The sequence below is a fragment of the Nicotiana sylvestris genome, chromosome 11, assembly GCF_000393655.2.
Source record: "Nicotiana sylvestris chromosome 11, ASM39365v2, whole genome shotgun sequence".
Lineage (NCBI taxonomy): Eukaryota > Viridiplantae > Streptophyta > Magnoliopsida > Solanales > Solanaceae > Nicotiana > Nicotiana sylvestris.
In genome coordinates, this window is record NC_091067.1 from 102,830,714 (window position 1) to 102,882,825 (window position 52,112).

General features: G+C 38.0%; 1 protein-coding gene and 1 long non-coding RNA gene across 2 annotated transcripts in view; both read right to left on the minus strand.

Annotated features, from left to right (window-relative positions):
* The window catches only part of LOC104217222 (uncharacterized), a 5,344-nt gene extending 2,875 nt beyond the window's left edge, over nucleotides 1–2,469 (minus strand). Inside the window, exons 1-3 of the long non-coding RNA XR_011403891.1 lie at nucleotides 2,386–2,469; nucleotides 554–795; nucleotides 258–455 (exon numbers count right to left, since the gene is read on the minus strand). This is a non-coding gene — a long non-coding RNA (uncharacterized lncRNA). The remainder of the gene's footprint in view (nucleotides 1–257; nucleotides 456–553; nucleotides 796–2,385) is intronic.
* Nucleotides 2,470–20,394: 17,925 nt separating this feature from the next.
* Nucleotides 20,395–23,954, minus strand: LOC138881419 (uncharacterized). Its single transcript, XM_070161642.1, has 3 exons — nucleotides 23,736–23,954; nucleotides 23,236–23,506; nucleotides 20,395–20,480 (listed from the first exon to the last, which is right to left on the minus strand). The coding sequence occupies exons 1-3, from the start codon at nucleotides 23,952–23,954 to the stop codon at nucleotides 20,395–20,397; spliced, it is 576 nt and encodes a 191-aa protein (XP_070017743.1).
* Between the last annotated feature and the right edge of the window lie 28,158 nt (nucleotides 23,955–52,112).

A 52,112-nucleotide genomic window follows, 5' to 3' on the forward strand; every position in this document is an offset into this window, starting at 1 on the left:
CAAATATGCATAACAAAGAGAGTTTTAGAAAATTAAATTTTAAAATATACACAAGAATACTTTCTCATCCATCAAGGCGGCAATACATTTTGACCCTCCTATGGGAGGCATCTTTTGATTTGATCTGTTATTTCTATTTGCGTGGGTACGCTTCTGTCATTACAACCTAAAAGTAATATCTATTTATACATAAAAACTAACAAAAACAATCACACAATAAAAATTAAATGTGTATTTTAAAAGTATAAAATTGATACCTTCGCTTTATCGAAAAGCCAATAAGAGACCAGACTGGTCCATTGATCTCGTGGTATACGACTTGGTTTATTTCTTAGCAAAACATCTTTCGTCTTATATTTTGTTGTATACACATTTTTCAAATCACATTTGTAATCTTTCCATTTCTTTCCTGTTGTGACAAATGCTTTTCCACTAGGTTGGATAGAGAACTTCTTCTGTGAAATAAAAGAAAACAATCAAAAGATAATATCATGTATAATAAAATAATATATTATTATATTCACACATCATAAGAATAATAATAACTCCATACCTTCACGAACTCCACCAGTTTCTTTTTTTCATCTTTGGCAAAGTTTCTCCAATCATCTATGTTTAGAGGTGTTAGTTATGGAGTTCTAGAGATTATGCCTAGAAAGCTAGCAAGCTTTTGACCCTCTTTTCTTATAGGATGGTTACGATTATTGTATTGTATAGCAATTGTATTCCCTGGTGGCAGTTTTCGGATATCTTTTAATATTGTGGGTCCACGAACCTTTCTTTCCTCTAAACTACCTGATTTGAAAAAGATTTAATGATCATCAAATCCATATAGAGAATGGAACAATTACATTCCAAATTAGTGCATCATCTTCTATTTCTCTTTTAATCTACTATAAGATGTTATCACCAAAAAGTTTCAAGGATATCAAAATATACTACGGAATAAAAATTTTAAGTGGTATATACTTCTGTAGTAAGAGCATGGGAGTGCAGGACGCAACCAATATAAAAATATTTATAGAAAATCTCAAGGAACAATAAAAATAAGAACAATGTACCACTCAGTAAATGAACTAACATGTCCAGTAGATAAACAAAAAGTATTACCTGATTCATCATTCTGTTAAACTTAGTATCGGTAGAATTATTCAATTCATTAGATTGAATATCATGTGTTTGTACTTGAGATCAGTTCAGACCATTCATTAATTGTTTAATATAAGGTCGCGCATATGCATCATCATGTTGTTTAATAACCATCCTGTTTTCACCTCTAGTTCGCATAGCACCTTCTCCAAAATAAAGTAATTAACAAGCTGCAATAACATGTGAAAGTGGACAGAAGACAAAAATTGTATCTGGTGGTTGTCAAAATTACTGCCACTCAATCAAAATTTTCACATAATCCACTAATAGAGATAGATACTTGAGCTCGAAGACAATTTACATTAACATAAAAGATGATAATAAGGCAACAATTATTTTTGACAAGGATAATCCAAACGAAAAACAGTTTGTACAATAATGATTCATGACCTCTGATCACATACCTTAAGTATAAATAATTCAAAGTAGACCAACTGTCAAAATTATGGAGCAAAGCAAAGTGTTAACAACTAAATGGTTTAACACGTAATATTTATTTTAAATTGAAGGATTTAGACCCAACCAGTTATCTTTGGTCAATACTTTAATTTAATAGTAACCTTTCATCAATTTTTGTGGCAAAATCAGTAAAAGATCACAACAAAATGCAGCTAAAATAGAGACTATACTCTCACCCAAACAAACTAAAAATATTTCCACAAGATTATGATAACACAAGTTTATGTTCTATGACTTCACAATAAATTCCAGAAACAAATGCAAAGAAAACCCCCCAATTTTCTTAGAGAAAAAGGAAGGCTTTTTTTCCAAGGGAATTTCAAAAAGAGGAAAAGCTCTGAATCTAATAAGATTCAGAATCCCAAATTCACAAATTCAAGGAAATATTCCTAACTATATCCAATACCCCACATGAACAAAACTCATAAATATATCAAAACGATACAAATATTCCAATCTTTCCAAATAACTCCAAAGCCAAAAAAATATTTTTACAAACTTTAGTTATTTTGCGCGTAAATTGGTTTAGATGCCATGATCATTAAAAAAATTCAAAGAAAAAAATCAAGAAAAAGAAAAAAATACATATACTTTGAGCTGAACTTTAAATGAGTCTGGCCGTTGAATATATTGAAATTGAATATGAAGAAAGAACAAGAAGGTATCAAAGGTGGACTTTTGTTTTATTTGGTCAAAAATGATTATGGCGACTTCCAATTTTGAATCATCCAATTGAACCCTAAAGATAGAAATAAAATATAAAGAAAGACAACTCACCAGCAATTGTTATGGTGGCCAAGAATTTTGGTTGCAGAGAGCCACCAAATTGAGAAGATAATTTCTATGATTTAGAGCGTAGCTTTTTTTTTCTCTCTTGTTTGCAGTCTTTAGGGTAAATAAAGTACTAAAATTTAGGCGCGAGGGAAAAGAAAAAATTGGAGGGAATATGAAAAGTAAAAATAATTATTTTAGCGGCTTTTCCTCTTGAATGGACGCTAATACATACTAATTAGCAGCCAATATTCATTAGCCAGTAATATTTGCCTTCCGTAAATAAATTAGCAGCAATTGTCTTATTGCCGCTAAATAATTGCCACTAAAGACTTTTTTCGTTGTAGTGGTAACTCCATCAAAAGAAAAAGAAAAGAATTAAATTCACTATTTTAGAAATTGGGGCAAAGTTTTTAGAATGGATTCCAAAAGTTGTAAATAAATTAACCCTGTTGTTTTAGTTATTTTGAGGTTTTATGATATCTTTTCTTTCTACCCCTGTCCAAAAGCCACATTACAGTCCAAAAAAAGACCTCCCGGATAATCTTTGAGAGTGTTGAGTTTAGACATGCCAAGGGTATATGATGTTTTTACTCTTGTCAATGCCCTATCATCTACAAAATCGGAGGAAATAAAAAGAAAAGAAAAATGAGAGAGTCTTATCGGTGAAAACCTTCACAGGCACCATAAGGCGACGGTAAGTTGAGAGAAAGAACAAAATGAGAGAGGCTTGATGGTGAAAATACTTCGGGCACTACAAGGTGAACAAGGATCGCAAATCAGATTGGATAATCGGAGCATTGAAGCCTAGTTTCACGGTTCAAGGCTATAACAAGAGTTGAGCATTAGACTTGCTTGACAGATTAGGCCACAGGTGCATGTCATGGTCATTAGAGTTGGTATCCACATCTGATAAGTTTCTACTTTGTAGTTTTCTTGTAAGGAATCATCTCTTTTCATTGTCCTTTACTCTGTTCATTTCGTCTTGTTTACTTCCTCTTCCTGAGTCTGTTTGGTCAGAAGAAGTGAGAAATGACTTCAAAATTTGCTACCAGCTTTTCGATTACACAAAACGGGATCTGGCTAGCACATCAAAGTGACATAAGTCAGGAAAGAACAGTGTGCGCACTGACTTGGTAACAACCAATGTGCTTTGGGATTCATGTGAAATACAAAGGTTCGATATATATCAATTCATGAACAATGCAACATATAGAGGATGTTGAGTGAACGGATATAAGGTTTTTTCTGTGATAAGGTTGACAGAGAAAGTGGTTAACCAATGAGAAGCAAGGTCTTCCAAGCGGAAATCAAAGTTATCATGGCAAGTGAAGGGGCAATAGACCTCAAGGTCAAGGCCAATGGTTTAAGTCAGGAAAGAACAACATGCGCACTGAGTGGGTGGCATTGACGTGCTTCGGGATTCATGTGAAACACAAAGGTTCAGTATATGTCAATGCATTAGCACAATGCAACAGACGAATGGGCTTCGGTTTGAACGAATCAGAGGTAGTTTCTGTGATAAGGGTGACAGAGAAAGTGGTTAGTCAATAAACAAGCAAGGTCTTTCGAGTTGAAATCAAAGTCATCATGGGAAGTAAAGGAGCAATATCCCTCAAAGTCAAGGCCACAACCAACCACCAACCCATAAGAAAAGAGAGTCGAAAGCTTGCTATCTTTCTAGGCATAATCGCTAGAACTCCAGAACTAACACCTCTAACCATAGATGATTGGAGAAACTTTGCCAAAGATGAAAAGAAGAAACTGGTGGAGTTTGTGAAGGTATGGAGTTATTATTATTCTTATGATGTGTGAATATAATAATATATTATTTTATTATACATGATATTATCTTTTGATTGTTTTCTTTTATTTCACAGAAGAAGTTATCTATCCCAACTCGTGGAGAAGCATATGTCATAAAGTCAACAGGAAAAAAATGGAAAGATTACAAATGTGACTTGAAAAATGTGTATACGACAAAATATAAGACGAAAGATGCTTTGCTAAGAAATAAACCAAGTCGTGTACCACGAGATCAATGGACCAATCTGGTCTCTTATTGGCTTTCTGATAAAGCGAAGGTATCAATTTTATACTTTTAAAATACACATTTAATTTTTATTGTGTGATTGTTTTTGTTAGTTTTATGTATAAATAATTAGATATTACTTTTATGTTGTAATGATAGAAGTGTACCCATGCAAATAGAAATAACAGATCAAGTCAAAAGATGCCTCACATAGGAGGGTCAAAAAGTGTTGTTGCCTTGATAGATGAGAAAGTATTCTTGTGTATATTTTAAAATTTAATTTTCTAAAACTCTCTTTGTTATGCATATTTGACATTATTATATTATATTAGGCTGAAAATGGGATAGAGCTTACACGAGCACACGTTTCATATTAACTCATAAACAACGTAAGGATGGTAGGCCACTGGATGCTGAGTCTGCAAGGATAATCGTAAGATTTCTTCTTTTTTTATTTTCTGAATTTTGGTTATCTTTCTAGAATTGGGATTATGAGAACTTTATTTTCCTTTTCTGATACTATCATTTGAAATAATACGTAACAATCTAACTAGTCACTAGAATCATGAACCTCATGTTACAAAAAAATTGCCTAATATTTTGATTGCGTGAGATAAAACTAAAAGTGAATAATATAAGAAAAAACAAAATTCAACTTTAATTGCCTTAGTATACTTCTCATATGACAATGATGAAAACCTAAGATTGAGATAACAGCTTAGAACATAGTGACTTAGGCCATATTGTCTCTTAAAAACTGCAGACTTGGGACCAAAGTGAAGGCTATGGAGTTGTTTAAATCCAAATATATAATATCAAAGAGTCTAAAACTTTAGTATGTATGGAGATATTATTTTTCACACCTCCCATAATGTGCTATGGTTGGCTACATCTTAGATATTATTTTGAATTATGACAATCAAAATAAAATGGCAAGGAAATCATTGATGGAATTAGGATATACTATTTTAATATGTTGGAGTTTGAATAGTTGTTTGTTTATGGTGCACCCTGATTACCATTAGCCAATGTTTTGTGTACATCATCTGGAAGTTCCTCTGATTAAAATATGACTTTTAGGTCATTATGAACTATTTCCAATCAGATTGTAGATGTTGGAAGCAATAGTAATAAAGCTTGTCACAACAGCCTGAACAATCATGACCACTGTGATTATCTTGTCTTTCCTTGAAGATAAACCATTGACATCTCTGTAAAAAATGAATTAAAATATTCTCCACAGAAAAAGAATAAAGAAATCATTCAGATTTCTTATAGAGTAAAGGGATGAAGGTAGTAAGATAAAGGCCTTAGAGCAATTGCACCAGGCAGCATGTGGTTTTTAGGTAGGTGGCCAACCGACCAAGTTGAGTTCACTGGGCTTGTTCAGTCGATAGGCTCACTAGGCTGGTAGAGGCACCCCGACTATCAGAGTATAACTTCAACATTGATGGCCTGATTAGTGGACTATTTGGACAGTTCTCAGCTTGTTCAAGCATTGTATTATCACTTGTAGCAGCTACACTATCCAAAACATCAACGCATTCAAGTTCTTGCCTCTCATCATGCACAACAATAGATTTAAAGCCTGTTGGTTTTCAACGAGTTCAGCACGTGCAATAGTTGCATCAGTCACAGTGTTAATCTGCCCCAGTCCATTATTAAGTTGCTGCACAGCTTCATTACCTCGACAAACTTGAGTACATCCTTGATCTGAAACACGATCATCAGTAGGGTTTTTAAAAACCTACTTTTCCCTATCGCAAACCTGAGAAAATCTATTCAAAGCTGTAGTTTTAGAGCCTGTTGTTTTTTCAAACAATTCAGCAGGTACAACAGCTGGTTGATCATGTACATGCACCAACTATTGTTGCACAATAATCTCAGTAGGAAATTCCAAAACCTTTGTACCATCTGTTACCTTAGGATCCTTCAAATCAGCAGCATGTTCAATAGATGATTGAGCTCGATTCCTATTAGCAGTCGGAGCATCAAGTACCTGCTGTCCAGCTGCATATATTGAGAGTACCATCTTTTCTCTTTCCTATATGTTGATAGTTGTATCTTAGATTGTTCATGTTCTTTAGTGATCAGTTGTCCAGCTGCATCGTATTGCTCAACATCTATATTTATAGAAGTCCTAGTTAAATTTCGATCAACCACAGGTACTGTTGCATTCTTCAAAACATGAGAACCCCTAACTACAATAGCGTCAACAGGGCCTGTAGAAGCACTAGAACCAGTTGTTATTCTCGAGACACCTCTCCAACAGAGTATAATATATGTCCAAGTTCTTTTCACTTCACTCCTTCCCTTTTATTGTTCTCTGGAACTATTATTGGCTTGATATATGCACACATAACAAATGTGACTTCCAATCTTGTATGGCAAGGCGTAATGTGTGGTTTGGGGCAAGCATCTTGTGCTGCAGTCTTTGTTTCGTCACAGATGACACGTTATGTCTGTTAACCCATGCCTTCACTGGTCTATGCTCATATGTAAAGCGATCCGCTGCTATATGTGGGTTTTCTATTACTTCTTGCAAAGATGTCGCGTGATAATAGATAAGGAGTGAGAATGAGATGCATGTTAGTAGAGAAAAGGACTTTACAAATTAGCAGGTCATCTCCTGGAATTTGAATTCTCACTTGAAGGATTGGACAAAAGTACTAGCTAGGTGCCTGGATAAGATTCTTCTCTACCTTGACATGCATTTCCACAGTACATGAGAAACAGTTGGAGTGGTTTTCACCTTTATTGCCCTGGAGATCTTGCACACTTTTGAAAGCTTGAATCTTTTTCTGATTTGCTTGATATCTTGAAAATTCCTCTCATTTACTTCTTATCTATACTATTGCAGTTTGATTTGTTTCAGTCGGATTTGTTATGTCTTATTCTATAGAAAAAATGGAACTGTCATTCTACAGTAAAACAACTTTATCTTGGGGCAATGTTTGCTCGATAAACATCCTAGTTGAAGACTATTATATTTCATCTATTGACATAGTTATTTTGTAATTTCAGGTCATACAGTCTGATGATCGATAATTTCGCCGATGGAAGATTTCAAAATGATGAAGCATTGCAGAAATTATTTGAAGACTATTATTTGTTAGGATTAGTTATATAATGACAACAGCTATTTTCTTCAAACAATATAAGTTTATTTTTTAAGTTACCGTGATATTACTATTTTGGATTAGTACTTCCTTTTATTTTTTAAGATTTAATGAGATACATTATGTTTTTATGAATCAATATTATTATGTTTTATTATTTGGATCATTTTTTGAATGAATGTAGTAGCTATTATCAATGGTGGCTAAACTATTGTCATTATAGCTTGTGACTTAGTGACAACTTAACAGAATATATTAGCTACAAAAATAGACGATAAAAGCGCAAATTATGATGTTTTCACGGGGGATATTGTAGCCATTAAAATTGCTGTTAAAAATGATTTTTAACGGCAATTTGATTGAATTTACTAGCCATCAAAATGGATGCTAAAAGGGTGTACTAATTCGTTTTCAAAAGGAATATTATAGCCATTTTAATTGCCACAAAACAATTACTGCTAAATCTATGGACCTATAGCGACAAATATTCTGAATTTAGTGCCTATAAAAATGGACGTAAAAAGAGCATTAGTAGCTGTTTTTAGATTAGATTTAGCAGCCATTATAATTGCCGCAAACAATTGTTGTTAAAACAAATCATATTTAGCGGCAATAAGTCAGAAGATAAACCAAAGATAAAATATGTTTTTTTTCTTCTATGTACAATATCCTAAAGCTCTAATGAAAATAGAAATAATTCTTTTTTCATTTTTCATTAATTTTCCAAAGAAGAACCTCAAAAGAAAATCCTTTTGGATTTTTGAAATTAATACCTTAAAGAAAACTTCTAACAATGTACTAAAAGGAAATTTTATCTTTTTTTTGAATTTTTGGTCTTAACATACTAAAGGAAAACAGTTTCAAGTAACAAGAGAAAAGGGTTCAAGTTCAAGGGAAGATAATACGAGTTTCAAGAATACAAAGCAGTTAAAGTTTTAGCAATCAGGCACCCACCTGAAGAAACAAGGGAGGACAATTCAAAGGATAAACAGTTTCAAGAAGAGGACATATCAGGTTCGGCAATTAGGCACCTACCTGGAGAACAAAAGGAAAGTAGTAGTTTTAGAGGAGTCAGTTTGAGTTCGGCAATCAGCCACCCACCTGGAGAACAAAGGGAAAGCAGCAGTTTACAGAGGAGTCAGTTCGAGTCGAAAATCAGGCACCCACCTAGAAAATAAAAGGAAAACAGTTCAAGTGTTGGAAATCAGGCACCCACCTGGAGAACAAAGGGAAAGCAGCAGTTTCAGAGGAGTTAGTTCGTGTTGGGAATCAGGCACCCACCTGGAGAACAAAGGGAAGACAGTTCAAGTTTTAGAAATTAGGCGCCCACCTGGAAAACAAAGGGAAAATAATTCAAGTTTCAGAGGAAAGGAAGACAATTCAAATGTTGATAATCAGGCGCCCACCTGGAGAACAAAGGGAAAGCAACAATGTTCAAAGGAAGACGGTTCAATTTCAGCAATCAGGCACCCACCTGAAAAACAAAGGGAAAACAATTCAAGTTTTGGAGGAAAGGAAAATAATTTAAATGTTGGAAATCAGGAGCCCACCTGGAGAACAAAGGGAAAGCAGCAATGTTCAAAGAAAGACGATTCAAGTTCAGCAATGAGGAGCCCACCTAGAAAACAATTCAAGTTTCGAGGGAAAAGCAGTAGAAGTGTTGGAAATCATGAGCCCACCTGGAGAACAAAGGGAAAGCAGCAATGTTCAAAGGAAGACGGTTCAAGTTCAGCAATCAGGCGCCTACCTGAAAAATAAAGGGAAAACAACTCAAGTTTCGAGGAAACACAGTGCAAGTATTGGCAATCAGGCGCCCACCTGGAGAACAAGGAAAAGACAGTCCAAGTTTCGAAGGAAGACAGTTCGAGTATGGGCAATCAGGTGCCTACCTAAAGAATAAGGGAATTCACTTCAAAATGCAATTCAAGTCACCAACAAAAGAAACTCGCAGCAAGAATGCGAGTCAATAGTCCGAGATGATCAACGGAAGTTAGTCACAATCCAAAAAAAAAAAAAAGAGAAAGGCAAGAAGTGAATCCAAATGCAAAAGTTGATGAAAGATGTGGGCTGCTCAAGACATGACTGAAGTCACAAGCATGGTATGTCCGGTTTTGATCCGAAAAGCTGAAGAAGAATGAAGTAGCCCCTGCAACTAGCAAGCGTCAAGGTTCAAATACAAAGTCTGCATGAAGAACCATTCAAGACTCAAGATCAAGCTTTAGAAGACTTATAGATAAGAATCTTGTAACTCATAGTTGACAGGCTTAGATAGTCTTTTTTATTTTTTGATTTTGAAGTAATAACAGGACCGCGGACCGGAACCTCAACGGAACGGCACCTCGATCGGCTCTCCACCTCGGTACTCCATCACTGTTCCTACTTCTGAACTACACGCGGTCTGATTCCTTTATAGCCAAGGATATGTAGGCAGCTCAGATATCAGGGCTCGGTCACATTCTCCTTCCTTTTAGTATTTCGTCTCCTTAAATAAGGGCCGGGTCAAAAAACCTGTCTAGTCGTTCTTTGTCTGAAAACTCTTCGCGTTTCCAGTCAAAGAGGGGCAGCTGTAGACATGTGATTTTTGACCCTCCCCAAGATTTTTTATATTTTAGCATGCAAATATTTATTTTAGGCCTAATATCGTTATTTTAACTAATTTTGACTCTTTTACTTTATTTCATTACAAGAAATTGAAAATTACAAAAAATAGTTTCATTAACGTTTTGTAGTCATTTTTAATCTTGAAAAATTCCAAAAATAGTTTTGTTTTAACGGTCAGTCTTATTTTAATAGTTATTTTACTTAAGTAGGATTAATTAATAAATGAGATTATATTTTCAGTCTCGTTCGCGGGGAAAGAATAAACTTTGGGCTCAAACAACCCATTTTTAAGCGTAATTTCCGGACCTAGTTCCTAGGCTCATACCCCTTTACCTAAAAATCCTACAAATACCTAAACCACTAAGGCCCTAAGGGCAATCAGAAAAAGAATACAAAAATATAGACCTAGACCTATACAATATAGACCTAGCGCCTATGAGTCTATCAAATCAGCCGCAGAACACCAAAAGGACACCCCCCAACGTCGTCTTCTTCACCAAAAAAGCAACGATTTCTCTGTTGCTTTCTCCAACAGAGAACGTTAGAGACCAGCAAAACACATGAGATTCTTCAGCCTTCTCTTCTTCTTTGAACCCAACACACAGAAATAAGATAGTCGTCCACCTCAATCCTCTTCGTTCTGTCGTTTTCTCCGGCGAAGAGCCTCACCCCGCCTCCTTCAGAAAGTCGAACCAACCACCCCGCCATCTCCAAGAACTCCTCTGTCACTCTCACCTCAATAAATCTTTCTCCATCTCTTAATTGACGCATACATAAAAGGGAAAAGAAAAACAGAACAGGGAGGGAGAGGGATTGGACGTGAGGAGCTGAGGGATTCAGAGCAGTTTTTCATTGAAGTTGTGCTATGGAAGTCGCCAATTTGAGGTTCCGTCCGAGCTTCTGTCTGATTTGAGTTCCCATTGTAGCCACAGTTTCGTTTTGCTCGTGTACTGTTGAACACTTTGAGAAATTGAGATATCCATTTCAGGTGCATTCTTTCCCATGTTATCTTTTACATTTTCTCTAATTTATTAGGAAGTTTCAGTGATGATGCTTTCTCTTCCACAATGTGTATCTTGAAATGAATTTTTGGGTTTGGGCCGTATTTGTCATGTTGCCTCGATTTGTAAACTTGTGGTTGATAATTTCTCTAATTATTGTCTTTTAATATGTTTCAATCGTTGTTTTGTGACTGATTTTGATTTCTCCTTTTTAGATCTATTAGACTTGAATTTTTAATTGAACTCTTAACAATAGACAGTTTGTGAATTCTTGAATATATGTTGACAAGTAAGTTGAATGGGGCAGTAGATGCACGTAGGAAGGCAATTGTGATTAAATGGGATTGGACCATGGGAGTTCGAACATAATTAAGAGAATTAGGCTTCGGAGAATTAGACAGTAGATGACATGTTTTATTTTTATTTCGTTATTACTAGATACTCCTTAAACGCTAGTAGTATGTTATAGGTCGACCACACGTGGGTAGGCAAACTTTTAGGAGCGTAAATAAATTATCGCAATTAGGGGTACGGTTCTCGTGGCGTAGTTGTGATACCTAATTAATTTTAAATATGAATATCCGTAGTTCATTTAGTTGAATGCTTTTCCTTTAATAAAATTGAGGTGTGTCATCCAATCACCTAGTCTATGGCCCTTATATCGATATCTTAACTAGTGTAGAAATGCCTTAAACATTGTAGCTTGCTTTAGGCGCGTTAATTAAATAAATTATCATAGCTACAGGTACGGTTCCCGTGACGTAGTTGTGATTTTTAATTGTTAAAATCCGCGTGTACATTTCATCTGACCCGGCTTCAATTCCCAACAAGGTTAAATAGAACGTGTCGTGAACCGCGGGTGCATTTCATGTAGCGTGATTTACGATGTGTTTTAAATAACCTTGAATTTTCCCGAAATATTAAAAGCGGCTAAAAAGTTAAAAATGCACAATAGGTTTAAAACGTGTAAAAAATCAGATAACTAGGCCAATAATAATAATTGAGCGACCGTGCTAAAACCACGGAACCCAGGAATGCCTAACACCTTCTCCCGGGTTAACAGAATTCCTTATCCGGATTTCTGTGTTCGCAGACCGTAAATAGAGTCAAATTTCCTTGATTCGGGATTTTAAACCGGTGACTTAGGACATCATAAATTATCCTAAGTGGCGGCTCTGATTTTAATATAAATAATCCTATTTCGATTGTCACTTAAATTGGAAAAAACTCCCTTATACTTCTTTCCGGGGTGGAAAAATGAGGTGTGACAGTACTGTTTGTGCTTTTTTGGTTATTCTTCATGTTGAACAAGTCTTGTTATGTTTTTCTGGTATTGGATATTTGTTGAGCATTGACTCAAGTTGGGATTTATATTGTGAAGTTAACTATTGAAACGAGATTGACTATGGTTAATTCCCTGGCCGGATGTTATTGTTTCTATTGTTTGGGTGAGGAAGAGTGTAAAGCACGAAGGGTGATGCCATGCACGATATTGTGAGTGAGTATTAATGCACGAAGGGTGATGTCGTGCCATATTTTGTGAGTGTTAATACACGAAGGGTGATGCCATGCCATATTCTGTGAGTATTAATGCACGAAGGGTGAAGTCGTGCCATGATTATGAGAGTTAATGCACGAAGGATGATGTCATGCCGTTTCTGTTGTTTCTTATGGCGAGGACGAGAATAAAAGCATGAAGGGTGATGCTGTGCGCGTGTTACTATATCATTATTTGTGTTGAATCAAATATGGTGTTTACTTTGCTTCTCCATTGAATTACTGTCAGAATATGATATTCCCCGCAGCATGTTTTTCCTACCCGTCTTTATCTGTTAAATTTCTGTTATTATTATTTTCTCGTATATGATTTAACTGCACAGGTTTATATTGTTGTCGTGTCCTAGCCTCGTCACTACTTCGCCGAGGTTAGGCTTAACACTTACCAGTACAGTGGGTCGGTTGTACTGATACTGCACTCTGTACTTTCTATGCAGATTTCGATGTCGGGCCTCGTGAGTAGAGTTTGGGTTGCTGCCTTCAGTCCACGGGAGACCCAAGATAGATTTGTTGGCGTTCACAGACCCTGGAGTCCCCTTCTTCCCCATTTTGGATTTCCTGTCTCTTTCCATTTTGAGAACAAATGTATTTCTTTTAAACCAATATTTGTAAAATTTCTTAGACGTTCGTGGATTGTGACACCAAATCATTGGGGTAGTCATATATTAGAGTTGTTGAACTGTTATAATACTTCCGCACTTTATCTATATTTGGCTTTAGCTATTATTTATTTTTGTTCTGATTAATAATTAATGTGGTAAAACTCTATCTGTCAGCTTGTCTAGCTTTCAAGAGTATGCGCCATCACGATTCCAACAGTAAAAAATTCGGATCGTGACAGATGACTAATTAATTCTCAATTCTCGAGCAATATGCTTGCGCATGGACTCTTCAATATTCATCTGAATAACATCTTTTACACTGCAATTTGACTTTCGCATTAAATAGTTTTTTTCATGCTGCAACTTAGTTTGTTTCTCTCCTATAATTTACAATACCAGATTTTCCGTGTATAGTATTAGGAGGTGTACATGAGCAGGGTTGATTCGATTTTTATCAATATCAAACCGAACCAATTATATCAGTTTTGATTGGTTCGATTTGGTTAGGTTTTTCGATTTTTTCGAGTTTTTTTTGTTACATAAATATTATTTCAATTTTACTTTATTAAAGTTATAGACAAAATAAATATATGTATAGTAAAAATTAAAAAACTTGACAAACATATGACCTATTAAAATATTTTTATCGGAGAATTTTTTTAGCAACATATGATAGTCATTTTCTTAGCCGTCTAATAATAATTTTTTGTTGATGTACGTTTCCAAGGTTAACCGAATCTAATAATTAAATATACAAAATAAATATGATACTTAAGTAATGATATGTTCTATTCAACTTTAAAAATACCATTTTAAATTCGAAAAATATATATAAAAAATTTGGACATGTGAATATGAAAGAACAAAGAGATGATTGACGCATTTCAATAACACTTGATAAGAAAATAATGATAAAATCCATTATTTAAAGTAAATATAATTGGATGCGCTTCATAGTTCTATTAAATGTTACATCCCATGAGAGGATCCCAAATATTTCTAGATTTTTTTAAAGAAAATTCTATACGAAGTCTTAAAAGTGTATATAAAAATTATATATTTATATGTCGGTTTGATTAGGAATTCTTTACGCGATACCAAATCAAATCAAACCAAATCTAATTGAATTTTTTAATCGATTTCGTTTGACTTTTCGATTTGGTGTAGTTTTGCGGTTCGGTTTGAACACCCCTAGTTGGCAGTTAGATCAGTTTGAGAAATGAGGCTCTGGATGCAACTTAGCATAGATGTTGATCGTTGTAAGTCGCAATCAAGACATAAATAAATTTAATTAGAGGATAAGGTATGACAGTCTTCACTGAACTCTGAACTGTGAACTCTGAGCGTGCAACTCAACCTCTAAGCACCAAAGTCTCCAGAAGCAAAAAGAACACGCATTAATTTTGACTACCGCTATTGGCAATTATCTTGACCAGTACTTTATTCTCTATTGGAATAGATAGAAGGAGCTAATTTTTAAGAGAGATTTTATTTGACAAAGGAAAATAAATTATCTCAAGAAAGACTGACATTCCTTGCGGGCTGCGGCAGTGGTTGATAAAGATTATTCTTAAACACCGCAATAAGACAAAAGAATTAATAGAAAAATGATATTGTATCACAATCTAGAATATCAAATTAATATTACAAAATAAATATATGTGGTTGGAAAACACAAATATGATTTCATACATTCACTAAATTAAAGCTCAATAGTAGTATCCCCTAAATCCTTTCGATCCCTAGCAGGATGATATTGTATGATACATTCTTGAATTGATGAATTGTTTAATTTTGTGGCTACTGTTCGAATGTCTCAAAGCCGTTGCAGTCGATTTTGATCCAATTTAAATTGAGACTCATCCAGCAAAAGACTTGCTTTGTAAACACTGATTCTTCAATCACATTTTGTCACAAATTCCATAATGTGATGAAGAAAAATAAATTACCTCAGAAAAGTTAAGGAATGAAACTAAAGCGTTAATAGAAGAATAACCATAATATAAAACGCTCCACCAAATTAAATTTACAAAATACGTACACCAACGACGGCTGGAAAATAAAACAGGAGTATGGTTCAATACTGCCCTAACTATGTCGTATCCATCCCTTGATAATGATAATTAATAGAAGGATGATATTATATTACAGTGTTTGGCACATACATAAATGAATGCATTGTGCAATTTTGAGAACTGTGCTATGAGAATTAGGTTTTATAAGATATCGGTATAGTGATTCTGACTTGGACATATGGATTATACATTTTGACTTGGACTCCACAATTAATGAAATACTTTTACATATTCGTACATTAATAATGTTGTAGAGACATAATCAATAAACGACATAAAAGTTTATCAATATATAATATTTTAGTCGATCAACGTTTAGAATAACATATTTCTGCTTTTATAATGATACTAGTCTTAATGTACACGCGTTGCGCGTGTACATTATCACATAAATACTATATTAAAAAGTATGTTCATATTACAAAATATAAGTGTAAACTCTTGAAACTGATAACATTGATCCTTAATAGCTAACTCGAGAAAGATAGAAACTTTATCGCTTAGAAGTCCTCAATCACCATTCTAAGTTAGTCACCTTAAACTTCGTGACAATTTTATAATTTTATGGCTTCAATTTCACAAGTTATCAAATTATTCCTTTTTAATTTAGCAAAAATATACCGCCCTTGAATATTTAAGAGTTTAGGTACAAACATTTTTGGAAAGTTATACTCATGTTTGTTCGAGAAGTCACAAATATGATCAATTATACTTTTATTGTGGTTCTTCAAAGAGATTAGATAACTCAAATTTGAATTTGAATCTGGTGGTCCTATAGCTCATAGAAGAAAACTGATAAATGAAAGTATGAAGCCTAAAAATAACTAATATTGAATTAATATTTTACAACAAGCTGTCATTTGTTAGGAGGAATGCAAAATTTTTAAAAAAAATTAATGATAACTCATTTAGAATTTTTTGCTCTACTATTTCATCATTGTTGCTTCAAGTTAGCACTTTTATCAATCTGAGTCTTAATACTCAATTAAGAATTTTGTCATCTTAAAAAATGATTCCATTTATATGATGAATTTAGGAAAATTGAGTCAGTTTAGTTGTCTAATAAGTTATTTCAAAAAATTCATAATTTGCTATTAAATATAATTTATGTTTTGCTATTCAAATCTTAATATAAAGCCGTCCCTAGCTTTAAATACATTACTGTAATAATAAATTCATGTACTAAGCGTTATATTCTACAACATCATTTGTATTATTAACTTTTATGAAACATGTTTTTTTTGGAAAAATAGCACGGTCTAGCCAGTTTTCGGACTGGTCATTCAAAAATAGCCAGCATTTACCAAGTCAATGAAAAATAGCCACTATTTTTATGCAACAGAGACCGGTCCAGCATAATATACTGAAGTTCGGTGCACCTGTGTATGTACCTCCAGCATATTATGCTGGACCGGTATGTTTTGCTGGCTCCAGTATAATATACTGGAGACTGGAGTTCTAGTATACTTGTCACTACCTCAGTTCGCCCTCCGTGAACAATCGTGACAGCACCTAGTCTCTACGACCAGGTAAGCTTAACAAATGCGGAAAAGAAATAATTTGCGGAAAGAAAATAATACAAAATCGAAATAACAAAATGAAATAGTTTTTAAGATGCCGCTCGGCATGAAACTGTACAAGAATCTCAACTTAACATTCTCAAAATCCGGAAACCCATGAATCACAAGCTAAGAGATACATAAAAAGCTCTAACTCCAGAAACATCTAGCAAAAGGAAAATATAGAAGAGTTATACTATTATAGAAAGAGACTCCTCGGTCTGCGGACGCGACAGATATACCTCAAAGTCTCTACAGAAGCGCATCGCCTCAAGAATGATAAGACTGAGTGGAAGTACCTAGATCTGCACATGAAAAATATGTGCAGAAAGGGCGTGAGTACACCACAACGGTACTCAGTAAGTACCAAGCCTAACGTCGGTCGGGTAATGACGAGGAAGGTCAGGGCCCTACTGAAGTTAAATAAAATATAAGATTTAATAGTGTAGAACAAAATAGTATAACTAAGTACAACAGTAAAAGTAACACAGGATAGGAAGAACAACAACAACTACTACAGAGGCAAAATAAACACAGAAAGAAATACAGCTCAACACAAAGATAACAACCGGGGATCTCCCAAGATACCGTCCTGTAGTCCCAAATATAAATATCCAATGGATCTCCCGGGATACCGTCCCGTAGTCCAACTCATAATGCGAGGGGATCTCCCGGAATAGCGATCGGTAGTCCCAAATGTAAATACTCAGTACAGGGAGAATCTACCGGATGCAGTCCGTAGTTCCAATCTAAATGTGCAGGGCGATCTCCCGGAATACCGTTCTGTAGTCCCAAAGTAAACATACACGGGGATCTCCCGGGATATCGTCCCCAAAGTAAACACACAACAACAACAAGAAGAGTACATAGTTCAATTCAAGTTTCGTACCAAGGTAAAACATGTATTTCTAACCTAACATGCAGCACGTAATCCAAATAAGGTAGTTTGAGGCAATTAAGTCAGTTAGACATGCTTTCCTAAGCTAACAACAGGCTTGAATTGCAAGTAGTATAAACAGGAAATGAGACATAATTATAATTACTTAATGAAAATCGAATTTTCAACAATTAGCACAAGTACGCACTCGTCACCTCATGTACAAGGCATTTCAATTATCAATAATAACAAATCCAAAGGAGAGTTTCCCCCACACAAGGTTAGGCAAGCCACTTACCTCGAACCGGCTCAATAATCAACCCAAGACCACGTTCTTGCCACGAGTATTTGACTCCAAATGGCCCAAATCTATTCAATTCAATTGCATAATGTAAATAACACTTCAAGTAACTAATTCTACAAAGAAATTCTAAGCTAATACGCGAAATTAGGTAAAATGACCAAAACACCCCTCAGGCCCACATCTCGGAATCGGGTAAAATTTATATTTTCAGAATCCTCATACTCTCATGATTTCAGTCATACCAAAAGTACCAAAATCGGACCTCAAATGGTCCCTCAAATCATCACTCAAAGCTTTCTAATTAACCAAACACTAACCCCCAATTTACCACTAATTTTCCTTAAATTTTCATGCTTACAATGATAAAAATCACTTCAATAACGAGTTTAAGGACCAAAAACCTTACCCCAATGAATTTCTCTTAAATTCTCCCTTGAAAATGCTCCCCAAAGCTTCTTCACGTTTGAAAAGAGGTGAAAAATAACTCAAATTCGCGAAGGCAACTATTTATATGTTCTGCCCAGCGAATCTGCTTTTGCGGCCATGGGACCTGTGATGACCCGACCCGTCGTCTCATGGGTTACTGCTGCGTTTTTCTCATTCTCAGCTTCTTTATGCTTTACTTTCCGTATCTTATGTGATCGAGTTGGTTTGGAGTGGTTTTGATAAGAAATGAGACACTTAGTCTCTTTTAAGAAGGCTTAAGTTGGAAAAGTCAATCGGACGTTGACTTATGAGCTAGAGGGCTCGGATGTGAATTCCGACGATTCTGTTAGTTCCGGGAGGTGATTTGTGACTTAGGAGTGTTATCGGAAGTGGTTTTGGAGGTCCGGTGTAGAATTAGGCTTGAATTGGCGAATTTAGTATTTTGGCGAATTCCGGTTGATAGGTGAGATTTTGATCCGAGGGTCAGAATGGAATTCCGAGAGTTGCTATAGCTTCGTTATGTCATTTCTAATGTGTGTGCAAAATTTCAGGTTATTCGGACATAATTTGGTCGGGTTTTTTTATCAAAAGAGTTTTTCGGATGTTTTTGGAAACTTAGGCTTGAATTCGATGAGTTTTGGGTAATTTGATGTTGTTTGAGGTATTTTTATGATTGGAACAGGTTTGAATGATGTTATGAGTTATATTGGCATGTTTGGTCGGGGTCCCATGAGGCTCGGATATATTTTGGAAGAGTTTTTGGAAGATTTTGGCGTTTTGATTATGAGCATGTAATGATCCAAAGGTCCATTTTTAGTTTTAGAGATTAAAATTTGATTTTGAGACTTCCGTAATTTTGATAATGAATTATAGGAGTGATCTGGAAAGTTTGGTCTAATTTCATCAAGTTGCGATTGAGTTTTTGACGCGAAATATGAGTTAATTGTTTAACGAGCGAAATGAGTATTGAACTGAGCAAATAAACTCCGAATTGAGTTTCGACTGAAGGGCTATATTCGTATTTTTATTTGTGACTCATAGGAACAAGAATCATCAAATTCCGAGGTCCCAGGCCCGAGAAATGATTTTTTGAGTAAAATTGCTTTCTGAAAATATTTAAGGAAAATGGAAATGAAATTTGATTAGAAAGTGATGGTATCGGGCCTGTATTTTGGTTCCGGCGCCCAATACAGGTCTTATATATGGTTTAAGCACTTTCTGTAAAGTTTGGTTGAAAATGGACGTCGTTTGACGTGTTTCGGACTCAAAATGGAAAATTTGATGTTTTATGAAATTTGAAGGAATTATTGGATTTTAAAGCTTAATTCGTGGTATATGACGTTATTTTGGCGATTTGATCGCACGGTTAAGTTCGTATTGTATTTTGGGACATGTTGGTATAATTGGTTAAGGTCCCGAGGGCCTCGGGTAGATTTCGAAAGGTTAATGGAATGGAAATCGGATAAAAGGATTGCTGGAATTTTCTGCTGCAGAAGCTGTCTTGGACAGCAACTGTGCAATCGTGGTGCTTATTTCGGAAGCTTATATCTCGAAATACATAAGGAATCGGTAAATGTACAAAACATGAAAGTTGTAGCCCTTGCATCCTAGTTTCCAGAAAGCTAAACCATTAATTATTCTAACATTTATATAGAAAGTTATGATCGATTGAATAAGGGTTGGTAAAGTTGTTTTGAAATTTTCCAGAAATGTTTGATGCGAGGGGGCTACTTTGGAAGCTTATACCTCGAAATCCATAAGGAATATGAAAATTTACAAAACATGAAAGTTGTAGCCCTTGCATTCCAGTTTCCAGAAAGTCAAACCGTTCATTATTTGGATATTATTACAGAAAGTTATGGTTAATTTACCGAAGGCTGGTAATACTGTTTTTCTGGGACAGAGGATACATGCGATTTATAAGTCTCAATTGGCAAATGCAACTTGCCTGGAACAGATTCTTAAACACGAAAGTTAGCCATTTTTTCTCATTTTTGAGTTTTGAGTCTCGGATTTAGGCGATTCCAAAGGAGTTTTTCACGACTTCGACTTGGGTAAGTGTTCTATATTCGAAAGTGATTATATTTCATAAATACATGGTTATATTCATCATTTAATTCGTATTTAAATGGAAGAAATTGGAATTTTTGCAAAACTTTTCAAAAATGAAAAATTAAGATTTGGAGGTCGTGTTGTTGTCGGAATTTGATAATTTTCTTATGGTTGAACTCGTATCGGAATGGGTTGTCGGATTTTATGAGTTTCGCCGGATTCCGAGACGTGGGCCCCACGGGCGAATTTTGAGTGTAATTTCGGATTTTTGATGGAAAATGTAGAATTCCATATGGAATTAATTCCTATATTTTTTATTAACTGAATCGAATCGTTATACCTAGATTCGAGGCATTCAGAGGTCAATAAGGGGCAAAGGCATCGCGAGCTAGAGAATTAGCCGGTTCGAGGTGAGTAATTGATGTAAATGATGTCCTGAGGGTTTGAAACCCCGAAATTTCACATCGTAACGCTATATTGAGGTGACTTGCACGCCGGATAACGGGCGTGGGGTAGAGCACCGTTGGGGATTGTGACTTGGTCCGTCCCGAGAGATATTTTTACCATGTTTTCTACTTGAACTAAATTGAGAATCATCCTTACTTGGATTTAATTGTTACATTTGGGCTTCTTGCCAATTATTTGAATCCTTCAGGGATTGATATCACTGCTTTCACATATTTTGCATATCATTTGACCTCAGTCCAAGGTTTTAAATACTGTTTTGCAAACTCAACCATCTTTCTAAGATTTGAAAACTTAAATGATATTTCTAAATGATTTTTCGGGCTGAGAACTACTGTTTTACAAATGCCCAAGGAGTTTATGATGATTTCTGGACTGATGGATCGGGCTGCGCGCTGCAGCAGTGTTATATTGATATTGAGGCCGAGAGCCTGGTTGATTACATTATATTCGAGAGCCTGGTTGATTACATTGATATTGAGGCTGAGAGACTGGGTGATTATACTGAGATTGATATGAGGCCGAGGGCCTAGATTTGATGCCACGAGATGGCTTGATATTGCGCTTGGGCTGTAGGAGCCCCTCCGGAGTCTGCACACACCCCCAGTGAGCGCCGTCGATGATAAATAATGGATGGCTCGGGCTGCACGCCGTAGTGGGTACTAGAGTGTACCATCATGTGCATTGTATTGCACTCATGCATTTGTTTTTATCTGTTATACCTGTCTCAGTATTTGGTACTCTGACTTAATTGACTTGTTGCTTCACTATTTATTGTTCTAAACTGCCAGTTATAGATTACTTTGTATTTTTCCATGATTTCTTATCCTTAGCCTTTATTTATGTTTATTACTCACTAGGTCGAAGTACTCACATTACTCCCTGCACCTTGCGTGCAGATCCAGGTACACCACAGGCTAATTGAGGAATTGTTTAACTGAGCAGGCAGTATCCGGGAGTATTGAGGTAGCTGCATGGCGTTCGCAACCTTGATCTCTCCCCTCTATCTCTATCTTTTATTCCGTATTTTTCCTAGACAGACTTGTAATAGGTGGATATTCTGTATTAGAGGCTCATATTCGTGACACCAGATTCTGTTGGGCTATGGTGTGGTATTTTAATTGAACTTCCGCAGATTTTATTATTAATTATACACTTGAATGAAATGACTTAGTAAATTCTCTGTGATATTTATCTATAATCTGAATAAGAATTTGGGATAATGTTGTTGAATGGTCGGGCTTGCCTAGCAGTGTGTTGGGCGCCATCACGACCGGGGTTGGGGTCGTGACAGGATCGCACCTGCGGTCCCGCTTTTGCGGAACTGAAGTCGCATGTGTCACAAATTCACTAAAACCCAGCTTCCACATCTGCGACCATCTTTACGCAGATGCGGTGCCGCTTCTGCGGTCCCTACTGGTACTCCTCCTTTCCGCTTCTGCGATGCTAGTGCCGCTTCTGCGGCTCCGTACATGCGGGACCCAACCACAGGTGCGGTTATGATAGGGATCAGAAGCTTCAGGCGCTTCCAACCACTTCCAATTCTTCCGACAACCCTCCAAAATCACCCCGAGGCCCCCAGGACCTCAACCAAAAATATGAACAAGTCCTATACCACTATCTAAACTTATATCAATCCTCAACACACTAAAAACAACACTGAATTAACCATGGATTCAAGCCTGAGAACTCCAAAACTCTCAATTTACACTTTCGATCAAAAAGTCTATCAAACCTCATCCGAATGACCTGAAATTTTGCACACACGTCACATTCAACCCAACGGAGCTACTCAACTTTCGGAAACTATCGAACCGAAAACTTCAAAAATTCAACATTCGGTATTTCAAGCCTAAATTAGCTACGGACCTCCATAACAAAATATGAACACGCCCCTAAGCCCGAAATTACCCAACGAAGCTAATGGAATTCCATTCCGAGGCCGTCTTCACACTGTTCCGACTACGGTCCAAATTCTAAACTTAAACTCCCATTTAGGGACTAAATTTCCCAAAACTCTCTGAAACTCAAAATCAAACATCCCGGCAAATCAAAATAGCAGAAACAAACATGGGGAATGCAATTAATAGGGGATCGGGGCGTTAATTCTTAAAACGACCGGTCGGGTCGTTACATTCTCCCATACTTAAACATTCGTTCATCCTTGAACGAGCATAGAGACATACCTGAAGTAGTGAAAAGATGAGCGTAACGGCTGTACATATCATGCTTGGTCTCCCAGGTCGCCTCCTCAAACGGCTGACCCCGCAACTGAACCTTTATTGATGCAATGTTCTTTGACCTCAGCTTTCGAACCTGTCCAATATTGCCACTGGCTCCTCCACATAAGATAAATCCTTGTCCAACTGGATTGAATTTAAATCCAACACGAACGACAGATCCCCGTGATACCTCCGAAGCATCGAAACATGAAACACCGGATGAACTTTTGCCAAGCTGGGAGGTAAGACAAGCTCATAAGCAACCTCCCCAACATGCCTCAATACCTCAAAAGGGCTAATAAACCTCGGACTCAACTTCTTTTTCTTCCCAAATCTCATAACGCCCTTCATAGGTGAAACCCAAAGCAGAACCCGCTCTCCAACCATATAGGAAATATCACGAACCTTCCGGTCTGCGTAACTCTTCTGTTTGGACTGGCTGTACGGAGTCTATCCTGACTCACCTTAACCTTCTCCAAAGCATCCTGAACCAAGTCTGTACCCAATAATCTATCCTCACTTAGCTCAAACCAACCCACCGGGGATCTATACCGCCTACCATATAAAGCCTCATATGGTTCCATCTGAATGCTGGACTGATAGTTGTTGTTGTATGCAAACTCTGCTAGTGGCAAGAACTGATCCCAAGACACTTCAAACTCAATCGCACATGCACGGAGCATATCCTCAAGAATCTAAATAGTGTGCTCGGACTGTCCGTCCGTCTAAGGGTGAAATGCTATGCTCAACTCCACCCGAGTACCCAACTCATGCTGAACGGCCCTCCTGAACTGTGATGTGAACTGAGTACCTCTGTCTGAAATGATGGAAACTAGAATACCATGCAGACGAACAACCTCCCGGATACAAATCTCTGCCAACCGCTTTGAAAAATAGGTAGTACACATATGAATGAAGTGCGCGGACTTGGTCAGTCCATCCACAATCACCCAAATAGAATCGAACTTCCTCAAAGTCCGTAGGAGCCCAACTACAAAGTCCATGGTGATCCGCTCCCACTTCCACTTCGGAATCTCTATCTGCTGAAGCAACCCACCCAGTCTCTGGTGCTCATACTTCACCTGCTGATAGTTGAGGCACCGAGCTACAAACCCAACTATATCTTTCCTCATCTGCCTCCACCAATAGTGTTGCCTCAAATCCTGGTACATCTTTGTGGCACCCGGATGAATGGAATACTGCAAACTATGGGCCTCCTCTAGAATCAACTCCCATCATCATTGGGTACACAAATCCGACCCTGCATCCTCAATACCCTATCATCACCGATAGTCATATCTCTGGCATAACCATGTTGAACCTTGTCCTTGAGGACAAGCAAATAAGGGTCATCATACTGACGCTCCCTAATACGATCAAATAAGGAAGACCGAGAAACCATGGGCCTCTCCGCTACTGGTAAATATGTCAAACTTCCCAAACTCTCTGCCTAGTGACTCAAAGCATCGGCCACCACATTAGCCTTGCCCGGGTGATACAAAATAGTGATATCATAGTCCTTCAGCAAATCTAACCACCTCCTCTGGCGCAAATTAAGATCCTTTTGCTTGAACAGGTGTTGCAAGCTCCGAGGGTCAGTATAAATCTCACAAGGCACACCGTACAGATAATGATGACAAATCTTTAAGGTGCGAACAATAGCAGCTACCTCAAGGTCATGGACAAGATAATTCTTCTCATGTACCTTCAACTGTCTTGACGTGTAGGCAATCACCCTACAGTCCTGCATCAATACCGCTCTAAGGCCAATCCTCGAGGCATCACAATAGACAGTATAGGACCCTAAACATGTAGGCAATATCAAAACTGAGGTTGTAGTCAAAGCTATCTTGAGCTTTTGAAAGTTCATCTCACACTCTTTCGTCCATTGGAACGGATCACCCTTCTGGGTCAGCCTGGTCATAGGGGCTGCAATCGATGAAAATACCTCCATTAAACGACGGTAGTAACCCACCAAGCCAAGAAAACTGCAAATCTCTGTAGCTGAGGATAGTCTGGGTCAACTCTACACTGCCTCTACTTTCTTCGGATCCACCTGAATACCCTCACTCGATACCACATGGCCTAAGAATGCTACGGAATCTAACCAAAACTCACATTTCGAGAACTTATCATATAACTTCTTTTCTCTCAAGGTCTGAAGCACTATCCTCAGGTGCTGCTCATGATCTTTCTGACTCCAAGAATACACCAGAATATCATCAATAAAGACAATGACGAACGAGTCAAGATATGTCCGGAACACACTGTGCATCAAATGCATAAAGGTTGTTGGGGCATTGGTTAGCCCAAATGACATAACAAGGAACTCATAATGACCATGCCGAGTTCTGAAAGCAGTCTTTAGGATATCTGGCTCCCGAATCTTTAGCTGATGGTAGCCTGAGCGCACATCAATCTTAGAGAACACCCGTGTGCCCTGAAGCTGGTCAAACAAATTATCAATACGAGGCAAAGGATAACGGTTCTTCACTGTAACTTTGTCTAACTGGCGATAATCGATACACATACGCATAGAACCATCCTTTTTCTTCACAAACAAGATAGGAGCATCCCAATGTGATACACTAGGCCAAATAAAACCCTTATCAAGCAATTACTGTAACTGATCCTTTAACTCCTTCAACTTAGGAGAGGCCATACGATACGGAGGAATAGAAATGGGTTGAGTGCCCCACAACAGATCAATGTCAAAATCAATATCTCTATCGGGCGGCGTGCTCGAAAAATTAACTGGAAACACATTAGGAAGATAACGTACTACTGGGACTGAATCAACTGTAGGGGTATCAATACTGATATCTCTCACATAAGCTAGATACGTGTCACACCCCTTCTCAACCATATGTTGAGCCTTAAGGAAAGAAATAACTCTATTGGAAGTGTAATCTAAAGTACCCCTCCACTCAACTCTCGGAACACTTGGCATAGCCAGTGGCACGGTTTTGGCGTGACAAAAAAGAATAGCATAATGGGGCAACAACCAGTCCATGCCCAAGATAACATCGAAATCTACCATGCTGAGCAATAACAAATCGGCTCTGATCTCAAAACCACTAAGAGCAATCAAACGTGACCGTTAAACGCGGTCCACAACAAGAGAATCTCCCACATGAGTAGAAACATAAATAGGGGTACTCAAAGAATCCCGAGGTACACCCAAATGCGGAGCAAAATAAGAAGACACATAAGAATAGGTGAACCCTGGATCAAATAAAACTCATGCATCTCTATGACAAACCATGACAATACCTATGATGACAGAATCGGAGGCAACAACCTCGGTACAGGCAGGAAGGGCATAATATCTGGTCTGGCCTCCCTCTCTAGGGCGACCTCTACTTCCCCGACCTCTACTTCTCCGACCTCCATCTCTAGCTGGCTGAGTAGGTGGGACAACAACTGGTTCCATAATCATAGGCTAAGAACTCTGCGGGGTACGCTGTGACTGAGAAGTCTATGGAGGTGCTCCCCTCCTAAGTCTGGGGAAATCCCTCACCATATGGCATGTGTCACCATACTCAAACAAGCTATAGGAGGACATGGCGGTTGCGACTGGCTCGTGCCAGGTCTGCTGGACCGACCACTGAAAGCACCCCGTGTAGGAGGCACACTAGATACTCGAGGTGCATAATAAGGCTCCTGAGTCCTAGGAGGAGCTGGAATACCACTGGCTACTAGAAGAGCTAAATGAACGGGGCGACTCATATAACCCCTGTCACACCTCCTTTTTCCGCGCCCGAGGGGCGCAGGGGGAGTTTTTCCAATTAAAGGACAATCGAAACGGGATTGGTTTAATTATTTCAGAGTCGCCACTTGGGAGATTTAGGGTGTCCCAAGTCACCAATTTTAATCCCGAATCGAGGAAAATAATGACTCTATATTACAGTCTGCGTACCAGAAATCCGGATAAGGAATTCTGTTAACCCGGGAGAAGGTGTTAGGCATTCCCGAGTTCCGTGGTTCTAGCACGGTCGCTCAACTGTTATATTTGGCTTATTTATCTGATTTTTAATACAATTATGAACCATGTGCAAATTTTATCTTTTACCGCTTTATTTTCATTATTTTTACCAGAATGTGAACATCGCTTAAAACACGTCTTTGGACTGCGCCACATGAAATGCACCCACAATCCGGAACATATTTTATTTGATGTTTTAGGATTTGGATTTGGGTTGCATGAAATGCACACCCAAGTTTAAGAAAGTAAATTATTAAACACGCGCCTAAAAAGACTATCGCGTTATTATTTTGCGGAGGCCGTGAAATCCGCTAAACGACCCTCCTGAATTCTAAGTAATTTTAAACAAGTATTTACTGAGGGCCCCGCAATTAGTGTTTTCATTCAGCGAGGCTCATCTCATTCTTATTTTTTGAAGGAATTTGCAACGTCATGGAAATGCATCTCGTACCGCGTCACAGTCAATGTACCCGTGATTAGAGACACATTTCGATTCCGTTGAGATTTGGATTTGGGTCACATAAATGTGCACCCGAGTTTAGGGAGATAACGTTATTAAAGGCGCGCCTAAAGCAACTAGCGCATTATTATTTTTGGGGAGGGCCGTGAAATTTGCTAAATGGCCCGTCCCGGAATCTAAGTATTTAATATGTACATTTAGAGGGCCCCGCAGCTTGTGCGTTTTTTTTCGAGGCTCGTCTCATTTTTATTAAAGGCAAACCTAAAAATAATTAAGATTTTCTACCCATGACGTCATCTGAGGTTAAATGAAAACAACGATTCTAATAAATAATAATATCCATGGTAAATAAAAAAACGATTCAACCAAGATGACTCGCAAACCGTTCATACATTCTCACATTCACTTTAAACACGCAGTAACTATCCATAAAAATAAACATTTTTTAACAAAACAACAAGATTTCATTGTCGACATTCATCAATATCAAATACTCTCATTTGCCTTGAATCATAACATGCGAAACGAACAAAAGGAAACAAGGGACGAAGAACACCAACCTTCGAACCTCGACAATCCTAGAACGACAAACAGTGCTTCCTACGGAACTCGAACCGGACTTCACCGAACAAGGAACAACAACGAAAACCCCGGAACAAACTCGACGAACCGGACCTCGACTCAACTTTTGGACTTTGGACTGGAACTCGACTCAGCTTTTGGGCTTTGGACTGGAACTCGACCTCAACTCGACCTCACTGACGGATTGTTTGGTCGACGACTGTGGAGCTCGCAACGGCAATAATGGCGGATTCAAGAAGGAGGAAGGCGATGGTTATGGCGGTGTTTGGACAGTGTCAAGGAGCTGGTTGTTGCTATATTTTTCCGGCGCGACGCCTGTGTACGTGAAGCTGCAGTTGGAGAGGTCGTTTGGGCAGTTGGCGACGGGGGGTGGTTGGACGATGCAGCAGCGATGGCTGCTGCTGGACGGGTGGTCGATGGGTGCTGGTGGGGTTCGGACGGTGGAAAGGCTGGTCTCAGTAGGTGTTTGTACGTGGGGGGTGGTGGTTATGGCGTTGGGGAGGTGGTGGTTTGCTGGAAGTTTGGGTGCTGTAGATGGAGGGTCTGTTGGAGCAGGTGGGTTTGGACGGTGTCGAGGCGTTGGGGAGGTGGTGGTTTGGGCGAGGTCGACGTACTGGGCTGGATGGGTCGTTTGGTGAGTCGAAGAAGAGGACGATGGTTAGGGGGTCCGGTGGTTTTTGTGTTCGGGGGGGGGGGGGGGTCGTTTCAGTAGGGTTCCTGTTTCTTCTTCATGTGAAGAAGAAGATGAAACAGTACCATTTTCCTTCAAAATTCAAAGTCCTCCTCTAAAAATGTGTTTTGTCCGTATTTTTGTAATACAATGCCCATGAAAATGAGCCCCACGCGTGGTGGGGTTCGAGGCATATGTCCCCCACGCGTGGTGGGGTTCCCCATGTGTCCTGGACACTGTTTATTATGGGCTAGGTCCGAAAATTAGGCCTAAAACCGGGTAGTTTAAACCCGAATATTATTCTTTTGCCCGGACCCGAGAAATAGGAACACGTTGCTTAACTAGTCCTATGTAAGCAAAATAACTACCAAAAATAAGACTAGTATTTAAACAAAACTATATCTTTTTAAATATTTTTCAAGGTTTAAAATAGCTACAAAATATTAATAAAACTATTTTTTGTAATTTTCGTTTTTAAATATTAAGATAAAATATGAGGTAATATTTTTGTATTTTTCAAAGTTAAAAAATGACTATAAAACCTTAATAGAACTATATTTTTTGTAATTTTCGAAATTATATAAAGTACAAAAATAAAGTGCAATTTTTTTTTGTATTTTTCAAGTTTATGAGAAATACATAAACTAAAATTTATATATATATTTTTGAAATTTTCTTTTTGCAACGAAATAAAGTAAAATAGGTAAAATAGCTATACTAAACCCAATTTCACATATTCATGCTAAACATGTGAAAATTCTCGGGGAGGGTCAAAAATCACGTGTTTACAGCTGCCCCACTTTGACTGGAAATACGAAGAGTTTTCCGACAAAGAATGACTAGACGTGTTTTTGACCCGACCATTACTTGGACGGACTACACTTAAGGAAAGGGAGGGAATGTGACCGAGCCCTGGTATCTGAGCTGCCTACATATCCTTGGTTATACAGGAATCAGGCCACGTGTAGTTCGGGATGAGAGAGATAGTGAAGTGTACCGAGGTGAAGAGCCGATCGAGGTGCCGTTCCGTTGAGGTTCCGGTCCGCGGTCCTGTCATTACAACAAAAATGAAAACTGAAAAAGACTAACTAAGCCTATCAGCTACTAGTTACAAGGATTCCTATCTCTTAAGTCTTCTGAAACTTGGTCTTGAGTCTTGAATGGTGCTTCATACAGACTTTGGATCTGAACCTTGATACTTGCTAGTTGTAGGTGCTAGTTCTTGAGCAGACCACATTTGTTCTCCACTTCCGTAATTTGGGTTCTTTTTCTTTTTTCTCTTTTTTTCTTTTTCTTTTTCTTCTTGTTTTTTTTTTGTTTTTTGGTGACCAGCTTCTGTTGATCATCCCAGACTGTGGACTTACATTCTTGGGGCGAGCTTCTTGTTGCTTCTGTCTTGGATTGAGTGTTGGGGATTTTTGTTGTAACCTTCTGCTTTCCAGTGGGTCACTGCTTGATCTTGAAAAATATTTCCCCGTTCTACAAGCGGACTCCTGACTTCTTCTATCTTCGACACGCAACAACCTCCGTTCTACAAGCGGGTCCCTGACAATCAAAACAAACAAAACAAACAAAATTTCCTAACCCAGCTTGTACTGGGAAGATTTGTGAGTCGTTAGCAAAATCGTAACTCACTTACACTACTGATGCAATGACGAGAGTAAACTAAAGACTAGGCTAGGATGTGCATCTCCTATGAGTAAAACCAAAACTCTTGCTAGCAAATGTGTCTGCTAAAATAAAAACCTCAATGACTCAAACTAGAAAGTGTGTCTTCTATGGTTGAATCGGAATGAGCTAAACTAGGAAGTGCGTCTCCTAAGGGTGAAAACTTCAGTGACTAGAACTAGGAAGTGTGTCTCCTATGAATAAAATCTCGATTAGGAAGTGCGTCTCCTACGGGTAAACTTCAAAAAAACTGGACTAGGAATTGTGTCTCCTATGGTCGAACTTAAAATGAATCAAACTAGGAAGTGCATCTCCTAGGGGTGAAATATTTTTAGGAAGTGCGTCTCCTATTGGTGAAACTGAACTTAGGAAGTGCGTCTCCTATGGTAAAACTTGGACTTAGGAAGTGCGTCTCCTATCGGTGAAATATTTTTAGGAAGTGCGTCTCCTATTGGTGAAACTGAACTTAGGAAGTGCGTCTCCTACTGGTGAAACTTATCTTAGGAAGTGCGTCTCCTATCGGTGAAATATTTTTAGGAAGTGCGTCTCCTATTGGTGAAATCAACTTAGGAAGTGCGTCTCCTACTGGTAAAACTTGTCTTAGGAAGTGCGTCTCCTACTGGTGAACTATTCTTAGGAAGTGCGTCTCCTACTGGTAAAACTTGCCTGGGAAGTGCGTCTCCTATTGGGTGCAATAAACTTAGGAAGTGCGTCTCCTACTGGTGAAACTTTTTAGGAAGTGCGTCTCCTACTGGTACAATGGATTTAGGAAGTGTGTCTCCTACTGGTAAAACTTGCTTAGGAAGTGCGTCTCCTACTGGTGAAACTTGCTTAGGAAGTGCGTCTCCTACTGGTGAAACTTGCTTAGGAAGTGCGTCTCCTATTGGTGAAACTTGCTTTAGGAAGTGCGTCTCCTATGGTGAAACTTGAACTTTAGGAAGTGCGTCTCCTATGGTGAAACTGACTTAGGAAGTGCGTCTCCTATTGATGAAACTTGCTTAGGAAGTGCGTCTCCTATTGGGTGAAATAAACTTAGGAAGTGCGTCTCCTACTGGTGAAACTTTTTAGGAAGTGCGTCTCCTACTGGTACAATGGATTTAGGAAGTGCGTCTCCTACTGGCGAAACTTGCTTAGGAAGTGCGTCTCCTACTGGTAAAACTGAACTTAGGAGGAAATGCATCTCCTATGGGTAAAACTAAAACTTAGGAGGAAATGCATCTCCTATGGGTAAAGACGTGGAATGTATGCCTCTGTTATCTGGGCGGGCTCCCAATTTCAACACTTAAAAGTAAAGACTGAATGTATTCCTCTGTTATTATGGGCGGGCTCCCAACTTCAACACTTAAAAGTAAAAAAAGACTGAATGTATGCCTCTGTTATCTGGGCGGGCTCCCAACTTCAACACTTAAAAGTAAAAACTGAATGTATGCCTCTATTATCTGGGCGGGCTCCCAATTTTAACACTTAAAAGTAAAAACTGAATGTATGCCTCTATTATCTGGGCGGGCTCCCAACTTCAACACTTAAAATAAAAAGACTGAATGTATGCCTCTATTATCTGGGCGGGCTCCCAATTTCAACACTTGAAAGTAAAGACTGAATGTATGCCTCTGTTATCTGGGCGAGCTCCCAACTTCAACACTTAAAATAAAAAGACTGAATGTATGCCTCTGTTATCTGGGCGGGCTCCCAACTTCAACACTTAAAAGTAAAAACTGAATGTATGCCTCTATTATCTGGGCGGGCTCCCAATTTCAACACTTGAAAAGTAAAGACTGAATTTATGCCTCTGTTATCTGGGCGGGCTCCCAACTTCAACACTTGAAAAGTAAAGACTGAATTTATGCCTCTGTTATCTGGGCGGGCTCCCAACTTCAACACTTGAAAATAAAGACTGAATTTATGCCTCTGTTATCTGGGCGGGCTCCCAACTTCAACACTTGAAAATAAAAAGACTGAAACCAACATATCCTATTTGAGGGCGGATGAACCCAACATATCCTATTTGAGGGCGGATGAACCCGACATATCCTATTTGAGGGCGGATGAACCCGACATATCCTATTTGAGGGCGGATGAACCCAACAGATCCTATTTGAGGGCGGATGAACCCGACATATCCTATTTGAGGGTGGATTAACCCAACAGATCCTATTTGAGGGCGGATGAACCCAACAGATCCTATTTGAGGGCGGATGAACCCAACAGATCCTATTTGAGGGCGGATGAACCCAACAGATCCTATTTGAGGGCGGATTAACCCAATAGATCCTATTTGAGGGGGGATGAACCCAACAGATCCTATTTGAGGGCGGATGAACCCAACAGATCCTATTTGAGGGCGGATGAACCCAACAGATCCTATTTGAGGGCGGATTAACCCAACAGATCCTATTTGAGGGCGGATGAACCCAACAGATCCTATTTGAGGGCGGATGAACCCAACAGATCCTATTTGAGGGCGGATGAACCCAACAGATCCTATTTGAGGGCGGATTAACCCAACAGATCCTATTTGAGGGCGGATGAACCCAACAGATCCTATTTGAGGGCGGATGAACCCAACAGATCCTATTTGAGGGCGGATGAACCCAACAGATCCTATTTGAGGGCGGATTAACCCAACAGATCCTATTTGAGGGCGGATTAACCCGAAATATCCTATTTGAGGGCGGATGAACCCGACATATCCTATTTGAGGGCGGATGAACCCAACATATCCTATTTGAGGGCGGATGAACCCGACAGATCCTATTTGAGGGCGGATGAACCCAACATATCCTATTTGAGGGCGGATGAACCCAACATATCCTATTTGAGGGCGGATGAACCCAACATATCCTATTGGAGGGCGGATGAACCCAACATATCCTATTGGAGGGCGGATGAACCCAACATATCCTATTCGAGGGCGGATGAACCCAACATATCCTATTCGAGGGCGGATGAACCCGACATATCCTATTTGAGGGCGGATGAACCCGATAGATCCTATTTGAGGGCGGATGAACCCAACAGATCCTATTTGAGGGCGGATGAACCCAACATATCCTATTTGAGGGCGGATGAACCCGACAGATCCTATTTGAGGGCGGATGAACCCGACAGATCCTATTTGAGGGCGGATGAACCCGACAGATCCTATTTGAGGGCGGATGAACCCAACAGATCCTATTTGAGGGCGGATGAACCCAACATATCCTATTTGAGGGCGGATGAACCCGACATATCCTATTTGAGGGCGGATGAACCCAACATATCCTATTTGAGGGCGGATGAACCCAACATATCCTATTTGAGGGCGGATGAACCCGACATATCCTATTTGAGGGCGGATGAACCCGACAGATCCTATTTGAGGGCGGATTAACCCGAAATATCCTATTTGAGGGCGGATGAACCCGACATATCCTATTTGAGGGCGGATGAACCCAACATATCCTATTTGAGGGCGGATGAACCCAACATATCCTATTTGAGGGCGGATGAACCCAACATATCCTATTTGAGGGCGGATGAACCCGACAGATCCTATTTGAGGGCGGATTAACCCAACATATCCTATTTGAGGGCGGATGAACCAGACAGATCCTATTTGAGGGCGGATTAACCCGACATATCCTATTTGAGGGCGGATGAACCCGACATATCTTTAAGACTTGAAAATGTCTTACCTCGAATACTTCCTGGGGATTGGGATGAATTTTCCTTTTCTACCTTCCCCAATTTTTATTATTATTCTTTTTTTTTCTTTTTTTTTTTTTTATTCCTTTTTTGTTTTGTTTTTGCATAGCTTCATCCTTCAAAGACTACCTCCCTTGATTTACTTACCTGTTGGGGGGGTAAAATGTTATCAGCTGGGGGTACCTGACTTCCAGAAAATTTTCTAAATGGAAGGAAAATTTTCTGCCCCAGTTTGATAATATCCCTTGTGGCACGCAGTTCTGGCATCAATGCCATTTCCTTTACCTGTTTCAAATCAAACAAAATTGTTAGTTTAAAACATGGTGGTTGGTTGTGATACTCCCAACGGGATGGCTTTTCCTTTTTTCCTTCCTTGCTTTGCGTTGCACAACTTGTTGGGGATGATATTATGTGCTGGGGATAATCCCTTCCTGCTGGGGGATATCCCTCTTCTTTTGTGGCATAGCTTGGAAACTGGCATTTCCCCGACCTTTTAGTCTAGTATGGATTTCGCCAAATCATGCTCACTGCTCTCCTTGCTTTGTTCACGGGCCTTGTCTTTGAGGTTTATAACCTTGGTTTTGGCAAGGATATCCCTCTTGACGCTCGTCAATCCTTTTGTCAATTCCCTTTTGCTGGGGATATCTTTATTGACACTGGCCTCGCGCTTGTTCCTTGCTGACTATACCATTTGGATGTACTAGTCAGATCTCATCTTGGAAAGCTGATGGCGTATTTTGAAGTCATTTCATACTTGTTCTGACTGGACAGACTCTATTGGGGAAAAACCTTTTATGAAAGGAGAAAGATAACAAAAACAAAATAAAAGACAAAAGAAACGATGACTCTTTTACAAAAGAAACTATAAATAAAAACCTATCAGACACAGATACCGACTCTAATGGCCATGACATGCGTATGTGGCCTATCCTCGGCCGTCAATCATCTTTTAAGATCTTCAATTGGTGATTCCCCATCTGATTCTTAACCTTATTCGACTTGCAGTGCCCGAAGGGTTTTCACTAGCAAGTCTCTCTCATTTTTGGTTCTTCTCTCAGCTTTCATCGCCTTATGGTGCCTGTGAAGGTTTTCACCAATAAGACTCTCTCATTTGTATCACTTTCCAGCTGGGGTTTTGGAGTGTTGCCGGTATGACTTTTTCTGTTGTGGAATAGAGTCCTTTCTGCTGTGGAACAGAACGTTATGCTCACCGGTGAGACTCTCATTTGTCTGACTTGGCATTTTTGAAAACTGATCAGAAGGTCTTTCTTTGGACCGTAATGTGGGTTTTTGGATAGGGCTAGAAAAAAAGGGTATTAAAGGCTCAAAAATGCATTAATTTTGGGTTATTAATTACAACCTTCGGAATTAGATTTATTTACATCAAACGCAACTTTTGCCCCAGTTTCTTGCTTGGGAATATTTTAATTGATTTTTTTCATTTTTCAAAACTATGACCGAGCCATGAAGCGCCTACGTATCCTCTTTGAGGAATCAGGTCAAACGTAGTTCCCAATTCCTTTTTTTTTTCATTTGACTTTCCTTTTTTTTCTTTTTGTTATCATTTTTCTTTTCTCTTTTTCTTTTCTTGTTTTCTTTTGCCGTTTTTTTTTTCTTTCTCTCTTTTCTTTTATTCTTCTTTTTCCATTTTGTTGTTTTCTTTTCTTTCTTTTCTCTTACCTGCCAGCTCGCATATTTTATTCGTTGCTACTAATTCCGAACGAGGGGTATGAAAGAAAATAAATAAGGCTCAAAAAGGGGTAACGAAGGATAAAGTGTTTGGGTAGCAGAACAAAATGCCTTCGTCATTCCAGTCTTCAAAACATGCCAAGTGCAAACAACACAACTTAAATTTGTAGTCTCTTCTGGTGGTGCTGGACTCGACAATTATATTCAACATTGGTTTGTTCATTTGTCACTTCTAAAGCACCGTTGGGCGACACTCTAACTCTCATTATCTTGGACAAACCTCATGCCAGCTTGGCGAATCTTGCTTTTAACGGTTTTCTTTGTGCTCAACTTGCCCCTAGTTCCACATGACTCGGGCTCTGAATAATCTCAAACCGTTCTTATTTTCTTTAAATGGTCTGATCGCCCTTCCAGGGTTTTATGATTAACTTTAAAGATTAGGCCCAAACTGTGTGCGCACGTCATGTCACTAGAATCGGCGCTGAACAAAAATGATAAAAGGACTAAACAAAAGAAAACTGGAAATAAAAAGGACCGAATTTTGCATTAGATTACCGGTAAAATGGTTTGAATGACCAGACAAACAAAACAACCAGAATAAAATTCTAACCCAGCCTCGACAAAACTTGAACAAACTTATATGACAAAATGGAAAGATAGGAAGGTTTGACACAAGACAATACTTGGATTACAACCCTAAGAATAATCCGAACAACCGAAATGACAACAAAATAAGCCACCAACAGCAAGGAACGGAGCGTCCTCCCACTTTATCAAACTTGGCATCTTAGCCACTGAGCTTTGCATTAGTATTGTCAAGACCATTGCCAACTTCAATATCATTACCCTTAGTCAACAAGTTCCCAATAGGACTGGAATGCTTCTATCATCAGGCCTGATCCCCGCAGAGTGTGCATCATGAGGTGCAAGTAAAGGATTTCGGGTGTCATTGTCCGGCTTACCACAAACCAACCACCTTAATTTTATTTGCAAAACAAACAGGTTAGAATGGACTCAGTCGGTCCTTATTATTGACAACATCTTTTCTTTTCTTTTCTTTTTTTCATTTTTTCTTTTTTCGATTTTTTCAAATTTTTTCATTCTCTTTTTTCTGTCTTTTTTTCATTTTTTTTTGTTGTGGTCGAATCTTATGGAGATTGCCTACGTATCATGACCCCGCATGAATCAGACCTTGCGTAGTTCGGCCCAATAAAAGATAAACAATAATGAACATTTTTTTTCTTTTCACTTTTCATATTAGAACAAACTAGGTTTCAAGGATTTAAAGATGACCCGCAAACTTGAAAATCAAACAAACCGCATGTTCTAATCAAAAGATTGGTAGACTCAAAAACAAAATTCTAGCTCCCTTTCTCTGTTCGACAAATGCAACCAGATGGTTATTTTTGCAAATGTGGCCCCTTCCAAATTTCACATGAATTTTGAGGCCGGGGAGGATTATTTTATGACACTTTTACAAACTTGTCCGTTCTTTTACGAAAATAACCTTTCGACAACTGAAAGATACTCTAAGGCTATTTCGGCAAGAACGGTTTAAGACGCGGCCGAAACTGGATCGGCTTATTTTATTTTTTCATTTTTTTTTTGACTAAACATCCAAACGGCATTCACCCGACCGTTGACTCTTTGTTTTTTTTTCAAATTATGATAAAAAACTTGGTGTTGCAAACACGGCCCTTCAGCGTCTCGGGGACGAAGCTTTTTAAGGCTGTGTGGGTCCATATCTCAAAATGACCCAAAGGTGGCTGTTTATGCCAAGTCAGCCTTCCGGCGTCCCTTTCGGGAACATTCGGCTATTTATGACAAAACAGCATCACCTGACTTATTTATAACTTTTTTTCATCGTTTTTCAAATTAGAAAAGTCAATATTGCAAACACGGCCTTTCAACGTCTCGGGGACGAAGATTTTTAAGGCTGTGGGGGTCAACTGGACCAAGTCTTAAAAATGACCCAAAGGTGGCTGTTTATGCAAAGTCAGCCTTCCGGCGTCCCTTTCGGGAACATTCGGCTATGTCTTGATAAAACAGTGTCACCAGACTTCTTTATGACAAAAACTAAAATTTGACATGTATTTTTTATTATTATTATTATTTGTTTTTTTTTTGGCTTTTTTAGCAAAAGATGGGGTTGGACCCGATGAGGGTTGCCTACGTATCTCACATCCAGTGAGAATCAAACCCGCGTAGTTCGGGCAAATAAGCTATTTTTGAGAAGACCCTTTTCCATTTCTATTTTTTTTTATTATTATTATTCTTCTTTCACAACAATCAAATAGACTATTATTTTTCATTCATAACAAACAAACAAATTAACGAAAAACATAAAACATTCCTTCTTTTTTGAGAAGGTGGGGTTGGACCCGATGAGGGTTGCCTACGTATCTCACATCCGGTGAGAATCAAACCCGCGTAGTTCGGTCAAAAGAACTACTTTAAAAGAAGAAAGGAAGCATTTTTTGATTGATTTTCTTTTTACAAAAAACACTTCTAAGATATATTTTGAATTTTAATTTGCCTTTTTTATTCTAAAGAAGAAGAAGAAAATATTTTTTCGGAATTTTACTTTTAATAAAAGAAATGCTTCTCAAAATGTTTTTTTTTTATTTTGAATTTTCTTTTCAACTTCTGAAAGAGAATCAAAATATTTTCGGATTTGTTTTTTTTTTTATTTATTTTATATTATATTATTTTTTGAAAACAATTAGAAAGACTTCCTAGAGAAGCTAATAATGGAGAAAATATTTTTGGATTATTTTAATTTTGTCATTTTCATAAACAAATAAATAACACATATTTTTAAAACAAGACTCTTTTTTTCATTTTTATGGCAAGACAAACAATTTTCTTTTCTATTAATGCTTTTTTTTTTAATAAAACAAACTAATAAGACATATATTTTTTATTTTATATTCTCAAAATTTCGACAGAGTTTCGACACTACTTGGACATTGGTTTTTTCTTTCTTCTAAAATAAGTAGCATATCTCTACGGTGTCATTTTCATCTTTCACAATTTTCTAATTTGTGGAAACGTACAAAATCTTTTTTTTTCTTTTGAATTTCCAATGTTTTTTTTAAAATTTTATATATATATATTATTTCTTTCAAAAATGTGGCATGGGAGACATAATGATTTCCAAGACTTCTTGGATTCCGCAAATGCTCCCCATGCGCTTTTCCCAACATATGAAGCGTGGGGGACATATGGGAATTCCAAGACTTCTTGGATTCCACAAATGTTCCCCATGTGCTTTCCCAAAAAGCAAGCGTGGGGGACATAGGGAATTCCAAGGCTTCTTGGATTCCACAAATGTTCCCCATGCTTTGATTAAAATAACATCATGCTGGAAATGACCAAATGACTCATTCGCCCTTGACTGAATACAACATGTAGCACATAGGATGTCATAAGATGGTCTATTATTTTCAGGTTGCTTGTCCTAGACGGACCCAACCCCTGTGTTGAGTCCCCTAAGTCAAATGCACATGATGCAAATAAACGTTCCTACTAGGGATCCGGCATGTGGCTTTGTTATACTAGGTTCAGAACCTGGGTGTTTGTTCTAGACCTGGCTTACCCGAGCGGACAGCTCGAGCCGAGGGGGGGCAGCGTACCGGGAATACAGAAGCTTCACCGGCTTAGCAACTTGTCCGAACCTCGTTCTAAATTGGGATTTGACACTATACAGAAAAGAAGTCGTACGAAGTACACCCTTCTTCATGATTTAGAAGACTCAGAAAGGATATGGGTTTCGGCACAGTTTATATACAGTTCACATAATATCAAAGCGGTAAAAGCAACATTTAGCACATTAGGCTCAAACATGTAAAAATCAGATAATAAATAAAGCCAAATAATAACAATTATTCTAAGCTCGAATTCTTAACCCTGAACCAGTGGTTCTGGGTAAACTCCCCAGCAGAGTCGCCAGAGCTGTCACACCTCCTTTTTCCGCACCCGAGGGGCGCAGGGGGAGTTTTTTCCAATTAAAGGACAATCGAAACGGGATTGGTTTAATTATTTCAGAGTCGCCACTTGGGAGATTTAGGGTGTCCCAAGTCACCAATTTTAATCCCGAATCGAGGAAAATAATGACTCTATATTACAGTCTGCGTACCAGAAATCCGGATAAGGAATTCTGTTAACCCGGGAGAAGGTGTTAGGCATTCCCGAGTTCCGTGGTTCTAGCACGGTCGCTCAACTGTTATATTTGGCTTATTTATCTGATTTTTAATACAATTATGAACCATGTGCAAATTTTATCTTTTACCGCTTTATTATTATAATTATTATTTTTTAGGAATGTGAACATCGCTTAAAACACGTCTTTGGACTGCGCCACATGAAATGCACCCACAATCCGGAACATATTTTATTTGATGTTTTAGGATTTGGATTTGGGTTGCATGAAATGCACACCCAAGTTTAAGAAAGTAAATTATTAAACACGCGCCTAAAAAGACTATCGCGTTATTATTTTGCGGAGGCCGTGAAATCCGCTAAACGACCCTCCTGAATTCTAAGTAATTTTAAACAAGTATTTACTGAGGGCCCCGCAATTTGTATTTTTATTCGGCGAGGCTCATCTCATTTTTATTTTTATTTTTTAAAGAATTTGCAACGTCATGGAAATGTATCTCGTACCGCGTCACAGTCAATGTACCCGTGATTAGAGACACATTTCGATTCCGTTGAGATTTGGATTTGGGTCACATAAATGTGCACCCGAGTTTAGGGAGATAACGTTATTAAAGGCGCGCCTAAAGCAACTAGCGCATTATTATTTTTGGGGAGGGCCGTGAAATTTGCTAAATGGCCCGTCCCGGAATCTAAGTATTTAATATGTACATTTAGAGGGCCCCGCAGCTTGTGCGTTTTTTTTCGAGGCTCGTCTCATTTTTATTAAAGGCAAACCTAAAAATAATTAAGATTTTCTACCCATGACGTCATCTGAGGTTAAATGAAAACAACGATTCTAATAAATAATAATATCCATGGTAAATAAAAAAACGATTCAACCAAGATGACTCGCAAACCGTTCATACATTCTCACATTCACTTTAAACACGCAGTAACTATCCATAAAAATAAACATTTTTTAACAAAACAACAAGATTTCATTGTCGACATTCATCAATATCAAATACTCTCATTTTCCTTGAATCATAACATGCGAAACGAACAAAATGAAACAAGGGACGAAGAACACCAACCTTCGAACCTCGACAATCCTAGAACAACAAACAGTGCTTCCTACGGAACTCGAACCGGACTTCACCGAACAAGGAACAACAACGAAAACCCCGGAACAAACTCGACGAACCGGACCTCGACTCAACTTTTGGACTTTGGACTGGAACTCGACTCAGCTTTTGGGCTTTGGACTAGAACTCGACCTCAACTCGACCTCACTGACGGATTGTTTGGTCGACGACTGTGGAGCTGGCAATGGCAACAGTGGCGGATTCAAGGAGGAGGAAGGCGATGGTTATGGCGGTGTTTGGACAGTGTCAAGGAGCTGGTTGTTGCTATATTTTTCCGGCGCGACGCCTGTGTACGTGAAGCTGCAGTTGGAGAGGTCGTTTGGGCAGTTGGCGACGGGGGGTGGTTGGACGACGCAGCAGCGATGGCTGCTGCTGGACGGGTGGTCGATGGGTGCTGCTGGGGTTCGGACGGTGGAAAGGCTAGTCTCAGTAGGTGTTTGTACGTGGGGGGTGGTGGTTATGGCGTTGGGGAGGTGGTGGTTTGCTGGAAGTTTGGGTGCTGTAGATGGAGGGTCTGTTGGAGCAGGTGGGTTTGGACGGTGTTGAGGCGTTGGGGAGGTGGTGGTTTGGGCGAGGTCGACGGACTGGGCTGGATGGGTCGTTTGGTGAGTGGAAGAAGAGGACGATGGTTAGGGGGTCCGCTGGTTTTTGTGTTCGGGGGGGGGGGGGGTCGTTTCAGTAGGGTTCCTGTTTCTTCTTCATGTGAAGAAGAAGATGAAACAGTACCATTTTCCTTCAAAATTCAAAGTCCTCCTCTAAAAATGTGTTTTGTCCGTATTTTTGTAATACAATGCCCATGAAAATGAGCCCCACGCGTGGTGGGGTTCGAGGCATATGTCCCCCACGCGTGGTGGGGTTCCCCATGTGTCCTGGACACTGTTTATTATGGGCTAGGTCCGAAAATTAGGCCTAAAACCGGGTAGTTTAAACCCGAATATTATTCTTTTGCCCGGACCCGAGAAATAGGAACACGTTGCTTAACTAGTCCTATGTAAGCAAAATAACTACCAAAAATAAGACTAGTATTTAAACAAAACTATATCTTTTTAAATATTTTTCAAGGTTTAAAATAGCTACAAAATATTAATAAAACTATTTTTTGTAATTTTCGTTTTTAAATATTAAGATAAAATATGAGGTAATATTTTTGTATTTTTCAAAGTTAAAAAATGACTATAAAACCTTAATAGAACTATATTTTTTGTAATTTTCGAAATTATATAAAGTACAAAAATAAAGTGCAATTTTTTTTGTATTTTTCAAGTTTATGAGAAATACATAAACTAAAATTTATATATATATTTTTTGAAATTTTCTTTTTGCAACGAAATAAAGTAAAATAGTTAAAATAGCTATACTAGACCCAATTTCACATATTCACGCTAAAAATGTGAAAATTCTCGGGGAGGGTCAAAAATCACGTGCTTACAACCCCTACCAAGACGACCTACAGCTGGGGCAGGGGAACTAGAATAATGGCCCGACTCTCGAGACCTCTTGGCCTCTCTCCACTCTCTCTCCCTAGCATGCATACCCTCTATACTCCTAGAAATGCTCACCACCTGCTGATAAGAAATATCCATCTCCAACTCACGAGCCATGCTAGACCTGATGCTGCGAATAAGCCCCTCAATAAACCGACGAACCCTCTCACGAACAGTAGAAACCAAGGTTGGGGCATGTCTAGCCAAGCTAGTGTAACAAACAGCATACTCCGAGACAATCATAGTACCCTGGCGCAAATGCTCAAACTCTGTGCGTCATGCGTCCCTGAGGCACTGAGGAACAAACTCTCTTAAGAGCATATCTGAAAACTAAGTCCAAGTCAGTGAAGCTGCCTCATCCGGACTATCTAACTCATAGGTACGCCACCACTCATAGGCTGCTCCTCGAAGCTCGAAGGTAGTGAAAGAAACCCCACTCGATCCTGATATACCCATAGTGCGGAGGATGTGGTGACACTCCTTCAGAAATCCCAAGGCATCATCTGAGGCTAACCCACTGAATACATGAGGATCATACTTCTTGAACCTCTCAAGCCTCCGCTGCTCATCCTCGAAAGCCACTGCCCTGTCCTTGGGCTGGCCTGGGACTGCAGGCAGTATAGGAATAATCTCTAGGACTTGATCGACATGCACTCACTGCTCAGGAGTGCGGGTGGCGGGAGTCTGTACTCCTCCCCCGGCCTGAGATGTGGCTCCAGTAAGGGAAGAAACCCTGCCTGAGCCAGAGTGGTGTACATGCTCATGAACTGCGCAAGAGTCTCTTGGAGAGCTGGAGTAGTAGTAGAAGTAGGCGTATCAGGTGCCTGGACTCTGGCTAGAACTGCTGGTGTTACCTCGGTGGCAGCTCGTGCGGCTGCTCTAGATGCACCACATGCGCGTCCTTGGCCTCTACACCGGCCCCGACTTCTGTCAACTCCAGTAGGGGGTGCGGGTGCCTGATCATCTCAGGTAGCACATGTCCTCACCATCAGTCAGAGAATAGAAGACAAAAGTTTAGAATTGTGATGTCAAAATCTCGTACGACAAGGAAATCAAATAAAGTGGAATTTTCCTAACAGTTACATAGCCTCTCGCAGATAAGTACAGATGCCACCGTACCGATCCGCAAGACTCTAATAAACTGGCTTGTGATTCATGACTCCTATGAACCTAGAGCTCTGATACTAACTTATCACGACCCCAGTTCATCCTCCATGAACTATCGTGACAGCACTCAGTCTCTACGACTAGGTAAGCCTAACAAATGCGGAAAAGAAATAATTTGCTGAAAGAAAATAATACAAAATCGAAATAACAAAATGAAATAGTTTTTCAGATGCCGCTCGACATGAAGCTGTATAAGAATCTGAACTTAACACTCCCAAAATCCGGAACCCCATAAATCACAAGCTAAGAGATACATAAGAAGCTCTATTACAGAAAGATAGAAAGGGACTCCTCGGTCTGCGGACGCGGCAGATATACCTCGAAGTCTCTACAGAAGCACCTCGCCTCAAGGATGATAAGATAGAGTGGAAGTACCTGGATCTCCACATGAAAAACATGTGCAGAAAGGGCATGAGTACACCACAACGGTACTCAGTAAGTGTCAAGCCTAACATCGGTCGGGTAATGACGAGGAAGGTCTGGGCCCTACTGAGGTTAAATAAAATATTAGGTTTAACAGTGTAGAACAAAACAATATAACTAAGTACAATAGTAAAAGTAACACAAGATAGGAAGAACAGCAACAACTACTATAGAGGCAAAGTAAACACAGAAAGAAATACAGCTTAATATAAAGATAACAACCGGGGATCTCCCAGAATACCGTCCTGCAGTCCCAAATATAAATATCCGGTGGATCTCCCGGGATACCGTCCCATAGTCCAACTCATAATGCGAGGGTATCTCCCGGAATAACGATCCGTTGTCCCAAATGTAAATACTCAGTACATGGGGAATCTACCAGGTGCAGTCCCGTAGTTCCAATGTAAATGTGTAGGGGGATCTCCCGGAATACCGTTCCGTAGTCCCAAAGTAAACATACACGGGGATCTCCCAGGATACCGTCCCGTTGTCCCAAAGTAAACACACAGCAACAACAAGAAGAGTACACAGTTCAATTCAAGTTCCATACCAAGGTAAAACAGGTATTTGTAACCTAGCATGCAGCACGTAATCCAAATAAGGCAGTTTGAGCAAGTAAGGCAATTAAGTCAGTTAGACATGTTTTCCTAAGCTAACAATAGGCTTGAATTGCAAGTAGTATAAATAGAAAAAGAGACATAATTATAATTACTTAATGAAAACCAGATTTTCAATAATTAGCACAATTACACAATCGTCACCTCACGTACAACGCATTTCAACTATCAATAATACTAAATCCTAATGGGAGTTTCCCCCATACAAGGTTAGGCAAGCCACTTACCTCGAACCGGCTCTATAATCAACCCGAGATCACGTTCTTGCCGCGAGTACTCTACTCCAAATGGCCCTAATCTATTCAATTCAATTGCTTAATGTAAATAACACTTCAAGTAACTAATTCTACAAAGAAATTCTAAGCTAATACGTGAAATTAGGTAAAATGACCAAAATTCCCCTCAAGACCACGTCTCGGAATCGGGTAAAATTTGCATTTTTAGAATCCTCACACTCTCACGAGTTCAGTCATACTAAAAGTACCAAAATCGGGCCTCAAATGATCCCTTAAATCATCACTCAAGGCTCTCTAATTAACCAAGCCCTAACCCCCAATTTACCACTGATTTTCCTTAAATTTTCATACATACAATGATAAAAATCACCTCAATAACGAGTTTAAGGACCAAAGACCTTACCCTAATGAATTCCTCTGAAAATCTCCCTTGAAAATGCTCCCCAAAGCTTCTTCGCGTTTGAAAAGAGGTGAAAAATAACTCAAATTCGTGAAGGCAACTATTTATATGTTTTGCCCAGCGAATCTGCTTCTGCGGCCATGGGATCGCACCTGCGGTCCCGCTTTTGCGGAACTGAAGTCGCATCTACGACAAATTCACTAAAGCCTAGCTTCTGCACCTGCGACCATCTTTACGCAGATGTGGTGCCGCTTCTGCGATGAAGCGCCCGCTTCTGCAGTCCCTGCTGGTACTCCTCCTTTCCGCTTCTGTGATGCTAGCGCCGCTTCTGCGGCTCCGCACCTGCGGGACCCAACCGCAGGTGCAGTTATGACAGGGATCAGCAGCTTCAGCTGCTTCCAACCACTTCCAATTTTTTCGACAACCCTCCGAAATCACCCCGAGGTCCCTGGGACCTCAACCAAAAATACGAACAAGTCCTATACTACTATACAAACTTATACCAATCCTCGATACACCTAAAACAACATCAAACATCGAATTATCCATGGATTCAGGCCTAAGAACTCCAAAAACTCTCAATTTACGCTTTCGATCAAAAAGTCCATCAAACCTCGTCCGAATGACCTGAAATTTTGCACACACGTCACATTCAACCCTACAGAGCTACTCCAACTTTCGGAATTTCATTCCGACCCTTAGATCAAAATCTCACTATCGAACCGGAAACTTCAAAAATTCAACTTTCGGCATTTCAAGCCTAAATTAGCTACTGACCTCCAAAACACAATCCGAACATGCCCTAAGCCCAAAATTACCCAACGAAGCTAACAAAACTAACAGAATTCCATTCTAAGGCCGTCTTCACACTGTTTTGACTACGGTCCAAATTCTAAACTTAAACTCCCATTTAGGGACTAAGTGTCCCAAAAACTCTCCGAAACTCAAAACCAAACATGCCGGCAAATCAAAATAGCGGAAACAAACACGGGGAATGTAATTAATTAATAGGGGATCGTAGTGTTAATTCTTAAAACGATCGGCCGGGTCGTTACAATAATATACTGGAACTCCAATATATTATGTTGGAGTATTTTTCCGGATTTTGAACAATATTTTCGTTCAGATTTATCTTTACATGAAAAGTGGCTAAATTTTGATTACTTTTAAAACTGAGCTATTTTTGAACGACCACTTGTAAATCTCGCTATTTTTGAATTTCTTCCATTTTTTTCTCTTTAATATATTTTTAAATACTTCCTTGTTTACTTATAGTTTTTTACTTAGTCTTGCTTTCAACTAAGATATAATTTAATTAAATAGAATTAATTGTTTAGAATTCTACGATAAGAAATAATTTAAATAAAGAGAGATTTGTTCCTCAAAATATTATGTAAAATCCCCTTATTCCTAACTAAACCCACTAATCATCATATCTTTTTTATCATGTTCCATTTTGCATTGTAAATGTTCTAAAAATTTAATTCGTTACAATTCTATGACAAATAATAACTCAAACAAAGAGAGATGTTATCTTCAAATTTTAGTTAATGTCAAAGTTGTAAATATTATAAAAAGTAATTAAATTAATCAAATTTCAAAAGGGTAACTTTTTTTGAACTTTCAATGAATATGACTATAAATAAAGGAAAAAACCATCCGAGTAGTGCACATGAAGGTAAAATTTTGCATACGTTTTAAAATCCAAGATTTTTTATACAATTTTATATCCACGCCGTCTTTGATAGTTTGACATGCTTTTGTCAATTTATGTCAATTCTTTTAACACCTTTAATTACTGGCCAATTGCATTTAATAGTTCAAATAATAAAAGGATATATATAAGACAAATTTTAATTGATTGTAAAGCTCCTAAATATTAGGATTTTCTATATAGTAGTTCAAATAAAGAAAGATTTAGTAAGCAAAATTTTAGCTAATTTGAAATTCCTAAATATTAGGTAGATAATTTGATTACGATTTTGTCTAATATGAAGTTTATTTTTAAAGGGTATTAAAGGCGAACGATATTTCGCTAAGGGGCTACGTGCTTTTCATATAGTATAAATATAGATATAGATATAGATATAGATAGATAGATATAGATGTAGATATAAATAAATAGATATATGATTCTATTTATTTATTGCCCAGTAAATGTTTATAACTAAAATATCCTTTATTTATATTGCCCAAATCTACTCTTAATTTCTCTTTCCGTATGACCAAAAAGAAGGTGACCAAACAGGCTATAAATTCTAGTTCCTCTTCCATAAAAAGTATAATTGAATTTGTGATAGAGCCGTACTACGCCTAATTAAAGACATGAATCTTGCAGCTTCACCCAAGATTGGGCTTATGACTTTCCTCTTGATAGTTTTAGTTGGTTAGTCTCTAATGTCTTTTACCTCCCATCCCATATACTGTATGCTTTATCTCTTCGTTCCTTTTTCCAAAATCATAAACATATATTCAAATTGATGATCTCGGTTAAACTCTCTTTTTCTAATTTGTTTTCTATAATTATTCATCCTTCGCAACTTACTTACTTGATTAATTCAGATTCACATGTGAAAAGTCAGTAGTGCGCCCTACCAAACTCATCACATATGTTTTATCAATTGTTTTTTTTTTTTTTTGTTTCAAAAACATAAACTTTTTCAAGATTTGGTGATTTTAGTTAATGTCTTTTTATTGTATAACAGTCTCGTTATCTGAAATTCACCGCTACGAACTAATTCGAATTGCACAGTAGATAACAATCCATGGGGTTAACAGGTCTCAATCAAAAAAGACTCTATACGAAAACTCTTGATACTGAAGGAGGAACCTTACCATTCTGCCATATTTCTTTGGTGGTGGTTAAAGTTAAGTCACCAAAAGGACTCTATTTTAGTTAATATATCGTATTTTCGTTTTAGTCTATCCCGAAAAATAATCTTTTTCTTAATTTAAAAAAATCAAATTTAAATTTCTTATTTTATCTTAATAAAAAGGTTTTATAGCCACACAAATATTATAATAGATATTTAGAACCACAAGTATCAAAAGTATTATAACGATACAAATACTATGACATATTTAAGATCACACGTTTTATAAATTTTACTTTCTTTGTTAAACTGTCAGTCAAATAGATTGACATAAGCATTAATCATATTTAACATAGAAATTGAAAATGTATGTCTCTTGGACTTTCTTGGAGAAAAGATGGCTACCACTGTATGACTATTTATTAGTTTTAATATGATAGAACTATAGAAGTAGATATTCCTTTTCATACATATAGAGAAAGTAAGTAGGTGATTATGCGATTGGGACTTGTTTCAGGAAGCAGATCAGTAGAGGCAGATGATTTGGCTTGCGACTGTGAAATGCTAAAGAAGTGCTTGCCACTATGTCCAGCAGGAGCTTACTGCAGCCCTACGGGTGTCTGCACCTGTATCCCACCACATATGATCGCCTCTCTTAAACTGTCAAAATTACTCAAACACCAATATGATCTTTGTACTTATCATAATCCATAGACATTCATTTACTTACAGAGTCTTATATGCTTCCTTAGTTGAAGCAGAAGAAATTCAAGAATGGTATCTATAATGTATTACTTAAACGAGCTGATGAGCAAATCATTTACTGAAAGTTTTGCTTTTATGTTTTATTTTGAAAATTTACAGTGTATTTTTCATCTGTCACTTCTTTTAAAATTGAAGGGATAAATGTCATGGCAGATTCAACGATGGGTTCTCGAGCTCGGCAGAATCTGGTGATTTAAGATCATATTTTATAAATTATAGAGTTTGATATACATTTTGGAACTTATTCTCTCAATCAGAATTTAGAAAGTTAAATTGTTAATCCGCCACAAGCAAAATGTGCCGCTATCACCATCACTAGAGGCAATTCTAAATTTCGTTATTAAAAGACCAAAGAATAAGTAGAAATGACACCAACTAGCCACTTTTCGGGGCTGCTGTTTTGGAATTAGCGGTGTGTCCTAAATTTTAGTTTTTAAGTTTAATTTTTTAGGATAAAAATATTCTGAAATTAAGATTTTTAGTTTAAAATTTCAGGAAAAAATAAATACTGGTTAACCTCTAAATAGCATCCCTGAGAATTATTATCTATGCTTGCCCCAAAGAACAAATGATAGAGGTTAAGCTAATAAAGTGGCTTATTATTGACAACCCAACTAGATGGACCAACTCAATGAGATTGATTTTTATGTATTTGATATGTATTGGACTTACCTAATTAATTCAGTTATATTAATTTATGGAGTATATTTGTTTGGACTAATATATTTTGAATAATTTAATCCAATTTTCTTATAGATTAAAATCCGATGAAATTTAAATGCCTACAAGATCTTCTGCAGCTAAATTGGCAGGAGTTCTGCTGAATTAGAGAGGACACTGAAACGTTGAAAGCCAATACGGAAAAGGTCCAAATATGCCCTTGTACTATATGAAATTGAGAACATTTGCCCTTTGTTAATGCTTTAGCCCATATATGCCCTTACCGTCACATAGTTGGTCCATATGCGCCCTTTTCGAAGAGATTTTTTCATTCATATACCATATATGAAACTTTATTACCAAATATGTGCATAGTTTCTAATTTACCCGCTATGTTCACAGTTTTTCTACAATTATTATACCATTCATTAAATACTAATTATTAGTAGCTGAATTTTCCTAATTAGGCACGCTACAAATCAGGAACAAAATATTCTAATTGATTTAGCGACCTTCATATCAAATTTGAAACGCAAATCCTATATCTTCAATTTAAAATCAAATTACATAGACTCTTTTCTGCAAAAACTTTGTTCTTTGATATTTTTCCTTAAGCCACAAATCAAAGAAAGACAAAATTGTCAATAAATTCGAATCAAATTATAGAAATCAGTTCTGCAAAAAGCTTAGTTTGTCGACATTCTCTCTACATCTCTCTCTATTTCTCAATCGCAAAATGCAGTAATACAAAGAAAATGAAAAGAGAGCAGCAATTCCACCATTGACAGCCATTAAAAAGCTTGAAAGCTTTGAATTCAAATTTGGGTTTTCAAAAATCATTATTTGTTTGGATTGGGTGTTGTTGAAAATAATCAGGACCTTAAATGGTTTGGAGTTTATATCTCAATTTTGAGGGCTTTTGGTGAAGATTAGACTTGGTTTTGACTGAATTTCAGATTGAAACTCGTCGAAGTCGAAGAAGAAGAAGAAGAAGAAGAAGAAGAAGAAGAAGAAGAAGAAGAAGAAGAAGAAGAAGAAGAAGAAGAAGAAGAAGAAGAAGAAGAAGAAGAAGAAGACATATTGCAGAAATTGTAGATAAATTGTAGATTATTTGTATTCTGATTGTAGATGCTTTATTTTCTGTTTTCACAAATAAAAAACGGTTAAAACTTCTACAAATCTTCTGAAAAAACACAATTATGTCAAAAATTCCAATTATGCTACAATTGAATGGGAATTGGGATATAAAAATTCAATGTATTCAGTTTGTAGATATTTTGTAGATAAATTGTAGATTATTTGTATTCTAATTGTATATGCTTTGTTTTCTGTTTTCACAAATCAAAAACGACTAAAACTTCTACAAATCTTCTGCGAAAAACGCAATTATGTCGAAAATCTCAATTAAACTACAATCCAATGGGAATTGGGATATTAAAATTCAATATACCCAGTATGTAGATATTTTGTAGATGAATTGCAGATTATTTGTATTCTGATTGTAGATGCATTGTTTTCTGTTTTCACAAATCCAAAACGACTAAAACTTCTACAAAATCTTCTACAAAAAACGCAATTATGTCGAAAATACCAATTAAGCTACAATTGAATGGGAATTGGGATATAAAATTTCAATATACCCAGTTTGTAGATATTTTGTAGATAAATTGTAGATTATTTGTATTCTGATTGTAGATGCTTTATTTTCTGTTTTCACAAATCAAAAACGACTAAAACTTCTACAAATCTTCTGTAAAAAATGCAATTATGTCGAAAATCCCATTTATGAGATTGGACGAATCTTTTATGATTTAAGAAGAATAAATATTGAAATAACACATGGAGCTAAGTTAAAACTTGTGACAACTTGTACATATAATGTGCAAAAATCTCCAACGCAAAAGAAGAGTGTCCAACTAGTGGAAGCCTGAGAACAACAGATTTTGCAGATCTGAATGAATTAACTAAAACATCCTTCAACTCCAACCCGAAAGAATTGCGTTCTGGATATTCTACACAACTGAAACGTAAAGCAATAAGGAATCAATTTCTGAACTGATAAGCTATATAGATTTCAAAGAACCGAACGCCTAGTGAACAGTTCTAATTTTAGTATTAACAGACCATGTTACAACCTCATCTTTTTATGGAATTTCCTGATAAACAAATCAACCACATTATCGATCTCGTCTTCTAGTACGAAATTCTGTCCTTCTTCCTTTTTGAAATTCCTCACCATATTTATAGCTGATG

Excerpts from the sequence above, each read along its gene's own strand:
- LOC138881419 (XM_070161642.1), bottom strand. The coding sequence starts at position 23,954 with ATGCTCCGTGCATGTGCGATTGAGTTTGAAGTGTCTTGGGATCAGTTC. Across the intron at positions 23,507-23,735 it reads ATGCTTTGGAGAAGGTTAAG|CTTGGCAAAAGTTCATCCGG; the intron begins GTGAGTCAGGAT and ends CTTACCTCCCAG. Across the intron at positions 20,481-23,235 it reads TCATCTTTTCACTACTTCAG|GCAAGTTGCATTTGCCAATT; the intron begins GTATGTCTCTAT and ends AATCTGTTCCAG.